This window comes from Corvus cornix, chromosome Z (assembly GCF_000738735.6).
Source record: "Corvus cornix cornix isolate S_Up_H32 chromosome Z, ASM73873v5, whole genome shotgun sequence".
NCBI lineage: Eukaryota > Metazoa > Chordata > Aves > Passeriformes > Corvidae > Corvus > Corvus cornix.
Window position 1 is genome coordinate 5,883,530 of NC_046357.1, and position 72,089 is coordinate 5,955,618.

At 39.0% G+C, this 72,089-nt stretch overlaps 2 long non-coding RNA genes across 2 annotated transcripts in view; one reads left to right on the forward strand and one right to left on the reverse strand.

Annotated features, from left to right (window-relative positions):
* Nucleotides 1-491: 491 nt before the first annotated feature.
* LOC109144087 lies at nt 492-21,737 on the forward strand. Its single transcript, XR_002273334.2, has 4 exons — nt 492-660; nt 9,575-9,692; nt 12,087-12,197; nt 20,995-21,737. It is a non-coding gene; the product is annotated as an uncharacterized LOC109144087 (long non-coding RNA).
* A 41,373-nt stretch (nt 21,738-63,110) lies between these two features.
* LOC109144089 overlaps nt 63,111-72,089 on the reverse strand; it is a 14,865-nt gene continuing 5,886 nt past the window's right edge. The window contains exon 4 of the long non-coding RNA XR_002044595.3: nt 63,111-72,089. This exon is cut by the window's right edge and continues 512 nt beyond it. This is a non-coding gene — a long non-coding RNA (uncharacterized LOC109144089).

Consider the following 72,089-nt stretch of genomic DNA (forward strand, 5'->3'; position numbering starts at 1 on the left):
GCCCTCACACCAAACAAATGCCATAACAACTTCAGACTCTTTGTATGGATTTAACTGCTGTGTGGTACTGACATATCTTCTCTAGATTAAAGATCCTGGTGGCTCTTTTCTCCTTACTTTCACCAATTTTTTTTGAGGTGAAAAATGCCACCTTTCCCACTGAATCCTGGCTCTCATACATCTACGGAAAAACTGATCAAAATCTGTACATCTCCATTTTCACATAACTAAAGGGGACAGCACTTCTTTTTACTGTGGAACAAAAAAGAACCTGGAAAGTGAGAGGGCTGCTGTGAAAGGGTATGCTCCACATCTGACTTTCTTTCATGGTGTCCTGGTTTCAGCTGGGATAGAGTTGATTTTCTTCTTAGTAGCTATATTTCAGATTTAAGATAATAATTTTGGTAATACACCGACGTTGTCATTGTTGCTGAGCACCACTTACCCTAAGACAAGGACTTTTCAGCCTATCTTGATGCCCTAACAGAGAGGAGGCTGGAGGTCACAAGAAGCTGGGATGGGACACAGGCAGGACAGCTAACCGCAACTGGCCAAAGGCATATTCCATACCACAGGATGTCATGATCAGCATATTAACTGGGGAGAAATCTTGCCAGGTGGACCACTGCTCAGGAACTAGTGGGCATCCAGCCATTGGTGGTGAGTTGTTTTCATTTCCATTCATTGCTTTTCCTTTTTTGTTACTTTGCTTTTGTTGCAATTATTTTTTATTATTACCATTAATATTATTGTTATTGTTATTATTATGTTATATTTCAATTTTTAAACTCTTCTTATCTCAACCTACAAGTTTTCTTTTACCCTTTCAATTCTCTTCCCCATCGCACCAAAGGGGAAGGGAGCAAGCTGCTGTGTGGGGCTGAGTTGCTGGCTGGGGTTAAACCATGACACATGCAAAGTCAGCAAGCTAAACCCCTCTAAATTCATTGATGGGGTCAGGAAAAGCCCCTTTTATTATATTTCCTTTTACTTTTATTATATATCCTGTATTTTTTTCTATGCAAAACCAGAAGACTTCAATGACTAGAAAGTGAGGTTGAAACCTCTTTCAGGTACTCAAAAAGAAAAGCATATGAAAGGAACTGAAGGTGCCCATCAAGCTGCTCCATCAGTCCTCCTCCTCAAATGGACAGGGCAGAAAATATGACTGAAGTCTTTTCAGTTACAGATAAGCACAACATTCACCAATTACCAACCAGCACGGGCAAAACAGACTCAGTTTGGGGAAACTAATTTCATCTATTACCAATCAAATCAGAGCAGAATAATGAGAAATAAAATCGAATTTTAAAGCCCCTTTTCCCCCACCCCTCCATTCTTCCAGGGCTCAATTTCTCTCCCAAATTCTCTCCCAGTGGTACAGGGGGACAGGGAATGGAGTCTGCAGTCAGTTTATTGCACAGTCAGGTCATCCCACATTGTCACTGCTGTTGTTTTCTCCTCCATGGGAGGACTCCTCTCCCTCTTCCACTGCTCACATGTGGGGTCCCTCCCACAGTAGACAGTCCTCCACAAGCTTCTCCAAAGTGAGTCCTTCTCATCATGAACTGCTCCAGCATGGGTCCCCCATGGTGTTACAAGTCCTGCCAGCAAACCTGCTCCTGCATGAGCTCCTCTCCCTCTGGAGACAGTTCCTGCCAGGACCCTGTTCCAGCACAGGCTTTCCAGAGAGTCACAGCCTCCTTCAGGCGTCCACCTGCTCTGGTGTGGGTCTCTCCATGGGCTGTAGGTGGGTTTCTGCTCCACCATGGACCTTTATGGGCTCAGGAGCACAGCTGTCTCACCATGATCTTCCCCACAAGCTGCAGGGGAGCCTCAGCCCTCAAGCATGGAGCACCTCCTCCCCCTCCTCCTTCATTGACTTTGATTTCTGCATAGTTGTTTCTTTCACTCTTCTCTCACAGCTGTAGTTGTGCAACATGGTTTTTTCTCCTTTGAAATACACTGCACCAGAGGTGTTACCACCACTGCTGATGGACTTGGCTTACTGACTTACTGGGCTTAAAAGTAATTTTGAGCTGGGACTCGTCTGAAATATGAACTGTGGCACAACAAAATAAAAATATGTTATGTGAGCTGGTCCAGTATATTTCTTTGGATACTACCAATTTGGTTTCCTGCAACAGAGACAAGATTAATAATGCTAAACAACAGACATGATGCAAAAGATTTGATGTTACTCTTTTACAGTAATAATTTAAAGCCAGTCAGAAAAAGAAAAACTGGTTCTATTCACACTTGCTGAATCTGCGAAACTGAAAATATCTGCAGAGATGCTGTTTCTCTGGGTTCCTCAGGAATCCTTTCCGGGTTTCTGCTAGGGCATTTATACCTGAGCCCATCAAGGAGGTTATATGGGATCTGGACTGCCCGGAAGCAATGGATCTGGAGCCTCCCCAGGCAATTACTGACCCTGCAGTCAGCAGTTTCAGTACTGACATTTGCAGCTCTCTTGAATGGATCTGCTGAATCTCCTGATGAGAACCACTGGAATTTCAACATGCCAGGCAGAGAAGCAGACAGTTTTGTGTTCCATCATTGGGCTGGCTGCCTGGCAAGGCTTCTGGGGAATTTGGGCTGCCATCCAGATTTGGTGGGTCTGGGCTGTTCAGCATTTGCACAGCAGGAAGGCTTTGTTAATGCTGTGAAACAGGAGTACCAGTCTAAGACTGTAAAAAAGAGTGAAGGGGAAAGAAACAATTTTCAATGAAGTTGGTTTGAAAACCAACTTCTGAAGTATCCATGTAATGGAATTTTCTTGCCCAGAGTAGTTTTTACAGCTATTCACCACAGTATTTCCAGGTGCAGAGAGGCTCACACTTCAGCCATTTACTGACATAAATGCCTTGCTGTTCCAAGGAAAGGCTCATTTGTATGAAGAGGAACTGGCAGACATAAATCCAGTGTGACTGAGAACAGGACTTCCTGTATATGAGCAGATAAACCTAACCACTCAGTAATGGGAGAAAGGAGTTAATGGTTTTCTATGAAATATATTATCAACTTTTAAATAAGGGCTAGGGCTACTTTATCACTTAATTGAGAAACTTTGGAATACTGTTATATATGGGATAGAACACTCAACCCTTAAAAGTTAGGAAGCTGATTAGAAAATTTATCTTTTAGCCATCTTGCTGTTTGGCTATTAAAACCAAGCACTTGCAGCTATGCATGCTAACAGCAGGAGGATTTCCCATCTGTGGTGTAATTGCTTTTGTCAGTTTGTTTCAACGCAAAAAGGTGCTGCTGTTTCACAGAGAATTTGTTCAGGGAGGTTCCTGGCACACCAGCTGTTAACCACTGATGTCCTGCCAAAGAAACAGAAAAAGTTGCCTCTCTACTCTGCAATAAACTTGCTAGGATTGTGTACCTGTAAAGGAAGGAAAGAGGGGAAGTAGGGGAAAACCTACAACAAATCATTTGCTATCAAACTTGTTTGGCTATAAGGTAAAGTAGGTTGTGTTTTTTTCTAGATTTTTGATAAATGAAAAAAAACTTCCTCCCACTTAAATTCAGTTAGTTCATCCTCTTTGTCTTTTTTAGCTCTACTTAGGGTTTTTAAGCCTATAAAACTATTTTTAAAAGGAGCCATTTGAAAGCTCTGTGTCTACTTTTCAAGCTGGAATCATGAACTATAGCTTGAAACAAGTAACAAAATTTAGTGGTAATCTTTTTTTCTCTGAAGTGATTTTTAGCAACTTAACACCTTGCTTAAATAGTTGTTAGAGCTTAAAGACAGACTAATGACGCCAGTAGGTTTGACTTCTCTAGGTTCCAGATAGGAAATTAGACTGCAAGAAATTGCAGCCTTAGGCCCTTAGATCTCACAAATATCCATCCTAAAGTCCCAGTGAGCAGTATTCTCCTTATATTCCTTTGAATACGTGTTTAGAACATCAGTTAGGTCAACCAGTGATGTCAGGACTTTCACTCCTGCTATCTTCTTAAGACTGTCCTCTCCAACAGCAGCTGTTCCATGAGAAAGGAAGGAGAAAGTACTAAGACTAGACTGTGAGGAGGTACGTGTTCTGCAGGAAGAGAGGAGTCTCAACACAATTACCAAAACTGTACTTAGACTATGTTTATTTGAAAAAAAGGAAATTTACTTAAGGGGAGCTATAATTTTGGGTAGTTTGTGCAGTGACATGTTGGTGCTTTGTGCTCAGCTCCTGCAATCTCTATCCATAATTGACTGTGATATTTTCTTACAAGTGGTGAGGGTTTGATATTACTAAAGAAGTGAGACCAGAAATAACATGAGGGACCTAACTGGCTGGAAATCCTTGCCTGTGTAGTGGTATTATTAACATGGTGTTCTGGCTATGGAATCTGGAGGAGGTGGGAAATTACAAACATTTGGTGAAATTTTGAGGCCACTGTGGTGCTTCCAAGTTCGGTTTGATCCTCTGCTGGAGAGAGTTCCAACCCACATCCCTCCTGCTGCCCTCGGTATCAGGGTATGGGCTGCTCTGCATGCTCCTGTAGCTTGTTCAAAGGTCAGTAGATAAAATGCCTAAAACATTCTCATGAATAAGGACTCTTCCCCTCTGGTAAGTGTGATCATTACCTGGCTAAAGAACCAAGCTGACACTTGTTTTCTGGTTTTTGTCAAATGAATCTTGAATCCTTTTGCTGTGCAGCAGAACAGCTTCAACAGGATGAAGCAGAATTACTTCTAAAGCAGAATAGCCAGTAATAATGAGAAGAATGAACCTTGCTCAGTGCTTTGAGGGGAGAGAGGAAGGTTCTGGACTGAAGATCATGACCTGGCAGAGGTACCACCTTACAGACACCCAGATGTGAGATTTTTTTTGATCAGATTTTCCTGCTGGCTATCCCTAGTAATTAAAAGCTTTTTGTAAGGGCTCTGACATCTACTATTCAAGCAACACGACACAACTCACAGACTTTCAAGACTGACCCAGAGTCCTTAGTATTTCATGTAACATGCTACACCATAACCTTGCCTTTCCTGCCCCCTTCACCCCCCAAAATCAAAAGTTTCTCTATGCTGAGAATAAAACTTTTCACCAAGTGCTGTTGAAGATTTCATAAATACATTTTTTTTTTGTTTGCAAAAATGATGCAGCCTCAAGGTACTTTGTATTTTAAAGCAGGGTAAAAATTGGCAAAATTCTCACTGAATTCAGGAGTGCTGCATTGATAGATTTAGTTTGAGAACCCTGAGGGTTGCATTTGCTTGGCCTGATATATTCTGACAAATATGACTAAACATTATTCTCGCAATTTTTTTTGTTTTCCTCTGGTGATTCATAGCTTAGAGTCTATTGTTAACATTGGATACATGCCACTTTCACCACTGAACATATTGCAGAAATCTAAAAACATTTCTGAAATATCTAGATGACAAAATTATTAAAAGCTCTTGATGATATGCGGTGTATTTGTAGCTCATGAGTGGGAGAACCATTGCATACTAAACATTATTCAGAACTCATAGTTTATAAGCCCATTTGCTTACTGAGAAAAGGCTTTTGCTATGTGGGTTTTCTTTTTAATATTTTAAGTTAACAAGGTAAGTCACTTGCTTCACGTGGGAAACAGATGTGTGCTGAAAAAGGCAGTTCTCTTAATAAGGAAAGGATGTTAATAAGGCATTGTTGTTATAGTAAGTGTATATGATGTTCAGAAATGCCTATTGTCCCAAGGCAGTAGAATATTTCCCCCTCTGGATTTCTCTGTCTGCCCCAGATTTAGTTCCTATTCTGATAAACTGAGGTCAGTCAAGTTTCCCAGAGAGTACCCATGAGGAAGGAGTGTGTGCTTCCTCCCTCTGCTTTTTAACCCTCTCCAAAGCAAGAAGGCTCCACTTTGTGTAGCAAAACAATAGCAATCTCTCCTTCTCTGTGACTAAACCCTCCTACCAACATATTTCCATCTGAATATTCTTAAATGTTAACTTGCACCAATCAGGTGTTTTTTCTCCCACACAAGAGTGCACGACTAGCTACTGTATTTATCTGACTTCAAGGGTTTTGTGCTCTGGACACTGACCATAGTGTCTGAGAGCCTTCTGCATCCTTCAATTAAAAAATTGAAGTCACTGTGTATTTAGCGGTTTAAAGATTGACACTTTAGTTGGAATTTTAAGAGAATGATAATTTCATGACAACATTGGCAAAGTTTAGAAGTAAAAATCAACATCAGTGGCTGAAATGCCTGAGGATCGCTTATGGGTTCCATAAAGATGTTCCATGCTTCTAGTTTATGTTCTGGTTAAAAATTACTCATCTTGAAAGTTAGGATCAGAGTCTCTGAACAGAAGTGTGGTGTGCATTCAGCAGCCTCTGGATGGATGAGAGGTACAGCAGTGCTGTGTGTGCAACCCTCACCCCTTTGGGTGCTGGCTTTTTCTGTGCATGAGAATGGTCCTTTGACTGCACTGTAATCAAGGTGTGCAACGACCCTGAGACCAGCTCAGCTGGTAAGAGCTTGGTGCTAATAATACTAACGGTCATCGCTTTGATCTCTGTATGGACTCTTCACTTAATAGTTGGACTTGATAATCCTTGTGGGGCCCTTCCAACTCAGAAGGATGTGATGTTTGTGTAATTGCAGGCATCTAGACATGGCCTTGGTGTGTGAAGCCTAAAGAAGTCCCAGTAGCTGTTTAATCCTGTCTGAGAACCTGGTGTATATTTGATTGCTGAAACCTAAGATGCTGTAGCTGTTTTGTTATCATTTCCTTGGCTAGGCAACTCAAAGTTACTATGATTATAAGCAAGAGTTTCTGGTGCAGAGGTATCTTGTAAAAGGTCTCAATTTCCCTGTCTTGATTTAGTCTTTCATATCTAGTTACTAAGGGTCTGACTATTTTATTAAAAGCAACCCTGGGATATGATGTCATTGTTCGTTACTGAGGAAAGGCTCATGAGAAAAGATGGGTCTTGCATTATGCTCTAAAAATAGTAAAGGTCACTCCCGTCAACAAAAGATAAGATTTTTCAAGTTAAGGAAAACCCTATGTAATCTCACACAGACAGAGCACACAAAACCAAGGCAAAGTGCAGGAAATACACCAACAAAGTCCAATTGTGGGAAAAGACATTCAAAGTACTTAACACTATGTTAATGAGAATATCTTTTCCATAAAATATTTACTAAAATTCAAGTTTTCTGACACAAACTATACAATAATTCTGCAAAACTCTTGACTCTGGGAAAGTTTGAATTCAGCTAAAGCCAAAGAAGAACTTTTTTGAAAGTAATACTCTTTCAAAGTATTCCAAATAAAATTATTGGAGTTCCTTCTCTCCTATGAAGAGTTGCAGTTTTCCAGTTTTATTTCCAAGGAAACAAAATATCTGTCAAGTTCTGATATCAACAATTTCGCAGAATGAAGTAGTATACAAAATTCATGTGATTAGGGGGAAAAAAACCCCTAAATATCCTTATTCTCATAACTGAGGACTCCTTGATCAGCTCTTCAGTTTTTGGAGCAGTATAAATCAGTGAATTTTAGATGAGGCAAGAGAGAAACATCAAGTAAATATGTCAATAAACCCCACTAAAGGTAGAAGAATCATCATTTTAATTTTGAGCATTAAATTTGGGCTTAATCAACTCAGTAGGATGCAGTTGAACTAACCCTTCATTGCAAGACAAGTAGAGACAAGAAAGGACAAGACCATGCTCACTGAAGCAGTGTATCAGCCTAGCGCAGTGGAAGGAAAGGTGTCTGCAGTACTCTGTGTGTGGAGGGTTCTATGAAGAGCAGAGGCAGTGGGAATGAAGGGGAGAGAATGCAATGGGAACTTGTGAAACTGCCACCAGAATCCAAATGTCCGTAGACCACAAATTAATAAAGGTGCTATTCTGCATGGAGGCAGAGCTCAATAACAAGGTCTAAAAAGTAGGTCGCATGCCAGCACTAATATGGGCCCGTGTTAGTACCTGAAGATCTAAAGAGTCTGGATACTTGGAGGAATGGGAGGGAGGGAAAGTTGTCTGCTTATGTTAGTGCAATGAACCATGTGCTACATGGCTTATGCAAAAACTCATTTTTTAGGCTCATTTGACCTTCACAGTATGCAAACTTATTTTCAGTACAATAAGCTTCTGATAAATATTTATTGGTATTCTATATGAAGTAAACATTTGTAGGGGGTAAAGAGGAAAATGTTTTACACGTTTTTACATCTTTTGAAGTAAAAATCATGGTGAAAACAAAAAACCACAAAAATTACCTTATAGCAAATTTCCCATAAATTTAGTATTTTGTATGACTGGGAAATCTGTAGAAGTACAAAACATTTTTCTGAATTTGGAAAAGTGATGGAGATTTTTAATAGAAGTATCTAAGAATAAAAGTAATTGATGGCAATTTTCAATTCTATCTTCTCTCTGATGATACTTGAAGGTATTGACTGCTGCTACTGATTTCCGTGGATACTGCTGTTCTAGAATTCACATGATATTTCAATAAGAAAGACAGTGAATTTTTCTTTTCCTTCTAGAAAACTGGTTGTAGCTGTTGACATCAGCTAGGTATTATGGATAAATTCAGCTAAAAAGACTAATTTATTTTTCAGAATTCCAGGCTATTCCCGAATTTTCTGGGTATGTTTCCACTGTTTTAATGTTCTGAGGTTTGTGTATACATACATGTCCTAACATATTGTCTCTCTAATGCCCCAAACTCCAGCTGAGTTTGCCCCATGAAATGTCTGCCTTGACTTAAGCATTCAGAAAGCAAACCACTAGCAAAGTAGTTCAAGATACTGAATCCTGGATTTATATTTCTTATGAGCGTTAAGGCATACAGTATTACTAGTTTCTAGGGATTCTAAAGGCAAGCAGGAAACTCAAGAGAGTGCTGGTTCTAGAGAAACTTGCCAAAACAAGTATCTCAAAGGTTTTTCTGTCAGTGCCTCTGCCAGAGAGAGCCTCTCAGAAGATTCGTGCTTCGACCTACTGCTGATAGCAATTAAGGATGCTAACTGTTGAAAATGCATACAAATGTGCAAATTTCTGACACTCACCCGGATGGGACCAAGATGTCCTAAGTATTATTTCTGAACTGGTTTATTTTAGTTTACTTTTTGGTGAAATGAGAAATATTGACACTATTGAAATTTCCACTTCTCCCTGTTCAATGCAAAAGTAGCTAAGGTGTAGACAACTGTGTGCAAATGAATGCAACCAACGCAGTCTGGGTAAAGACAGAAACAGAGTTTTTTGTTCTTTGTTATCTTTGGCTCTAGTAAACCTTGTGTTGCATGTGGTAATTATTGCTTGGATGCTGAAGATTTTTGGCCAGGAGCTTTATACTGCCAGTTACTACAGGGTGGAAAATATATGCTTGAGATATCTGAAATTTAATTTCTTCTGCTTCTCATTGAGGGAAAACAAAAAACCTAATAGTAGGGGCATAATGATAGATGGAGACAAAATTTAAACCAGGTATGTTGGCTGTATTACCTGGGAAAATAGAGTGTCATGATTAATTTAAAAAATACAATCTGAAAACCCAGAAGAGAGTTTCATTAAAAATATTACTTTCTTCTTTCTTTCTTATTCCTTTTGGTTTTAGTATCTCTTCACAAGCTAAGTATACTATGCTGTTTTATGAGTTGAAAGGAACTGCTTACAAAAATGAAGAAAAGCTATGAAGTTTTTGAAAAATGTATGGGATCCTTTGAGGATGGCAGGTACTCTAAACTTACTGGTATAATTTTAAGCAGGTATGTCAATGATTACTTTAAAAAAAATAGCCAGCTAATGCATATCTATACAGGTTTAAAAAAAGACATTAGCAGCTGAAGAGTGAAATAGCTTTCTTGGGATTTTAAACAAGCTAAAACATAAGGGAAAATTAAAGAATATCTTTCCATGGGTCACAGGAAGTTTATCTATAAATAGAGCATGCATTTGTTTCATAGCTAGCAGACTGCAAAAAACAACTCTTGATGCAGAACTGCTGTAGAGAAAAGGCAGTGAACTGCACTGGTACAAGTTGTACATCTATGCCAAAATGCTGTTCCTGGGGCTGGAAAAGTCAAACTAGAAAAGGCATTACCTCTTGAAATTTTCCTTCTCAGCAACTACTGAGAATTTTACAAATAAAGTCTCAATTCTCCAAACAGCCTGAAAAAATTAGTCACATGTCTAAAGTTTCAATAAATTGCTTGGGAGCAATACCAAGATCTTGTATGAACTAAGTATCTTCACACTTGTTTCCAAGATAGTGAAAATGGCAGTTCAACCCAGATGCTAAAATTCTTGGTTTAGTCCCATTCTATGTAAGAAAATTATTAGAAGACAAATAGGTCTTCTATTGAACATTAAAGAGAAATAATAAAGAAGTACCATAACAAATATGGAATGGTTTTGTGTTATTCATGAGAATAATTCATTTAAGAAAAGAAATTGCAGCTCCAGAAATTCAAAATCCATGAGACTGTCACTTTCTGGTAAACTAAACTTAATTTTGTATATGGAAACTTGCTTATAAATGTGCTGTGTTTTGTTGTCAGTTGCTGTACAGCTTTTATACAGAATAACAAAGTGCTGCTGCTAAAGACACCAATATTAACCCTTGCACCAGTTGTTCATGATTCTTCCAGCCAAACTACTCACAACATTGTAGGGGGAGAATATGCACTTGATGATTTGCTTCCTTTAATGGGTAGTTAATATGTTGACTCTAACTTTTTGCAAATGACTCGATTTGTCAAACAGTGCTTTGGGCTAAAAAATAAATAAATCTGTCCATGCACATTCACATTTCTCAAGCTGATTCCTCTGAGGAAGTTATTTAGTTAAAATTTCCATGTTTCTAACCCCTAGTCTTGATGGGACCTGCCAAGCAGGTGCCCACCACCCTACTCCCAGACTGTCACACTGTGATCCCTCCAGAACTGCGAAAAGGGACGGGCTTTCTGGCGCACAGAGAATGTACTGTGCAAGAAAGTAGTTTCAACTGTTTTTCTGCTCTTCATGGAAGTTTCCATACCTGAGCTACCTTGAAATCATCACTTAATTCCAAAGTTTTTTTGTGGTTTAAAAAGCATCACCTAACACATGCAATTAGGTCTCAGCTTACCTTGATTTACCTTTGGGAGGAAGAATTTGCTTTAGAAAGACACACCCCATTTTAGATTCATCTGAGAATAAGATGCTCACAGCCTGTGAGCAAAGAACTTAATGACTTGCAATGCCCTTACTCGCACTGCTACATTCACAGGCAGCTCAAGAAAATATTTTTCTTGCATGGCAAGTTATTGCAAATAGCAATCACATGTTGAAGGTGCTTCATAATTAGTGGTGGCTAACAACCATAACCCTTTGGCTCTGATTTCAGTTTCTCCTATGGTTTTTATTCACCAAGAAACACATGGACAGTTGTATCTCAAATCTTGGCTCTTAATAAAATCAATGGAGGGAAGTCTGGAGCTTAAACTGGGAATGTGAATGTTTTCTCTGCCCAGCAGAGATCTCTGCTCTCCAAAGGATGAATCTGGGAAGATCAGTCAGCAATACATCAGCAGCAATGCTGGCTGCAGTACTGGGGATCTGGCAGTCACCAAATTATTTATTGTAACTGTTCCAAACCCATGTCTGGGAACTGTGCAAGAAGCAGAAAAGCCTGGGGATTGGTAGCATGCAGATGCATCGATTGTATGCATCTCTGGTAGTTTGTTTGGCCAAGCTGCAAACTGCCTTAACCTGTTAATAATTGGTGTCTCAGCAAACTTCAAATTAGTAATATTTATGGCAGCCTGTCTTGCTGCAAACAGAAATAACAATTTTGCCTTAAAGCAATAATATACAGATGTATGCTAGGACTCCTAACTCCTTTGCAAAATAAATAATTACATAAATTGTATCAAGGCTTCAACTGCTTCAAGGCTTTTGTTACCTTGTAATATATCTTATTTTCTTGATTTCTGTCTGAGCTGAAGTGATTAAAATCCTACCCTGTTCCTAAGACAGCTAAGAATCAGTCAACTGAGGCAATGTACAATTCATGTCTGACAGATGTGTTAAATGTCATTAGCATAAAAATCAATCCAAATCACGTAAAAAATTTCTCTGTTGGACAGGTAGAAACAACATCGCCAACTGGATGTCTAAAGGGGAAGAGGGGAAAAAGAGCATGTCTCCAGAATGCTGATATTGTCCAGATTTTATGTGAAGGAAAAGCAGAATACAAGGTAATGTTATTCTGTCCTCTCTTTGTTCTTCTAGGACTATTTGTAACTTTTTTGGTTGGAAGTCTTTCATGACATGGGATAGGTTCTCAATCCGTCTGGCATGTGCTTCTTGTATCTTGGGCAGAAGTGCTTAAGGTGTCCCTTGGTTTTAGTCTTTGTTATCCTGCATCTCTCTTGTGGAAGGTATTACCTTTCCTTCCCATGTCCAGGGACTGTCTTGTTTTATTTTGGTCTTTTGTATCAAGATATGCGTTATATCATCTATTTTTATCCTAGAATTAGCAACTTATTTCATTAATGTGTATAAGACCTGCAGACAGGATGTGATTAATGCTTGTTACCTCTCATTAATTTATATTAGATACATATATATTATATCAGAAAACCAACCCTTTAATTCTGATCTCTCTTGAAAATTCAAAGACAATCTTGATTACATCTCAGCTACCAGTTATTGAGCAAATCATGCCTACACTGGAACCAATCCAATTGCTTAGATTGCTAGTCGCTTGCACAAACTAAACAGTGTGCCAGATAGAGCAGCATTTTATGAATGTACAAAATGCTACATAAATAGATCAGAGTTAAATGGGTACGGGAGATCATTTTTTACTGACAGATCAATAGATTCCTAAGTGCATTTCTTACTATGAAATACCATTTTGCTGAGAGCTTTGTTGTCCTGGCAGTGTCTGATACACAGTGAGGAACATTCTTTGTATTATCATAGTCAATTTCAGCTCCTGGTATTTTTGTTTCTGACTCTCTCCAGCTACACTCTTCTGTGTGTTTGCTACCAATGTTTCTCTATGCTACTTGCAGATTCAATTTTATTTTTTTCCTCTGAATTCTTATTTCTTAGTGCTTGGTTAATGTCTCACAAAGTTTCTGAAAACAGTTAGTTAGGTGTTAGGAAATGTACCAAAACCCATCCCAGCAGCTGAATGACACCTAGGTTAGATATTTGCAAGCTCCCTTATTAATTTTCACTGTGAAACTGTTAAGGTACTGACCAAATATTTTATTCAAGTTCTCAGAACTTCTCATAAGAGGCTCATAACTTGACTTATTTTATTAAATCTTATAAGAAGTATATTAGATGATCTTAAAGAGTGAGTGAAATGTCCAAATACCTGGAACCTAAAATTTAAATTTAAACTCCTTAGAATTGAGTTTAGCTACATTTACTTCTCTTTCTTAGAGTCACTTGGTGTTTTGGCAGAATTGAACATTATTTAATAGAAAGCATTCAGCATGTAATATTAGAGGTACCTATAAGCTTGATAGAGGTAAGGGCTCCTTGGGGCCAGATTGGCTAGCCTCTGTAGGGTGCTAATAAAGCTACACCATGCTGCATGTCTAAATTAGCTGTGCAGTTAAACTCTCCTTAGGCCTTGCTCAGTGAACCTTTACATACCAGAGAAGCAGTCTTTGATCAGATCTCTGCTGTTGGGAGCCCCCATACATGGGCTGATGGAGGATACCATTTGGCTGGCCTTTTTCAACTTAATTTTTCAGAGAAGCCTCATTTTAAACACTGAGACCCAGTAGCTCTGCGGCTATGCAAACCTGATCTAGGAATGTGTGCCAGCTGCTACAAAGAGCGCTTTAATTTACCACTTATTTCCATGAGCTTTCTGTTCCCTGCCTGCAACTGCACAGATGCACAGATTCCTTGAGGACAGAGTGTTCTGGATGGATTACATCCCATGTGATGTGCTAAACTTCTTTACCTCTGATCTGCTCTGGTGCAACACAGGGGTAACTAGCCACGGCTAATCATGGCAGACAGGATAATCAGGGAGCCTGGAAATGAAAATCAGAATTTAATGCATTTTTATTCAGTCAGTTAATATTTAATTAATAACTAAAGTGTTTTGATAGACAAAGGTCTCAAAGTTTCATTTACTTCTTTTTCTTTTCTTTAATGGTTACTGCAAAAAGTTCCAGGTACTGCAGTTACTTTCATGACCAAGGAAGGGAGACAGTGTCAGTACAAGCGGTACCTTGCTTATTTTGTTCTGTTGGATTTCTTTCATCATCTTTTGGAAGAATTTCTAGCTCAATGCGTCTCTTAGCAAATATTTCTTCCCAACTTTCTAATTTATGTCTCTCTTAATGAAGTTCTCAAGAGTCTTCAGCTGCATGTGACAAGAGTTTCCTGAATGTTAACCTGGGGCTGTGTCCTTTTGTGGATCATGGTAATTTTGAGATGACTTACAAGAATTTTAAGTAGCTGCATTTTGCTTTAGGAAGCATACCAGACTGTCATTTCAAATCTATGAGGAAACATAGGTATGATACCATTCATCTGTGCTTTATTTCAGTACTTCCAACTGAGAGGAATTAATCTTGACTCTGTACCAAATGATACTATCCCTCCCCTATAGTAAAAAATGTAACAACAACACTTCTGGTGTTTCCCTGATTTTAAAAGAAAATGCATGGCCACAAAACCTGCATATCGAGGGGGATCATGATTCTGGCAGCAATATCCAATCTCACACTTTAATGCTCTTTCCAGTGATGAGTTTGTGTCTGTAGATATGTTCACATCTGATCTTAAATTATGTTATTATGTTAGTTTGATATACAGGATGAGCGACAAAGAGAGAAAAATCAGTATGATCATCACAGTACAAATGCAGAATATTCAATATCAAACCACTTATCCAAGCAAACATCTCTAAGCACTTTTGTCTACTGTTATGATATTAAACTGCATATGCCTCATAATCTAGTCCTTCTAATTACTCTTTCAATTTCTTAGTGCAATAAAAAAAAATGCATCTGTAAAACAGAAGTAATTGCCTTATCTCCTTAAATATACTGGGGAAAAAAAGTATATTTATATTTGAATGTCCATTCAATGGTTGTTTGAAGAAGTCATAAAAGCAGATGAAGGATACACTGTCAGCAGTATAAAGGAGTCCTTCCCTCTTGAGGTCAATTGAAATGTAAATAAAAGGTGACTGACAATAATTACACCAAAGACAATAAACAGAAACAGGCCCACTAGGCTTGATTGCTCAAGGAACTTCAGAGGACAGACATAGCAGGAGTTATGGCACAACTGTTTCCACAAGATGCCCAAAATGCCTATAAAAAAACTCTGTGATATATAAACAGGTAGAAAATATAGTCAAGGTTGCATTGCCACTCAGGGCCCCATGAAGGTGTGCTAATTCAGTAAGGAGTCCAGGTGTTTATCAATATCAGGCTATACTGATTTTTGAATCATATCTTACAAGCTGTCTTGAGATGTCATGACACTGCTTTACAGGCTCATGATCCCGAGTCTCTGCTTTAGTTTAACTGATCAGGTCAGCAGGGCAGCACTGAGGCGAGGCGTGCTTTGGCCATCAGACCCTTCAAGTGTAGATCATGCTACAGTAACTTTTCCAAGGAAAGTTGTACCAGTTGTTTGAATCCGTACAGTGGTCTCCTTTTACATCAAGACTAAGTTCAATTCATATAGATAAAACATCTATTTAAAATATATTACCCGCTTTCAGCCCCAACACCCTAACAGGAGAGCTTGTTAAAGAGGCTCTATTCCGATGTGCAGAATGCAGGAAAATGTATGAATCACAGCATCACAAAACAGGCAAGATCGGATCCAAGTCTGAAGATTGTACAGTCCCACCCCACTGCTCAAAGGAGGACCAGGTACATCACATTGCTCATGACCACTTCCAACCAGCTTTTGAGCATTTCCAAAGAAGAAGACTAAAGATCATGGGCCACCTGTTCCAGTGTTTGGTCCCACCATCTTTAGTCTACATCCATTTTCATGTATTTGACTTTGTGCCCATTGCCTCCCATCACCACTCCCCTGAGAACAGATTCCCTTCTCCTTTAGTCTGTCTCTCCCATCCTGCTAGAACTCTATATACACTAAGGTCTCTGCTGAGCCTCTCTTCTCCAGCCTAAACAGTCCCAGATCTCTCTGTCCCTGTACGGCAGATGCTCCAAGCTTCAAGCTCTTAATCTCTTTCCTGGCTCTCCACTGGACTCGCCCCAGCAGACCCAAGTGTCTTTTGTATTGGTGAGCACAGAACTGGACACAGCATTCCGGGTGTGCCTTGCCAATGCTGAGCACAGGGAAAGGATCACATCCCTCAACTTGCAACGCCCTTCCTAAAGCAGCCTACAATGCTGTTGGCTGTATTTGTCCAAAGGGCTCATGTTCACCTTCACATCTACCAAGACCACCAAGTCCTCCTCTGCAGAGATGATTTTCAGCTTGATGAGATCAAATGACTAAATCATTTGTGTGGTAGGTGTGGTATTGTCCAGGGTTGTCACGTGTATAACTCTCTATAAAATTGATCATTGCTGCAAATACTGAAATAAATGTGTGTAAACAATACAAAACTGCTAACTGCTAACTGTAAAATTAAAGGTTTATGTTCAGTACTACACTTTCAGATGTTAACAGCTTCCAAAATAACCATTTCCAAACACATAAAATACAAAATAGTTTTAATTACTAGGGTGTTGGGATGAGAAGTAACTTAAATTGTTGAATATGCTTTGCCACAAACACTGTAATTTATCTTATGAGTTTACCTGCAGCTATGGCAAATCACTTTTTCAGTGGAATCTTACCGTATTCTTTTAGTATCAAAAGATAAGTGTTCCATTTGGTGGTGACTTTCCAGACTGATTTCTACTGAGCCACCATCTAGGTATTTCATATAAGATGGGGACAGCAAATGTGGGAAAAAAAATATATCTTCAAGAAATATCAACATTATGTGTTATGCTATTTAAAGCAAATTTTAAAAGTGGAAACCAAAAGCCAATCACAACCACCTCATACATCCTTTAAGAAAAGGATAGAAATTATACTAAAATGCATTTAATTTTTGAAAAGAAAACCTACGTGAGTCTACTGCTCTGATGTGGTAGGGCAGACAGAGGAAGTCCTGAACTTTTCCTCCCCTTAAGAGATGGCACCAGCAACCTGGTAAGCACCACTGGCTCCCAACATAGGTCTGCCTCAGCATATACTCCTGCTGCTGCTACTGCAAGTTTCAGGTGTCAAGATACTTCCACCTACTTCTTGTGTTTAGTTGCTTTGGTATCTTTCACACAGAAATAGAAAGGGCAAACCCACATGATCTGTGTAGGGAACATAGGCAGATGGATAAGGGTTGAACTGCAACCTCCTAAGCTTGGTAGCTGGAGCTCATGGTACAATCTGTTCTGTGAAACATCCTTTCCCATGTTATTTCTGGCTGTTTCTGCAATGCGTCATCAAATGCTATTCATACTATGAAGCACAATGATTGCATTGCTCTTTAATTCCCCTCAAGCTTGCCGTGACTGTTGATTAAACAGTATGTGGGCTATGATTAGCTTCAATGTAGAATACAAAATTGACTCCTACCTGCTCAGGAGGATCTCCATAGCAGACAGTGCTTTGGTTTTTTCCTCTTGAACCGAGCCATCAGTTTTAGGACCATTAATGTAATAGTCATGCAAATATAAACATGAACCACTGAAAATATGGAATTTGTCTTCTTTTTGATCAGAATAATAAAAAATGAAAATATTTTAGACTTTACCTCAAGTTTCAAAATCATTTAGTCTTTATAACTGCTGCTGCTGTTTTGTGATACTTGTCTCCTCCTTTCAGCATTTCCCCATTCTTCTCCTTTCTCCCAGAGAAGTACCAGACATACAGTTCAACAAGTTCTGTTGCGACTTTCTGGCTTCCAATAGCTTTGGCCTGTGAATATCCTTGGTATCTACTGGCAGTTCAGCTTATTCTGGGTGCTTTTCTCTTAGTGTCTATCTCATACTTGGTGTCTAGTTCTCATGATATCTGTAGGAGCTTTCAACAAGACTCCTACAAAATCTCATCAAAATTTACATTTTGTTAAAATTGAGTGGCTTGTTCAATGGATAAGGAAGTGATTGCACAGTCATATCCAGAGGGCAGTGGGGGACAGCTCAGTGTTCTGGTAGATATTGGTGACAAGTGATGTCTCTCAGAGCTATACACTAGTACCAGAGTTATTTAATGTCTTCATCAATGGCATAGACAAAGAGATTGAAGGCACCCTTGGCAAGTTTGCCAATGACACTGGGCTGAGTGGTGCTGTTGACCCTCCTAAAAAGACATGATGCCATCCAGAGGGACCTGGACCAGCTCAGGAAGGGACCATGGACATTTATGAGGTTTAACAAGACCAAGTGCAAGGTGGTGCACCTGGGTCAGGGCAAGCCGTGGTATCAGTCCAGGCTGGGGAATGAAGGGATTGGGAACAGCTCTGCCAGGAAGGACTTGGGGGTTCTGCTGGGGGAAAATCTCAACATGACCCAGCCATGGGCACTCTCAGCCCAGAGAGCCAAACGTGTCCTGGGCTGCATCCAGAGCAGTGTGGGCAGCAGGGGAGGGAGGGGATTCTGCCCCTCTGCTCTGCTCTGCTGAGACCCCACCTGCAGTGCTGCATCCAGCTCTGTGGTCCCAGCACAGGTATGACATGGACCTGTTGGAGTTAATCCAGAAGAAGGCCGTCAGAAAGATGATTATCTCCTATGAAGACAGGCTGAGAGAGTTGGGACTGCTCAATCTGGAGAACAGAAGTCTTCAGGGACACCTTATGGCAGCCTTCTAGTACCTAAAGGAAGCCTACAGGAACATTGCAGAGGGACTTTTTAAGGGATGTCTAGTGATAGGAAAAGGCAAAATGGCTTTAAACTGAAAGCAGGTTTAGATTAGACATTAGGAAGAAATTCTTTACTGTGAGTTGCTGAGGCACCTCAACAGATTCCCCAGAGAAATTGTGGATGTCCCACCCCCAGAAAGGCCAGGCTGGATGGGCCTTTGAGCAACTTGGTCTAGTGGAAGGTGTCCCTGCCCCCTGCACCAACCACCAACAAAACAGGAGAACAACATAAGAGAAACCAGTGGCTGGAAGTGAACCCACATAAACTGAAGACAGACACATTTTTAAACATTAAACTCATGTTTTAAACAGTGAGAAAGTTTAATCATTGGAGCGAAGTTTCAAGTGAAGTGACAAATGATTCATTTTGTGTTATCTTCAAATACAGGCTGCTTTTCTGGCATGTACTTTAACATGTACAAGCTATGTGTCACAGAAGGGAAAGTTATCCTGTGCTCTGAGCAGGGATAAGGGAGAGAAATTTAATGTTTGTGATATAGGGAGATTAGGGAAAATTATGCTCATTCTTCTTTAATCCCATCTGTTATTGATATGAGTGTGATTGCATGCACAAAAATGAGCGCAAAATGTCTGACTTGGTCATTTTTATGCTGCCAGTTTCATTTGTGAGTACATGTTCTGAACATCTGTATTCTTTCATTGCTTTGCAGGGGTCACAAAGTCGCTTTACAGTGACATCCCCCCCCCGCCCCCCCCCCCTCCCCAGTCTCAAGGGAAGAGCTTCAGAACAAAGCACCGGTCTGCAAGAGATCACTAAGAATTTCTGTGTCTTTTAAAAAAATCTTTTTAATCAAACTCATCCTCATTCTGGAAATTCATTAGTGATTGTTTATTTAGTATAATGGCTCAGTTCCTTTCTCATTATTAAAAAGTTCCTTCCAAAGGAATATAGTGTTTCTGTCTGGACACCATGGAGTAGCTCATATTTCTGTTCTATTTGTTGATGTGCCAATTTTTAAACATGAATTCTGAGATCCTGAACTGTGCCACAATATAAGAATCTGCACAGTGACAATTACTGGCAACTTGCACTGGCACTGAGGTATTGTGAAATACGGTGTTGATTCTAATTATTTTCTGTACCATTTCCAACACTAGAATCCTAAATTTTCAAGACTGAATAATAACACGTGGTAGAATGGAAAGAACTCTTTCAGTTTCTACTTTCCATTAACAGCCAGTATTACTATTCTCTTGCTTTTCATCTTTCCTGTTAGGTTGGAACAAAACAAAACCTAAGAAACAGCAATTTTAATTTTTAGGATAGGGCCTTGCTCTCTGAAAAAATGAAATAAAAAACTTACTCATTAAAATAGACACTCGCTGAGACCAACTAAATTCACAGCTGTTGTTGCATTGCAACACCAATGAAATCAGACGGTAAAGCTCTGAAAAATCTTAAACTCCGTGAGAAATGGACTTTTCAAAGTGGTTTTATGAAGACATTAACCAGGTTTACATTGTTTTCTTATGGCAATTATGCTAAAAATCAACTAGTCTCCTTCAGCGAAAATTACTTTTGTTCAGACAAAAGAGAAAAATATCAATAAACTATATTTTAAGCCAGTGCAAATGGATTTAGTTTTTTTGAAGTCAATAGATTTATCCCAATTTCTATTAGCTAAGGATGAAGTAAAACTGTGCACTACTAAAAATGGCTACTTTACCTCTTTTAAGTCACAGAAGCTGCTCAGAAAGCATCATATTCTATTACTTTTCAGGACTTCATTTATTGCTGTGTTTTGCCTCAGCAGGATATTCTAATAATGGTATGGGCTGGGTGTCCAGCATCCAAGTGTGCTGCCTGCTTTTGGATATTTCTAACATTCCCTCTTTACCATCCCTCCTCTCAGCCTTTCAAGGAGATGTTTGAACAAAAAAAATACTAGTTGTCTTCAAATCTCCCTGTAAGAAATGAAAGCAGTCCTTAAATCTTGGTGGAGGGAATCTACAACAGGGATATAGTATTTCTCTGAATCCTCAACTATGTTTTATCTCAGGATGTGTGCATGCGACAGCACAATGTGAGGGCTGAGCATTCTTGTGGGGCATCTCATGACTTAATGTTTTCTTAACTTTCCCTTCTGTCTTTTAAGGTGTTTCCGTGCACTTCACGAAGTTCCCATTTCCAAAGATTTTCATCTCCTACAGCCACACTAGCAATTCAGTAGCAACAGTTTGGAGAGCCACAAACAGAAGAAGCGAAGGACCTGGAGCACAAGTCCTATGAGGAGGGGCTGAAGGAGCTGAGGTTCTCTAGCTTGGAGAAAAGGACACTCAGAAGCGACCTTATCACCCTCTACAACTGCCCAAACGGAGGTTGTGACCAGGTGAAGGTCAATCTCCTCTCTCAGGTAACAAGTGAGAGGGAAAAAAAGGAAGTGGCCTTAAGATGCAAAAGGGGAGGTTTAAATTAGATATTAGGGAATTTTTTTTCACAGAAAGGTTTGTAAGGCATTGAAAAAAGATTCTCAGGGAAGTGGTGGAGTCATCGTCCCTAGAATTGTTCATAAAACATGTGGATATGGCACTCGAGGACATGGTTTAATGGTGAATATGGTGATGGTACTTGTTGACAGTTGGATTTGATGACCTTAAAGATCTTTTCCAGCCTTTATGATTCTGTGATTTTGCTACTTATGAAGCAAGCAACAGCTTCGCCATCTCAAGAGACCAGATCACCACATCCTTTACCCATGGCATGACCAGATAAAAGAGATACTTAGATAGCAAAAGCCTGCTTTGATCTGGATGACAAATCTCAGCCTCCCAGTTATCTCACTGTCAGCCAGTATTGTCTATCTGTAATCTACACAGCGTACAAGGGTTCTCATAAATAAATAAGACATTCATGTTCCAATCCCACTCGTCCATGTATTGACTTTTATTCATACATGTTCTGTAATCAACCTGCATAAAAAATTAAACTCACTGCTTCTTCTGCAAAGAACACTTTAAATATATGAAGGAAGAAAAGCAGAGAGTAATTGCAACATGCTCTCCAGACCAAATTTGTTAGCTGGCTAATTTCAGAACACATCTTTATACCTTGATGCTTTAGGGGAGGGTGGATATAACTGTAGACTTAGGGCACAGTAAGTACCCATGACTGTCGTGGAACACATTTGTTTGAGGAAACTTGTCCCTACACTTCCACCAATGCAGTGTGGGCTCTCAGCCTCCCCACCTGCCAAGTAAATCCTGCAGGATGTCGCAGGCAGAGTGTCTGTTTCCTGCTAGGCAATGCCCTGTGACCCTTGGCAGCAGGAGCCTCTTTCCTTTCAGTCTTACTGCGCTGCTTTGTGTCCTCTCTGGGTGAGAGTTGAGAATGCTGCTCCCTTGGAAGGTTTTGGACTAAACCCCCAGGTAGGAAGGAAGTGATGTGCAGCATCTTTTGTCAGAGGTAAAATGCAATTAGCTTGGAGGATGTGTGAGTAAAGGAAGCTTACAGGAAAATAGAATCACATGACTCTGATGAAGCATTTAAAAGCACTTGTCTCAAAAATAGGATAAAGTGAGTTAGAATGCAGGAAAGCTGGGATCCTTAGGCATAGCATTTCAGTATAGCCCAGGTCTCATAACCTATTAAAATGTATCTTTTGCCCCTGTGAATTTTCACAGACAGGATGGTTGTGAGGTCTTTTCTGTCTTTTCACATGAAGTCACAGCAACTGCAGATCTAAACTGTGCACTTATTTTGAAGATGTAGAACAAAAAATTAGGTTTATAATAATATATCTTTATCTAGTGTGTCATGTCTGTATACAATTTTCAGTAAGAGTAATGGAAGGTTTCAGTCTCTCTGGAATTTGTATTTGGTTTTGGTATCAGTGATTGTCAGTATCAAATCTGGATTTTTCATTTTCAAATATAGTATAATTAGTTTACTGATTTAGTGAAGTCAGACTCTTATTTATATGGTCCTTCTGTAACTGAAGAATATATTCATTTTTATGTTGAAAAAATTTAATTAGAGAAGTTGGTTGTGGTTTTATGTATTTGGTTCATGCAATTTTATGACTGAAACTATAGGTAGACAATATACAGTACATTTGAATAAAAACATAATAAAAAGTCAGCCAAGGAGATGAATTTAATAAATTCAAAATGATTTGTGGCAGAGTGACTTTCCCAGAAGGTCAGCTTACTAAATTCATTTCACAAGGGTTATTTTTAGCAATTTAGAAATTTCATTTGGAACAGCCAGCTTAGATGTGATGTTAAAATTGGAAGTAACAGCCACAGCTTTACAAACAGGAAAAGTCTGGTGTAGTACCACATTATAACAAAATTGCGGTTAATTATGCCACCAACAGAACAGAATTTTGGCCATAAAGTTGATAGCAATTAAAGATATAAAAGTGATTTCAAAACATGTTATTTTTATCCAGTAATATTTATGTTTGTTTACATTGGTGCAGAATAATTTTTGCTCTCCCTCTTCAGTTCTTCTGCTGTGAAATGAAAGAGAAATTAATTTGATAAAAATGTCTCCCAGCAATGGGTTCAATCAACATTTCAGGGATTTTCTGATACCAGAACTATTCAGATAGATATGTGCCCCATTTCCTTGAGCAGATGAGACAAATGAAATTTCTGTAGGATTATTTACAAGACCTAAGTAGAGTTGTTCCCAGTGGACCCTGATTTCCTCTGCTTGTTCAAGCTGTGATTAGTGCAAGGCTGGAGAGGAGCCACCCCCCTCCAGGAAGCCGAGGTGACCAGTCACTGACCGCTGTGTGCTCTCTCCCTCACGGCAGATCAAGAGCCATTCTGGTTTGCTCCTAGCTTCCTCATCAGGATGTAATGATACAGCCAAGCCATGAGCCACTTCCTTTGATTGCACCTCCTCTGCTAGTGGCTGGCTAGATAAAGGACATTATATAGCTTCACAATCTCTTTGATGGACACAATTTATCAAAGGGACATCCTACCCTTCCTTGTGCAACTAGGACTACGTGGGGCTGTGTACGTGCTCCCAGTCAGGAGACATTGAACTGTCCAGGCTGTTCTGTTTCTGCTCAAGAAATGCTGGTGGTACAGCACTGGCACAAGTCCCAGATCTGGCACCAGCAAGAATCCACTGTGATTTTTTTAGAATTATATGCCACTTGATCTCTTAGAATTTTGTCATATGTTGCCTAGATAGCTTAGGCATATGCTTGCTTATTCACAGCAGTTATAAAATTATCCTCATTAGTGATCACAGTCACTCATTTAAAAAATGGCACTAAAGTTAAAGGAAGGTGGCAAATAGATACCACACTGTATGATAATGCACACAGAAGATAAATCATCCACAAAATTTACAATTTAAAAGCAGCAGCTCCTAAGTTTATTTTTGCAGCCTGCTCCCATTTCCACTGATAGTATAGGGCTTACAGCCTCTGTTCAGTTCATGAAATAGGGATTCTTGATACCCACTTGAGAAGTATATGAGACAGCATCTAGGTCCAGGCAAGGGAGGTGGTGCTGAGAAGAAGCTGGTTAGAGGAGAGGCAGCCTTTATGACATCAGAACATTTTCAAGATCCTAACTGTGTATTTTGGCAAAGGAGTATTTAAGGAGGAAGCATAAAACAGACATTGGTTTTTTGTGGGAGTTGTTCTGTAGTTTATTTTTTCAAGAAGATTATTTTGTGTATCAGGGACGCATTAAAAAAAAGCAAGAAAACGCTGAATGGGGAATGAGAAATTTGGGAGTGGTTGGTACCACAGGTGCACCTGAAGTAGAAGGAAATGAGAAGAGAAAATCTCATGTCAAATTTTATCATTAGAATAAAAAGCCCTTTAGAGTAAAATAACAAAATTCTCACCTCCACATCTCTCTTCCTCTTCATACGCGAGAGAACTGATGTTTTGTAAAGTCAGCCAGTACTGTATCAAGGTGGGGATCAGTGAAATCAAGAGAGAAGACAGCCTATCTGTTGTGGCCAAATGATAGAGAGAAGGAAAAAGGGGGAGAAACTGAAGAGCAAATAAGAATTATTAGTTAAACAACTAAGAAGTTAGTTAACTTATAATCCTGGGAAGAGCAAATGGAAATACTCAACACCCAGACTAAATCAAGTAGCTATATTCCATATAAATATTCTGGCCAGTCTGCCCTTGTTATGGAGCAAGAGAAAGAAGTAGGAGTTTGCAAGGTTTTGTCAGTACCACCTAGAAAACCAAAAACCATCAAACCCTGTGGGTACTGCTGCTGAGGAAGGTAATAAATATGCTATTCATTTAACCATTCATTATGTGGTGGACATATCAAGCAAATAACACCATTAAAATACAGAACAAAACTTAGCGTATTCCAGCACTTAGAAAACTGTTAATGATAAATGTTTAACCCTCAAACTAAAAGCAGGCAGGTGGTCAGATATGTAGTCGATAAAACTTTTTTTGGTACAGTAATACAAAAACCACTTTCATAAATTATGCAAAATGTGTTCCATGAAGGACAAGGAGAAGTGCTTTTTTCTATATTAAATGAAAACTTCATCAAATAGTAATACAGTGTTTACTAGTATATTACAAGACCTATATTACAATCGTATATTCATCTCTATCACTAAATAGATGTATTATTGAATCTGAAGATTTATTATCCTGCTTCTCAATACTCAGAAAACTAGTTTCTGACATTTTGTGCTTACATTTTATTCAGTTTTTTTCTGCTAGGGAGGCACACTTTGTAATATTTTCTGAAGTTGATAGCATTCTCAAAAAGAGCACATCTTACTACATTGTAGCAATATAAAAACGGAACAGGAGAGTTAGATGACAATTACTTTGACTTAATGACAGCTTAGCTTCCTTTGATTTCAGTTATCTGAAATTTTCTCTGTATTTGAAAAGTCTCTAAGTATTGTTGTAAAAGTTTTAATGATAAAATTCATGAGAAGATTTGGCACACAACCTACATATATAAGGAAGCTCACATAAGTTACACCTGATATTTGTTTCCTCTTTCTTTTTAAATAGAAATTGTTCATAAGGGGATTCATTTGGTGTGGTAGAAACAGCAAGATTCTGGACATTTGTGTCCCAGCTCCATGAAGCCCTGGAACACGTACTTAACGTTAAGTTCTGGGATCACATTAGGGACAATGGGACCGTATAGCAAAAATATGTGTTCTCAAGTGACCCACTGGATTGGAGTCAATATTTTCTGCAGAGAAGTTGAAGATGCTCATCCCTGGAAGTGTTCAAGGCCAGACTGGATGGGACTTTGAGCAACCTGCTCTGGTGGAAGGTGTCCCTACCCACAGCAGATGATTTGGAACTAGAGGATCTTTAAGATCTCTTCTCCAAACTAAATCATTCTATGATTCTAAAACTCTGTGGTTTTTTGCCTCTTACAGAATGGAGGTTGCTAGATCAGGATTTAAGAGGAAATTCAAATAAAAGGTCTAAAATTTCCATCCTAATGCAACTACACCTTTCACACAATTCAATTTTGCTTTTCAGTACCAGTGATTAAATAAGGTAAGGTATTCAGCATTTTTATTGACATATGACTGCACAAAATCCTGAAAAATTGCCGTCTTAAAACCTGAGGAATACACAAACTGGGTCCAGAAATCCCACACTGTACAATACCAGCCTTCAGGAAGCTGCAAAGATATGTGCTCTGTAAATGCAGCCGTTTTTGGCTGTGTTGTTCATACAGAAACAAGCATTTCAAGAAGCATTTGGACAATGCTCTCAGGCACGTGGCATGACTCTTGGGGTGTCCTGCACAAGCACAGATGTTGGACTCGGTGATCCTTATGGGTCTCTTTGAACTCAGCATATTCTAGGATTCTATAACTAATCCTCAGTGCAACCTGACAAAGCAATGCTTCTTTCACTGGCAAAGCAATTTAAGTATTTACTTGCTCTTTCATGGGGTTTGGTTTACATCTAGGAGTCTGACAGGTACTAACACACTACTACCAGTAGTCTGTTGTGATAAATCAAGTGTCAGTCTGCGTGAGCTGTTGTTTAACATCCCACCTGCTTAAATTCTTAGGCATATAAAGATGTTCCACTCCAAGCAGTTTGAAGGGCAGTAAACTTGTTTAGGAGTGAAAGGCTCAGGTTTACATCTCTGTGGCACGCCTGTTCATCTGTTTACTGTTCAGCAGTGAGCCACTCTCAGATTGTCCTTGGACACAAACCATTGCACACAAACATCCCTCATGGCAGGATCTTCAACCTCCACCTGACAAACCCAAAGCTACCTTCTTTCTAGCCAAATAATGTTTGCATATTTCCACATAACATAACAGTACCAGGAGAGAAGAGCCATAAAAGAACTTGTTGGTCTCTGTAGGAAATGTGTTTGAATCTTCCACATGTCACCCAGGTGCACAAATCTGTGGGCTATTGATTATTTGCAGGAGGAGTTTCCTTCCATTTTTCAATCAGGAAAAAGAGTGCCTCTCTTGGGAAAAGAAACCCCTAACATTAACAACCTGGATATGACTTTTTTTGCAGTCTCTATCTGTTGCTCTGTAAAGCAGTAGTGTACACCATGGTCACAGCATTCAGGGTCACTGGAAGAACAAGTCTCTGATTCCAGCTGGAGAACATAGGCCTATGGACAAATATTTTAATATTCATTAAAATCTCCCTGTGAGCTGATTAATTTTATGTGTTCATTAGGATTTTTTGAAAAGTTCAAGGAAGAATTTCCAGGCATCACAAAGGAAACCAATGGCAAATACAGGGGTAAAATTACCTCACATCCCTTGTCTGGATTTGAAGTTCAGTCTCTGGCTTATTTCCCCTTGGCAGCAATACAGATGCATTTTGGCAATGTATATTTTAGCTTTACTGTGCATGCAGGGAACTTATAGGCAACTAATAGATCAGCACAAGTACCTGACAGATGCTCAGAATTGGCTGTTTTGATTTGCAACACCAGTTGGACTGTGCCTGTCTTGTTTTGAGCCATCACTAGCACTGGTGATTTTTATTTTCCCCATGTGGAAACAAATAAGCCAGGAAAATACTGTTTACAGCCTCCTCAGTTCTCCACTACAGCTGACAACCATGACCTGTGCAGTTTTCCTGAATTCTGGTTCAGGGTGGGGATAAAGACAAGGAAAGGGTGCATGCAGTGGGTGTTTAGCTCCGTCACAAATACCACCTGTTTTCTCCCTTGGGATCAAGACCAGATGGACAGTAGGTTCTACTGAGCAAAGTGAATCCTTTACGTAGGAATCAACTCTTGAACTTTTGCTCCCCGGGAAAAAAACTTTAGAGAGAAGGAAATGCCTGGTTAGGCCTCATTAAACTGTTGCTGCCAGGCACTGTAAGATCATGGATAATGAGGACCTCACTTTTCAAGGAGTTGAGTGTTTAATTCTTTCTGCATTTCTGGTCCAAGCACCAGTGCAAATTTCACCCATCTGGAGTTCGTCTAATGTCTACAACAAAAGCACACATCTGATTTAACCTTCAGACTGGCTTATGACCCTTTTTCTTGCCCATATTCTTGTCAATGGAATCATCTTTCTTGGCTGGTGTTTGTCCAAAATGCTGTGCCTGGGCTTTTTCTTTCTATCATATAGCTCACATGGAGGTGAAAAGATCTGGCAACCACTACAATACACTGTTTTTGCTTACCCAAGGTTGGATTTATCTCTTTAATTATTATTTTTAACCTCTAGCTATCAGTTCTTCCTTCTGAACCACTTGGAAGATAGAGATTCCTTGTCTGGTTTTTGTCTCCTTTATCTAACAAGAATTTTCAGTCCTTCAAAAATAAGTGTTTCTCTTGTTTACTCCTTGAATAATAAGGAGCTACAAACAAGTGTTGAGATATGCATTCAAGGAAAAGATTAAATAGATCTTTCTAAAGCAAATGGAAGAATATGTTGAGGGGAGCTCTTCAAAATCTATAATATTTACCAACAGAAGAAGAAACTCTTTAGAAGGAAAACACTTATTGGCATCTAGTGGTAATAGACGCATTAAGGCTTAACGACTATTTTAAAATATGGGCGCAATCAATAAATAAAATAACGCCTGTCAATCCACCATTCTTGAAATTAGCACTGGATGCCTTTTCAAATCTTATGGCTTGACACAGAGTCTAGTTGAAGAAGGGACCAGAAGCGCTTTCTCTCTGCATCATCAATTACTTATGAATTGATCAATAGTTATTATCCTCACATTAGTGTCTCTAGTCTTGTTTCCTTTGGATAATTCAGAATTTGAATGATGTGTTTCTCTGTTTTCTGGATAACCAAACTTTGGCAATCTCTGTGCTACCACTCATGGGCTTTCAAAGGGACTCCTGTGTTTCAGAGTTATTTCAGAGGAGTTGAAGTTTGCCAATATCTTATTCAAAAAACAGTTACCTACAATCTACTGCTTTAAAATAGGAAGGACAGTACTGTGGTGTGTTGACCCTGCTTGGAATTCTCTCTCCCTTCCTTTTATCTTTTGTTTCTGACCAGACACAGTATGTTATATTCCTTTGGTCAGTTTGGATCAGCTGTCCTAGCTGTGTCCCCTGGCAAGATCTTCCCTCCTGGTGGGGAGGGGGGAAATGCTGGAGAGGCAGTGCTGATACTGTGCCAGTGCTGCTCAGCACCTGCCAAAACATGGGTGTGTTACCAACACCCTTCTGGCCACCAACTCAAAGCACAGCACCGGGGGTACTGCTGTGGGGGAAATGAACTCCGTCTTATCCCAACCCAATACAAGTTTTTGAAGGTATACCATTTCTGCTCTCACTGTCTGCACTCTGGATTTATAAATGTTGACATGTAATTCTGAAAATAAGCATCTTCTCTTGAGAAGTCCAGATACTTGGTTATTTGACAGACTGGTAGAAAGAATTTGATAGGAAAATGTCTAGAAGGAATGATTCATTAGGAAAGACTGAAGTACTAAATGGCAGTTTACGGGGAAGAGGATGAGCCCTTTTTTTACTTGAAGAAAAATCTGTGAGCAGGAAGCTATTGCAATAGGTACAGATTTGAATAAAAATGAAACAGCCTCTTAGTCACCATGTCCATATCCTTGTTTTAATAAACTGAGATCAGTAACTTGAATGGTTTTGGAAAGATCATGCTGAAGATCAGAGGAACAGTGCCTATACCAAATGCAAGCATCTGTCTCTGTGAATACAGCACATTTATTCACAGCTAAATGCACTGCATTGAAGCAATCCACAGAAATGTTAATTACAGACTCCAGTGCTGCAATGTTTATTTCTAAAAACAACAAAGATGTTGGCATGATAATCTTCTGTTATTTCAACTGCAAGTCTAATCAGAATTAGTCTGTTTTCTTTCAACTTCTCTCTGTTTTCCTCCCCCTCCTCCTCCACAGTCACAGTGATTCACTTCTGCTCACCATGCAACAGAAAGAAAACTGCGGAATTTCCTTGAAGAGAACTCTAGTTTGCTTGATGTTTCTCTGTTTTATTAAAATAGTGTGCTCAGGATCCAGCACTAATAGGTGGTCACAATTAAGCAAGACCTAAATGCATTCACAGAATATTTACAAGCTCATACAATCCCAATAGAGCCTTTTTGAAAATCTCTTGAAAATATTAACTTAGAAGTATCATAGGCATGCAGAGTATATCATGATTCAAGAAGCATGTAGCAAAAACTGGCTCTTCGAAGACTAATTTCAGGGCAAACAAGCTAGAAAATCAAAGTGAACGAGATACAAAGACAGACAGAACAACTCATATAAATTTTAGAAAATTATTACGTAAATCTGGGAACAAAAACTAAACCAAGACTGGGACCAGTGTAGAGAAAGCAGAGCCAGGCTCTTTCAAGTGTTGTCCAATGATAGGAGCAGAGACAATGGGCATGTGCTGAAGCACAGGAGTTTTCCTCTGAGGATCAGGAAGTACTTTTTACTTTGAGGGTTACCAAGAAGTGGCACAGGTTGTCCAGGGAGATTGTGGAGTCTCTGTCCTTGGAGACCTTCAAAAGCCATCTGGACATGGTCCTGGGCAAGCTGCTCTAGGCCATCTAGGCCATCTTCCTTAAGCAAGGGGCTGTCCAAGGTGACCTCCGAAGGTCCTTTCTGGCCTCCGCCTCTCTGTGATCCTTAGATTCTCAGATAAAGGTGCTACAAGAGATTGAACAGCATGAAACTAATGCAAGATTTCCGATGTTCAATTTTTAGTTTCTGTTTACTTTAGTTTCTGTTACTCCAGGTTTGTGAGTAAAGTTTTCACTTAGAAAATTATATGTAGTTTGGGATAATTTTTGTACTACATATTGACATGAAGAACAGTGCTTAGCTGTCTAGAATAAACAGTAGTGCCATTAGTTTACGTTACGGAATTGGCTATGTATTGCAGTAATGCTAATATTTGCTAATGCTGTGTTTGTTTTGTTCCACTACAACATTATAATTGTGTTCATTCAGTCTATTTGTCAACAGGTTTTTTTTTAATTGGTCCTATATGCTCAGCTCTTCACAGGTCATTTTGGGAAGTCTAAGTGTTCTATCTATTTACATCTGTATAATCAGCATGGTCCTGAAAACATCTGAATTTTCAATGTCCTCTTGTTATTAATTTTAGCCTAATTCTTCTCACATGTTTTTCTTCCAAAAGCTTTCTGTTCAATACACAGAATATCAATGCAGAACACATTCTGTGCACAGAAAAGATTCCTTTTGGCTCCAGCACTCCTGGAATGTCAGCAAGCAATTGCGCATACAAGCAAACTATTTAGCCACTAGAGAAGTAATTTTTTTGCATGTTGCCATCTTTCTTTCACTCTTTTACCCTGTTTTTTCCCAGAGGTCTCTGACTAAGCCTATCAATCTCCACACTTTCCTGCACTTATTTTTAAAATAAATCACTTATTTACTGCCCTTTCAGTAGTAAGAGAAGGAAACACATGAAACAAAATTCCATTTCTTCCTGATACCATCTTCTAACCGGTCTTTCTTAGTGATTTACTGTGCTTTTTCTTAAAATTCATTCTTATTTTCCTCTACCTTGAAGGTCTCTTTTCTCAATTTCTCTGTGTTTTGGAGGTCTTTTCTCTCCTCAATTTCCTTTTTGTCTTCTCCTCATTCTAAGGATTCCTACAATATGAACCCAATGAAAACTGATTTGCCAAGGGATAAAGACAATAAGACTACTCTACAGCTCTTTTTGATTACCATTGTTGGCCCTGCTGGCCCTTGACTCCACAGGGGCCCATCAGCACAAGAATCAGATGTTCAGCAATTTCTGTACTGAAAGTTTTGGGAAGCAGATGTTCAGCAATTTCTGTACTGAAAGTTTTGGGAAGCCATAGCCATAATAATGCAAATATTAAGTTAATGGTTTTTGCTGATTGCTTTATGTTTAGAGCAATGATTATATTTTCTTTTAAGAGGAACATTTCAGCAAAACAAGTTTTTTAAACTAGCTGTGCTAGAAGTGGAATCTGTGTTTAGCTTCAAAGAAATGAAGGACATGAGCAAATGCTACCAAAGTTCAGGTGCAAGTAGGTAGCAGCTATTTGCCCCCTAGCTTCTAAAACAGTTCTTTTTCAACTTCTTCAACTTAGGCTTTGCCATTGCCAAAGCAGAATTTTTATTTTCTGAAAATACTCTGTTTTCCAATATTCTGTAATTGCAGTCCTTCTTGTTCTTATACTAAGTATGAATTAAGACATCTCAAATCCTAGCATGAATAGATTAATCAGGTTTACAACCCAGTGAGAAAAAAATGTAAACCTCATTTGATTTGTGTCTGGCTTAATGTATAGTGTCTTCACTCAGTAATTTTTTATTTCCTTCTCTACTGCTTGTGCTGCTGCTCTCTCTGCCCAGTAAAGCATTTATAACTGCATAGTTACATTTTTTCTGCCTTTTTTAATGTGCTGGTAGCTCAAACAGAACTCCACACCTTTGGTTTCATTAGCAAACATCGCAAGATGCTACACACAACTGTTATCTGTAATCCTGAGTAAAATTTTGTTTTAAAAGAATTTCAAAGCCCCTCAGTCCCAGCTTTTTAATTTGCCGTATGTGATCCCTCTGTATCCTACAGATCTCCTCTGCAATTTTGGAATGAAACAGTATTGCTGAATTTCTAAGTAAGATTTCAAATATGGAGAAAAATCATAACTTTTTTTTCATTTAGGAAAAAAATGTATGTTAATCTTTCCATCTTTATTAGGTTTGCCCTTTTTTTGCGATTTCTGATTTATTTTAAGCAGTGTGACATTTCACATCTTGTATCTGTTTTCTCTTTTTGTCAAATACAAAGATGGTTTTTCTTCTTAAACGAAGGAGTTCTGCAAGATTCTGAATATCTCATTATATAGAGTACCCTGAACATCACCAAATGCTCAAAACGTATTTTTAATTAAAATTTAATTTAACTAGGAACAAAAAAGTTTGGGTTTGGCTTTTTGTTGGTTTGGGACTTTGTTTTTTGTATTTGTTTTGTGGTGTTTTTTCCACAAGGGGAAAAGGAGAATGTACTCCATGATGTCTTGGCAGAGGTAGCTGAAGTGCATACCTTCATTTCAAGGAAATGGTTGCAGAATGAAAGCTGATTTGTGCTAAGTAAAACCAGCACAAAAAGAGCCTGGTCATGTAACCCATGATGTAACCCATGCCTACCTCATGTATGACTCCTGCAATTTACTACACTTCAAAGTGTAAGTTCTGCACCCCGAATTACACCACCTGGCAACTGGGTCAGGATCAAATCTCCTTCCCCACCGTATCATTCCAAAATGGTATACAAACTCTGCAAAAGCTCTGTAAAAGAGAATTTGTTCACAAGCTTTCTGGAGGGCCTCTTGGATATAGGCTTCTTAGAGTGAGACAAAGCTCCTCAGCAACGGATGACTGATGGAGTTGGGGCAAGAAGACTGACCTTAGAATATTTTTGGTGGATTTCAGTTCTGTGCTTCTCTTTATGATTTGCAGAGCATCAAATTTCCTTTTTGATGACAAATTTTTAGCTTTCATTTTTTTATATAACTTAGACTCTAGGTTTTGGCACTTAAGGAACATCAGCTCTCAAAATATATGTTACTGCCTGCACTGCAAGCTGTAGCTCTTAAAGAAAAAGCAAGTAATGAGCAGACACATTGGATCACATTGCTTAGAGGTCTAAGTAAGCCTGTCCAATATCATTAACAGTAATATAAATGGTACCTAAAACAGTCAGAAGGGAACTTCTTCATTATCCAATTACTCAAAAAATATTTCCCAGCAGTGTCATGTGTCACTTTGCTTACAGGTTTCACATACTATCTTTATTAATTTAATTAAATGTATTTCCAGTAGTAGTGTATTATTTTCATAACATACTATGAAGAGCTACTCAGAAAGGGAGTCTACTTTCAGATTTTAAAAGCTATGAAAAAGGGTAATGTTTTCAACAGTCTTTGATCTGCAGCATGAGCTTCAAGGACTGTCCTGGTTTAAGAACAGAAAAAGTAGTGGTTTTACTTGGAAACTCTGCTTGTAAGATTTCAAATGTGCTGTTTTCTCTAACTAATAGAACCGTTATGAGAGCTTAACATGACTGTGGAAAAGTATATTCTTTCTGCTCTGAGAAGAGTCAGGTTTGTTATATACCCTAAATTTGACTAAAAGTTCTTCAAACCTTCTTGAGGTTACTGAAAGTGACAAAGTAGAGGAAACAGTTTAATTTCTACCTTAATTTTTACATTAATATATTAAAAATTGAGATTGGATTAATAACAAAGAAAATGTATTTCTTTGCACTGTTTCTCTTCCTCCTGAATTTTAGTTTTGCTGGGATAAAATGACCTGTTAAATAGTACAAGACTGCAGCTTCATAAAGCATCAGCAATTAATCTGATCACATACATTAGTCACTAATTGCAGCAGATTTTTCTAAAACATGCTTTGTGATGAGGAGCAGTAATTTCCTCAAAAAAATCTTGGACAGGAAATCAGATCATAGAATGGAGTGTCCCAGCTATAAAATCTGATCTATATTTTAAAGGAAGCTCTAAACAGTGTTGATACGACATGTGAATAGGGCTTTACAGATTGCTTACTGAACATAAGGCTTCAGAAAGCTGTAAAACACTTGGAAACATAGGAATAAATATACTCCTTCTTCATTATTTTGAGGCCCTTCTCAGATTCTTAAGTAATGAAAAATATGTGCCACAGTATGTGTTCGAACTCTGCCAAGTGCCATATCAAGCAAAGGAAGAGCATGTTCCTGCATAGTAGTTGGGCCAGTCATTTCAAATTATTTCAACATTAATTGAAAAAATGTAAATTCATTCAATAAACTCTCAAGTACATTATTAATTCCTTGAATCGCTGCAATGTGAGAAATTCTTCACATAACTTTCACACCCAGTCATACTATCTTATTTTTTTCTGTAAGAAAAGTTGCAATATAATTGGCACAAGGTGCCTGATTCAAAATGCTTATGGATATTCACCCCAAATAAAAAAAAAATTCAGTAATATCTGCTTTCTATAAATATATTACTGTTTCAGTTTACTGGCAGAAACATTTGCATAAGCTAGTGGCTTAAGTGAAGAATTTAAGAGACTATTTTCAAGAGAATGTTGATTTTAGAATTACTTCAAACTGAGGTTTCAGCTTATGTTTTCTTCTAATCCATCCAGTGAACAGAAAACAGAATCCGGATTTCCAAGAAAGGTTTAGGGTTTCAGAAATAATTACTTCAAAAAAATTGTTTATGATTTTTTACATAAGTTATTCAATAAAAAAATTTAAGTCTTGGAATAATTACAAAATTCTGTAAGCCAGCTGATACATTCAGTGACTGGTAGCATGTCCTACCCTAAATTCCCAAAATGATGTAATATCGTAAGTTCCCAAAGAATCTCTTCTGGTTATTGAATCAAGTTACATTCCATGGGATTAAAATTAAAATCTTTTTCATGGAAGGTCTAGCTATCACATAATCTTGATCTGTCATTGAGAGAATCAAGGGGCAGCTGCTGTTGTTGTGTGGGAACAGAGGAGGACATCGCCTGGAAAAGCAAATAGAAATGGGGCAAAGTAGAGGTTTATCATCTTCTCCTCCACAGAGACAGGAGCATAACTATACATTAATTCTGTTATTTCACATTTTCTCCTTCTTTGTTCAATATTTCCTCATGCCCTAAGAGGAGAGTGAGCTGTGGCACTGAAACACTGTGAGGGAGCTTCTGTGTGTCAGAAAAGCCTTCCAGAAGCTGTTCTGTCACCCTGCAGAGCTCCTTCTCACCCTGTGGTGCCCATATGCCACGAGCATTAGTGATGGTGTTTCTATACAGGCACAGGTAACATTTTAAAGATCTTTGATACCCTCAGGGTCATGGAAATCCAGATTAGAAGGAAATATCAATCATTAGTCCAGTTTCCTCTGCCTAGCAAGCACACAACCTCTCCAAAGAGTGGTGTTATCTGCTGGACATACATGCAAAATTATTCAGTCACAGCTGAGTAAAGTTGAGAAGGGGACCAGTTAGTACAGTAAAAATCAGATTCTATCTATGTTCATCATTAATAAATTTATTTTTGGGCCAGTAGTGCACGTAGAAGGTGAAATACAATTCTGATTATTTATCAAAAGCAAAGTTTGTAGTTTGTCCCTGAACTTTCACAGTATTGAGGGGTGTTGTACAAATAAATTCTAAATCAAATATTTAATTTTATAAAAGTTGAAAATTAATCTAGAACGGCAGCTGTTCTCCGCATCCTAAAAGACGGGCTGATGAAAAATCATTAAGTCACCATGGGATGCTGATAAAAGTAGTCATTGAGGATTGAACTATAAAATCAAGGACACTATTTTACAGTTGTTGCATAATCTATCTAGTTATAATAGTTATATTATCTAGTTATAATCTATATAATTATAATCACACAATGTTGCTGATACTCCCAAACAAATCAAACAAATTCTATTACTGGTAATCACCAAGTTAATTAATAGCAAGCATATTGTTTTATTTTTCTTCCAAATGCTAACATAAGTTTCAACAGCCTTAATGAAAGGTTGTGCTGTGTTTGAAGTTTTCTGAAATTTGTCATGTTTTATTTAGCATAGGTGAAATTCTGGACACCAATATTTACACTTCACAGTGAATTTCTAATTCAAATTTTTTGTTTGAACTCACCTTTACTTTTTTGAGCACCTGTCCAAATGCTGGAGGCTGACTTCAAGCTATGTTACTTTTCTGTGTTTGTTTCTGGCCCCTTAAGAAAGTATTTTCTGCTTGCTGAACTCACCTGCAGGCAATGTACTCTAGTGTCCCTTCTCTTTCTCCTTTGCTTGCTAGTCATTATAGTTAGAGAATTTAGCTGCTTCAGCTCCCATTCCTTTCTTCTCCTTACCACGACAAATAAAACTGAAATTTGATTTGAACTATCAAAAAAAATTAGAAATGCACATCTGGTTTTTTTCTTGCAATTTAAAACAGTCTATTAAATAAACTGGATGAAAAAAAATCTAGTATTCTTGAGATCTTACATCTCTTACAATGTCTGAAGAATCATGTCCTGTTGCTAGTAATTGTCTTTTGCACAGAGAAGTGAGTGCAGAGAAAATGTACCTTGAATTGCATTGGTCTCTATCCTCCTCATTCCTGTTTTTCTCTCACCTGCTTAATTTTCATGCTGATTACAAGGGTCTCTACTCCAACTGTTTTGATTATGGGCAGCTGAGTTATGCAGAACTGTGAAGTCAAGGTCTGTAGCTCCTCCAAATCCCTGAGAAGAATAGATGGCTAAAGGAGGAGTAGCAGGGAACTCATGTTATGGATTAGAAGAACCAAATCCTTTCATCCTTGCATTCACTCATGGAAATTCATGGCCTGTAGTTACATCCTGCTCCTACCTAGTTTTCCATTACTCATTTATTTCTAGTTTGCTCAGAATCCATTTCTAATGAAGATTGGACCTCTTTTCATGGTAACATATTAAGAGACAAAGCAAAGGGACATTTCCTAAGTAAAATTGAACAAAATTGTAATTGGTTAAAAACAAAAAAAATCAAAACAAAAAGAATAAATTAAGTCTCAGTGAAATAAGACTCTATGATATAGTCAGAAAAGTGTTTCTGTATTGTTTAACACAATGGTTTGGTTTAGTCTGGAAAGAAACTGTCATAAAGAACTTGAATAAATTGTGGAGCTGAAGCTTTTTCGTGTTTTTTTTTTATTTTTGCAGGAAACAAATGCTGTGTCTGAAACCTCTTTTGACTTTTTGCGAGAGTAATTAAATGTAGAAGATTTATTCATTGCTGTGCATATGGTTGTAGGTACTAAAGTAAGCAAAAAAGCCAATAAATTAGGTAATTTTCATGAATAATGTTAATTTAATTTTCAGTAAGAACTATGAGAGATACCAAAAGGATGAACTCTTGGAAAACTAATCCTCGCAGGATCTAGTTAACCCTGTTGCTTTAGGGAAACCTTTATCTTACTCATACATTGTCATACCCTGTGAATCCTCCATGCTGCTCTTTTTAGCTGTTCCTGAAGATAAATTGACAGAAGCTGTGTGATGGATATACATAATACTTTGTACAGCTTCATTTGCATCCAACATATTTCACAGAAAAAGGCAACCTTACAGGAAATATCCTGCTTTGTTCTCTTCAGATATAATTATGTGAAATGAAACGAGGAAGAAAATGCAAACAGGTTGAATTTGTATCAGTCACACAGAGTACAGGTGAGGAGCCTTACCAGCCTGATCAGTCTTCCGTCCGGCTGTGGTCATTCAAGTTGATTCAATGATTATCAAATTCATTTTAGTTCCAACAGAACACACATGTTCAGGAAAAAAAAAAAAAAGAAAAACGTTTCTGTTAACAACAACAGAAGGCTAACCTATTATACTTATGCATCTACTCTTGCATCTGTCTTGAAATTCAGTTGAATTTGGATAAGAGCAGTTGTTGAAATAAAGATGTCCTTCAGGCCAGAATCCTGACTGTGAATATGTACATACATTAGGACCTGCATTCAGGTTTCCAAGTCAGACACATTCCTGATCTACTGCACACAGTTTCCAAATATCAGGTACTGACTAAACATAGGAAAATAACATTTTTAAAAATTTCATTGCTCGGACTACTTGAGGAGAGTATAGAGAGCAGGTAATCTTGAAGGGGAAAAAAACACATAAGATCAAAGGTGTTGGAAGAATTGCACTGATGAAGGGAAAATAAATCCAGATGAGTATGAAATATTTAAAATGGAAGAACATCTTTTCATTTTTCTTTCTTTAAGAAAGAGGCTGAATTGTATCATTCAATTTTAAAACATGTCATCCAAACTCTCACTAGACTTCTTCTTCCTTTAGTTGAATAATTTTTTGGTTTACACATGCACACACCAGATTCATATTCCATGGTCCACAACAGCCATTCAATTAAAGTGCTTATAGGACAAATTTATAATGAATTGTTAAAAAGTATTTTCCCAGAAATGGAGAGAAGATGAGGTACAGCAATTACTGATGGCAAGTTGCAAACTCTGGAGACCTCTGTATTCCTTCCAGGAGTGTTGCACCCAGTTTAGTGTATTGCATGGTTTCGACTCTTCAAGACCCATGGAAGGATAAAGGGAAACAACATTAAAGAGAAACTGGCCTTGTTGACCTCTGCTCTTTGAATTTGAAGCCATTCCCCCTTGTTCAGTCACTACATGATCTTATAAAACATCCCTCTCCATCTTTCTTGTAGGCTCCCTTCAGGTACTGAAAGGCCTCAATTAAGTCTCTCTGAAGACTTCTCTTTTCCAGGCTGAACAACCCCAAATTTCTCAGCCTTTCCTCACAGGAAAGATGCTCCATCCCTCTAATCATTTTGGTGGCTTCCTCTGGATTCACTGCAACAGGTCTATGTCCTTCTAGTGCTGGGGACCACAGAGCTGGATGCAGAGTTGCAGGTGGGGTCTCACCAGAGCAGAGCAGAGGGGCAGAATCCCCTCCTTGGCCCTGCTGCCCACACTGCTCTGGATGCAGCCCAGGACATTTTTGGCTTTCTGGGCTGTGAGTGCCCATGGCTGGGTTGTACTGGGTTTTTCATCCACCAGAACTCCCAAGTCCTTCTCAGCAGGGCTATGCATGGTCTGTTCATTCCCCAGCCTAGACTGATACCAGGGTTTGCCCTGACCCACGTGCAGCACCAGCACTTGGTCTTGTTAAACCTCATAAAAGTCCATGGGCCCACTTCTCCAGCTTGTCCATGTCCCTCTGGATGACATCCCATCCTTCAGGTGTGTCAACAGCACCGCTCATCTTGGGGTCATCTGCAAATTTGCTGAGGATGCACTCGATCCCTTTGTCTATGTCACTGATGAAGACATTAAATAACACTGGTCCCAGTACAGACCCCTGAGGGCACCACTTGTCACTGGTGTCCATTGGGACTCTGAGCCCTTGACCACAACCCTCTGAAAGTGACCATCCAATCAATTTCTTATCCATCTAACAGTCCACCCATCAAATCCCTCTTTTCCTGATTTATAGAGAAGGATGTCGTGGAAGACTATGTCAAAGGCTTTACAGAAGTCCAGGGCACCCACAGCCCTTCTCTTATCCACTGATGGTGTCACTCCAGTACAGAAGACCATTGAGTTGGTCAGGCAGGACTTGCCCTTGGTGAAGCTGTGCTGGCTGTCCCAAATCACCTCTCTGTCTTCCATGTGCACAGCTTCTAGGAGGATTTGTTCCACGATCTTCCCAGGCACAGAGCTGAGGTTGACAAGTTGACTGTTCCTGAGGTTCTCCTTTCTATGCTTTCGAAATTTGGGCGCAATGTTTCTCTTTTTTCAGTCACCTGGGAATTCACTTGACTGCTGTGACTTTTCAAATATCATGGAGAGTGGCTTGGAACCTGCATCACCCTCAGGACTCTGGGATGCACCTCACCAGGTCCCACTGACTTCCGTACATTCAGGCTCCTCAGGTGGTAATGAACCTGATCTTTACTTACAGTGGGAGGGACTTTGCTCCCCCAGTCCCCATCCTACTGTCCATCCACTTGAGAAGTCTGGGAGGAGAGGCTATCACTGAAGCCCAAAGCAAAAATATTGTTGAGTACCTCGGCCTTCTCTTCATCCTTGTTACCAGCTTTGTTTAACACGGACCATTACTCCTTCTTGAACTTCCTTTTCTGATTAACATACCAGCCCTTCGTGACATTCTTTGTGTTCCTTGCCAAGTTCAGCTCCACCTTTGCCTTGGTCTTTGTGACCCCATCTCTATACTACCGTACTTCACGTCTATACTTTTCCCTGAACATCTGCCTGTCCTTCAACTGCCTGTGTTTTTGCTTCTTCCCTTTTAGTTTCTCCAGCAGATTCCTACTCAGTCATGCTGGTCTCTTGCCTTCCTTGACCAATTTGCTCCTAGGATTTGTCAGCTCTTGCACTCTGTGGAAGATTTCCTTCAAAGTTTTCCAGCTCTGTTCCACTGTCTGAGGGCAGTTTCCCAGGAGACTCCCCTGAAAAGCTTGAAGTCTGCTTTCCTAAAGTTCAGGGGGCTGACTTTACACCTCATCTGTCCCATACCCCTCAGGACTGCCGACTCCACCAGTGCATGATCACTGCAGCCCTGGCTGCCTTCAATCTTGATGTCCCCAATTAGCCCACTTGCACTGGTGACCATCAGGTCCAGTAATGCCACCCCTGCAGTAGAGCTGTCTATTACCTGGGTCAATAAGGTGTTCTCCATGCATTCCAGCGGTCCCCTGGATTGTCTACAGCTCACTGTGCTTCTTTTCCAGCACATATTGGGGTAGCTGAAGTCCCCCAGCAGGACAAGGGCCTGTGAACACAATGCCTCCTGTCACTGGAGCAGGAAGGCTTCATCAACAGGCTCCTCTTGTTCAGGCAGCCCATAGTGGATGCTGACCACAAGGTTCCCTTTGTTACCTCGGTCTCTGGTTCTTACCACAGGCTTTCAACCTGCTCGGGGCTGTTCTTCAGACACAACTTTTCACACTCAATCACTCTTGATGTAGAGGGCAACCCCTCTGCTTGTCCCTCCTCTTCTGTCACTTCTGAACTGCCTGTACTCATTGATAGTCACATTCCAATCATGGGACTCATCCCACCAGGTTTCAGTAATGGCAACAAGGTCATAGCTTTCTAGCAACATGGTGGCTAGAAATGGTGGATCATTTGTTGCCCATGCTGCATGCATTGGTGTGCAGGCACCTCAGATGGGTTGTCAACCATGTCACCTTCCTAGAAGAATGCACCTTAATTCCTTTTAAATAATTCTCTGGTGTTTCCCTGTTGGCTTATATCACCTCAGGAGTCCCTGGGTGATATCCATAAGACTACAAGTGTGTTCCAGCATGGCCAGCACAGCTCAGAGTCAGCAGGGTGTAGCTGCACTTCCCTGGGTATGAATTTCACTCCCAACACCAGTATGCCACCCATAGGTTTATCTCTGTCAAGGCTGGTGTTAGCTTTTTCCCCTTCAAACCTAGTTTAAAACCCTGTCAATCAGCCCTGACAGCTCACAGTCTAGAATTCTTTTCACTTTTTTAAACAGGTGAACTCCATCTCTCTCCAGCATGCCTGGTGCTGTATGAACCATTGCATGATAAAAAACCCCAGTATTCCACCCATGGCACCAGTCTTTAGGCCACGTGCTTATCAGATGGACTTTCCTTTTCCTTTTGGCATTCTTTCCTGCTACCAAAGGAGTTAAGAAAAACACCATGTGTGCTCCTGTCCCTTCAACTGGCTGCCCCAATGCTCTGAAGTTCTTTTTGGTTGCCCTAGGATTTCTCTTACCTAGTTTATCACTGCTGAACTGGAGAACCAGCAGTGGGTAATAATCAGAGGGCTGAATTAGTCCAAGGAGTCTCCTGCTGATAACTCTTGCATACTTCTGCCTTAGTCAAACCATGTGATTATCCATGAGTATCTTGTGCCAGAATAACCAAATCATCTTGTCAAGGCACATGTGAAGGTGGCAGAGGTTTAAATCCTAATACAAATTAAGAAGACTGGGCACTTCTTCAGTACTCTAGGTAAGTGTTAAGCAGTAAATAATCTCCATACATATACAGTTTGATCAGAAAGTCTCTGCTACAATGCAGAAAAGTCTTTATAAAAGTTTTATTTAGATATAGCTCAATAAAATTTTTCCAAAGGAAAAAATTACATAATTATCATATTTTGCATTATGTTATAATCATGAATTTTCAATCAATCTCCTCTCTCAGATGAGCTTCATAACCTTTTCAGGATCTTAAGCATGAAATTCAACATTGAAACTTACTATTTTCTCAGACTTTCTCCCCTATTACTTCTCCCATTTTTTGTCTCTCCTTTTACTTCCACCCTTCCAGATCCATGTTTTTGTTTAAACTTTTTTCCCCTCCAACATTGCCTTTAAATCTCAGGGGCAGATTGTAAGCATTGCTGAGAGAAACATTCGCATTGTTGTCTGTAATAGTTAATGTGACTGCTCACTAGTGGTAGCTGTTTTCACAATCTGACCAGTGTGATTTACCTTGGTTTCTTTTGTAAGATTTTGTCTCTACAGCCCACATTGGTTGCCAGATTATTATTTTTCCAGAGACAAGGAGGGTGAGAGAAAGACCCTGAGTGGTTATTCTCTTCCATTCCCTGTTAAATAAAACCTTTAGTCTTCCACCATAACAGTGGGTTTCCACTGATAAATACAGAGGCTTACATCTGAAATAGTTGTACTTTTCTGCTCAGTGTAAAAAAAGAAATGGAGGGCACAACTCATCCCATCAAAGTAAACTTCTAAAATGGGTCAGATGAATCCCATCTTTGACACCAGCAGTTATCCAGAGACAGTATATTGAATAAGTGGCCTCAATCATTAACATATTTTTCCTGATATTTCTTGCTTTAAGCATTCTCATTAAGAAGTGAACAAAAGCTGCTAAATAAGTTAGTCCATAGAGAAAGCCTCCATACTTCCATACAGAAACTTTGTATCGTCTGTAACACTCAAATTTTTACAGGGAGTCACAACAGAAAGTAACACTTGTACGTGCTGTTTGGGCACATAATCAGATCAACCTTGTGTCCTATTAAATGCTGAAGAGCAGAGTAGTAAAAAAAAGTGACATGCCAGTCATGGTAAGTCTCCTTTTGTGCAGAGCTACCAGCCTGCAGCACAGAAAGCTGATGTGTTATAAAAATAAAAGAAGTGATTGCATTTGAGTGACCAGTATTCTTTTATTTGTCTTGAAATCATAAACTTTTAGATGATGACTCAAAAACTGAAACACTCCAGCTAAAATACAAATATTTTTATTTGTAAAAATTCTCGGGTGCTTCATATGAGTTACATTAAGAAGCTTCATATTCCATCTCATACTTCATGTCCTATGACAACTCATAAGCTTTCCTGTGAGTAATATGTAGAAATACGTAGAAACCTTTCAGCTTTGGAAGCTGAAGTCCCAAAGGGGAATCCTGTGCCCATGAGAGAAGGACATGATGTAAGAACAGAAGCTCTGGTGAGTCACCACTGAAGCATATCCAGCTATATTATTTCATTCTTTTTTTTTCATTACTTAAAAAAGCATTGAAATTTCAAAAGAAAGACACGCCATTAAAAATTAGACATGAAAACCTAGTTATACATGGAGCCTAGTTCTCCATTATAAACAATTCTTATTTATACAAATGCATCATTATTAATAACTCACCTACAATATCATCTTCTGTTAACACTTCAGAAGAGCCTGACCATACCTTAGAGGGTGCAGTTAAGCACTGAAATGGTATATGAAGTTGGCTTAAAACTAAATTCTGTCATCATATATTTGCTATCTGGAAGTTTTTACTAGTTATTTTCCTCTTTCTTTTGGTATTTTGGTGGGTACTGATGCTAGAAGAGATGTCACAGATTAGAAAATGTACTGGCATTACAAGAGGAGCATTTAGTACATGGAGTAGACTAAGCACAACTGACTTTTGATCCCCAGGCTGTCAACATAACATACCCTCACAGAACTTCTATTAAAGAGCTGGTAATACCACTGAAATATGTGTTCCTCAGTCCACAATTCAAATTGAAAACTAACCATTCAACCTAATGCGTCAAGAAAAAGAGCAACTGAAAAATGTCAAGTTATCCAAAGTTTGTTGCAATTTTTTTTACCAATAGCACCTTATTTTACTGAAACATCTCTATAAACATGTTTTGCTGAGAAGCTGTAAGAACTGACTGGTAGTAGTATCCAGTGTTACCTAATCGGACTCAAGGATGTTCCTATTATTGATCTGGCCTTAAACGTCAGTGCCTGCCCTGTGGGAAACCAGAATAAAAACTCTCTGGACACAGTAGGAAGCCTTTCTACTCTTCAAAGCTTCAGGATCATAACCATAATCAATGAATATTTAGATATTACTGAAGAAAACATCTGATTATTTGGATGAAGTTCCAGTTTGTTGAAAGACTTAATAAGGCAAACGGTATGAACTATGCATCCTTCCTTTGCTCCCACAGGTAAGGCTGAACATGAAGCATATCTTCACAAAGATTTTTATGTTTCACAAGAAATGAAGAAAAAACAGCAGGAAGGAAACAGTATTGGGAATATTTTCAGAAATAAGACTTGCAAGGAAAGGCTGAACTTCAACCTAGTCATTATGTATAATTAGAACAGAAATTATTATTATGTTGTCTCACAGGTGCCAATTTCATCTCTTGCTGCATTTTCAGTCTTTTCTGTTCCACTGACTAATCAAAAGCCAGGTTAACAGCTGGCAGAAGCAGTATTACTATGAAAGAGACAGATGTGTTTCATAGTGCTTGATGTATCGTGAGTAGTCAGCAGCTCAGTAAGGATTCCTCACCTGTAAAGGGTCAAAGGAGTTGTCTCTACTGTGAGCTCAGTTTCAAAATGCAAATCCATGTATAATTTCATATTCTTCCCAGTGGAGAGACACATGAGGGATTGAGAATGAATGTTTAACCTACATACAATCTAGGTACCCAAGGGAAGTTTTTCATATTTTCTTAATTAGGTCAGGATCCCATTAAGAATTACTTCCACTTTCTCACTAATGTACATTAAAAGACTTTTGGCCTGCACTTCAGGTAAACAAACAGGCTGTCTATTTTGTAAAATCTATTTTGGAGGGGAAATGTAATATTTTGTTTGTTTTGGATTCAGGAGGGATAGTTAAAGACTGGGACTTTGCTGCACTGAAGACATGTGCTTCCATAAATTTCTCTGTCTCCAAAATAGGTTGTTATCATAAATATAATTCTGTATAAATAGATTTGCATCCTCTTGTGAATTGAATTATCTGGCTAACTAGCTAGACTTAGGTTCTGTTGTTTTGTCAGCAAATAAGCACTGAAATCCTGGGGACTGCACAGTTTGTTTTGTATTTGTTTTACTGCCTTAAGCTAGGCATCAAACTTTGCCCTCCTACAAGTTTAATGTTCGTGATAAATAGGGAGAAGAAAAGAAACAGAAGGCATACATCTAAATTAATGTTCAAAGACAGGAGAACAGAAGTAACTGCAATTCAAACCTGTACAGATTAGCCTAGCAATACTTTAGTCAGTCAGACCAACCCTCTACGTTGCCCATTGCCTGCTATAATTTTTGATTTCACTGCTTTCCAAGATTTTCAAAGAAGTGCTAAGTCTTCAGAAAGGATGGAAATACGATAGCAAAGTCATTTCACACAGGTTGATAGAGCTGGTCAATATTATATTTTGTATCCACTTGCATCAGTAAAAATCCTGAGGGTTTATTTCCACAATTCATGCAAGAAATTTGTTTTTATTCTCTCTCTGATGGGAATGCACATAATGACACAGTCTGAAGTTACATTCATCACTGCATTCACAGCACACTATAATGCCAATCCTCCCCTCCAGCACTGAGAATAAAAATGATAATACTTAGGAATGAATCACTCAAATTACTTACTCAGAAGAAGTACTGCAAACCAAAACCATCTCTTTTCCATCAGGTTTGCCTATGTTTTCAGTGACCAAACAGGGACTCTTACATGAACTTTGGTTCAACACAGTCTGAAAGTCAAATGAGACAAAAGACACTGTGTTTCAAGGGGATATGGCTGCAGAGAGAAACCAAGACGAATGGCCTGGGGAGAGTTATAAGCTTTAGAACAGTACCAATCCACTCTTCTCTGTGAATATTCACTCTTTTTTTTTTCCTAATAAATATGCCTTTCCACAGTTTTCATTATGCCATGCGAGATCTCACAGCTCTTTTTTTTTAGAACATATGGTCCTTTTGCTACCTACTCTTTGTCTAGAACTCCATTTGGAAATGATGCATAAATGCATCCTGTTTTTCTCAGCTAGAAGAGTCACCCTGCTCAATACTCTTCCTTATTAACACCTTTTCACTTGCTGGTGCAGTTGGATGCACAAGAGGAGATATAACATTTTCATTTCATATCAGCAAGTGAGAGGTTGGGGTTTTTTTTAATTTCCTCACCAAATGCCAAGATGTCATGATGCTCTTAATGTTAGTATGCTAAGATTTCAGCTGTAGATCTCATTAATCCATCTGGGCCCCACCTCTATTTAAATGCTTCCTTAACATTTTAGAAACTAACACAATTAAAATTTAAAATGAGACGAACATACAGGGCAAACCAAAGCTTTATTGCCACAACGTATGATTATACAATAATTTCAGAGTGGTTTAAAAAAATGCTGCACTAATAAAAACAAAGAATAGGGGAAAGGAATTTTTGCAACATCAGGATTTGTATATTTTAACTATTCCAGTTCTTACTAACAACTGTGGTAGGTAATGATTCATTGTATTTTTCTAAATAAGTAATTTTCTTAATGAAATGCAAATGAACAAGCTTTTGACAAAAGCTTTTGACAAAATCTTGTGTAGGATCTGGCTTAAAAGTGTGTCCATCAAAAAACCAAGTATAGCTCAACATTAAAAACATGTAACATTCAACAGAGGGAGATCACTTCTTTCATGACCAAGCATTAGTGTCTTCCCATGCTAACTGGTTCCTTCATGGTGAAATTTTGTGTCATCAAGTATGAAGTTGTGAATCTAACTGGTGGTTTGTGCTCTGTGACCAGTAAGAGCTCTTTTGTAAGACAATTGCCTTTGTTTAATCTTAGGGGTCAACTGGAGAAGCCTGTTCCTGGTCAGCAGCTGAGATTCATTCACCTCAGATTTATCTCTGAGCATTTTCATGAGATTATGTTTATTAAACTGCTGTTGCAAACACAAGACCTACCACTGACTGATCATATTTATGTAGAAGGTCAAGCCAGAAGCTCTATCACATTTCATTGTAGTTCTACTCTTGTAGCATGGGGATAAGAGAGCACAGCCCTTCTTTCCTTTCCTCTCCACCCAAAACTACACCAGAATGTGCTCACTTAAAAAAAGCATTTAAGCTTGCACTTATTAGTGCTTTCTAGAGCACTGCTTTTCTGTGGAAATGTTCTGAGCAGGTTTCTCTTACAAATAGTTGATTTTTTAATTTACCGAAACTTTTAAAAATGTGCCATAACCACTCCACCGTAAACTTAGAGACAGAAAGACATTTGATCATTTTGTGTATTAGCAGGCACATCTACATCTCCATTTAAATACAAAGGCTATTATACATGATACCTCTCCTTTACACACATGCCTTTACATTACTGTGCAAAAACTACTTATCTGAACATTCTGTAAAATAGTTAATCCTCTGTGTGGGGTTTTTGTCCCTCAAAGTCAATGTAACATGGTCAGTGTCAGCACCTGAGCCCTCATTATCTTTTTGCAGAGTAAGAAATCAGCCGAGAAATCACCATCATTTTAAGGAACTGATGTTTCAGAAGACCGCAGATTTGGTACTTAATTGATAGGAGGCACTAAGAGAGGCTCTTACCAGAGGACTGCCATATTTCTGAAACTGTAAAAGCTGCCATTTGCACTAATAGTGGAATTATTCAGCAAGCTAGCAGATCATATGCTTTTGTAGTTATTTTATATTTCTCTTACACTTTCATGTCCAGGGTTTCATATATATTTTTCTGTTAGCATGTAGGATGTGTGTTTTCAATAGTGAATCTTTCTGAAGGGAATATTGTCTGATTTCTGTAACTGGTCCAACAGCTGAAATTACTAAATATTTGCTGACAACACTGTATTCTTTAAGGCACTAATGTGTCCTTGTCTTGTACTTGTGGTTTCTACTATGTGTCTCTCAAGTGCCAGTCTAAGCCTAGGGCTAGAAAACTGAGGGACAGACACCTTTTTCAAGTCTGAATAAATAACCAATGAATATCTAAAAGAAAACCACTTGTACTTCACATTTATATGCATGAGCTCTATTTTCTTGAAAATATCTTCTTATTCATAAGTTTAAGACTCCCAAGAATTACATCAAGGGCATTTTGACAAGTTATTTTCCAGAGCTGCTAACTATTATTTCCAGTTTCAGTTGCTGCACTTTGTCAGAAAATAAAGGATTTCTTTTTAAATGTACTAGGAAAACCACACAATTTAAAATATAAAATGTTTCTGGCATCATTAACAAAATGTCATTCTGAAAACTGAATGGGCATCTAGCAACCCGTGCTAATGAGCCGGAGTTAGTATTTTTCCACAGTATACTGCATTTGCAGGCTGATGGAGGGTCATGTAGAGTTCACATGATCTACATAAATTGTGGAAAATTAATACGCTTTTGGAAAAATACAAGCAATTTTATAATAGGTGATATTGAGCTGTCAGCATTCCTTTTCTACTTCTTCTGCCATTATATTTTTGAAGAAAAAAGCAAGTGTAAATGATGTTTTCTAGATTTGCTCTTATAGTCTCACTGAAAGCCATTGTATTATACACAACTATAAAGAAATAAAGAGGACATTGCACAGTACTAATATAAAACAGAGTGGAAACTGCTATGGAGATGTTCAGCTCCAATGTACTGAGAAAAATGAGAGCCCATTTCATGCAAATAATTGAGCTGAAGCAGTGACTGAAACAAATACAGCTATAACAGCATCACTGCAAGAGTGGGTAGACGTAACACACTGGGTTATTTCTTCAGCAAGTTTGGCTAAATATCATTAGCAGACAAACCGTTTCATTCACATAAATTAATTACCCACAGGTTTCTTTTCTGCTGTAGTACCTGAAGCTGAAGTTGGCAACTCCCATTTGAGAACCAAATGTCTCCTCTTGTTGCAAGTATACATCGAAGAAAACACTGTTTATTTTTTGTTAAGTACCCACCATTCTTTTAGGTGTTTTTAAGAAAAAACAAAATAAGTCTGTATGTTTTATTTTCCTTACAGTAATAGAAGTTGGGGAGAAGATTAAAAACCTTGTCCTCAACTCTCATCAAATTGTCCTTTTTTTAATGCATTGCTGCTACACACCTGAACTGCCTGTGTAGGCCCTGTCTCTCTTGCATCAGAGGGCACACAGTGTCCACACTTACCCACTTTCCAACCAAGCTCACATATCCTTGCTGTCTCTGCATTGCCTATACCACTTCACAGTCGAGAGGTTCTCATTTGGTTTAAGCAGGAAAGTCTTTAGCAATTTCCTGAAAGACTGCTGTGAGTCTCAGTTGAGATCCTGTTGTACCCATTACCTGCTCCTGCTTAGGAGGGTCTGTTGAACTGCTGCATTACAAAAGCCTGCTTCCAGGTTAGGGTATTTCCTTGTGGTCTCCAAGATTGCTCACAAACTATTCTACAGGGAACTCCCGATGATAGTATTATTTCCCTGGCATACACCACTGTTTCAGTGCAGGTGTTCTGATCCCATACAGATATCACTTTTCTCAATAGCTTGTGGCATCGGGTCTTGAAGTCTGACCATCAGACAAGTGGGAGATGCTCACAGACCTGACTGCAGCCTTTTAATTTAGAACTGAGACCTGGTGTTTTTGAGCTAGGATCACCACAGGAAACAGAAGACTTTGCTCAAATGTCATACAAGGTGAAAAAAATCAAAGGCCAATGATGGAACCCAAAATATGAGTATTCTCTGTGTGAACTGACAGAGGGGACTTCCAGTAAGACAGACAAATTAGCCCTTTTCTTTCTCAGTTTCTGGTCCCCAGTCTTTCAGACCAGTGTGTTCCAGCATGGATCCAAAACCTACTGCTGGGAACAGTTTCTTCAGAGGGATGCTGTGAGTAAGTTAGTGCTAGGAGTGCCTTTCTGCACACCACTTGGGTACTGTTCCTACATGCAATGAGCTACAGGGTGCCATTTTGGTGGGCTTAACACAGGTCTCTCTTACTACATGAACTGGAAAAAAGTACTCCAAATAGTAATAATGACAGAAACTGAATCTCTGGTTCATGGTCGGACTCAGCGTAGACAGAAATTAATGTGCAAAATTCCTACCTGTGCATCACGAGGCTGACTCAGATCAGTGTCACACAATTCAGAGATGTCTTTGCTACACTGCAAACGCCAAACAACGCCTTCTGGGAAGTGTTACTCTGAACTACTGCATGCTGACAAGCCTGTGGTGGACTAACCCAACACAAATCTCTCACACCCAGAGAGCAGAGACAGAACTCCTCCTAGCCAGTTACCTCTCTCCTACATCTGCTACTAGCTGTCATTTTCTCTGCTTACCTTTGACTGCTAGTGTGAAGTTCTGAGTGTTTGCTGAAACACAAGCCCATTGTTTCCTGCAAAATTTGTTTTCTTGATAGAAAGGCAAGCTAATTTTCCTTTCATTGCTGCATTGTGTGTTCTCATAACTATCTGAATAGTCTGTAACTGATAAAACATTTGTCAGATGGTAACTAATTCTCTCTCATTCAATCTTCTTTTCTTCTTTGATAGGTTTTATTTGTAAGGGGGGAAAAAGGCAATGATAAATGAAAACCCACCATTGATAAAGGCACATATAGAGAACTACTTATTCTTTCACTATCCAGTTTTATGTGCTGCAAGATTCTAGCAAAATAATCTCGTATTCCACTTTTTGTTGATGAATGAATGGTTTCATTTGCAGCAACCCCCTACTTGCATTCCATTCTGAACCCCGATTTTATTTCCATGAGCAAGATAGGCATAGTGACAAGTAAATTATACTGAATCAGAAGTAAATCGTTTTCTTCCCACTCAGACATGTGGATGTGAAAATGTACTTTTAAAGTTTTTACAGAACAGCAGGAATATTTGTTGAGTCACTTTGAACTGCTGAATTGCTGCAATTATCTAAAATGGCACAGAGAAGTTCTGCTCCTCCTCCATAGAGTTTAAAGGCTGCTATGCTCATGGCATGCACAGAAGCTTTTTGTTAAATAGCTGTGGTGCAGTGCTCTCACCATGGGCTGCCAGCACCCATGCCTTGTGGAGAGTAACACAAAACATGGAGCACCCAGGAGCAAAGACCTCACCCCAAACACGAGGCTGGGAGCAATGAGCACTGCCAAGAGCTGCCATGCTGCTGTTAGGCAGAGGGCAGGTGTGCAGCAGCATCCTCAAAGCAGCACAAGGGTGGGCCCACTGCTCCGTGCCAGGCATGGGATGTACACTGAGAAAGGGACTGTCTCTTCACCCAGGCATGCCATCCTAGGCCACTGTCAGCACCAACACCCAGCACTCCTGCTGAAAAGTCAATTGTGCCAAAATGCCACAGAAAGAGTTCTGTTCCCAGTGTTATTCAGAAGGACACTGTTCCCAAATTAGACTGATTTAAACCACGACCTCGTCTCTGTACTCAAGCTCCAGGGTGAAGGTCCTCTGCTGGGAGGAGCCGGAGAGCCTGGGGCTATTGTCTGTAATTGAAGACACTTGAGTGTTTGGCTGTAAAATACTCAAAGGAATAGCTCTTACATTAGTGTAGTACAAAGCAGGTTTATTAATCATGGTGGAACTGCTAAACTCTTAAACAATTCTTTCTTAAAACAATGAATCCATGTGAGTGCTTTAACATTGCCTTTGTACCATTAAAAACCAAAAAAACATGACAAAAGAGAATTCTGCAAAACTTGGTTTTCAAACTATGGGAACATCAACCATCTTTAAGCCAATTATGTAACTTGTCATTCTTGATTTTCAGTTTACTGAACTGTTCAAGCTATTTCAACATCATTTGTTTGTACCAGTAGCTCCAATTTTCCTCTACTTTTCTTCATTCACTATATAACTACACAGTTTAGACAGGTTTGCACTATGGAAGAGAGAAGAGGAGAAATCATTAAACCATGAATGATGATAAAAAAAAAAATGCAAAGAGCTTTCTAAAGTGGATAGCAGAAATTCCTTCTCAGGAATAATGAAAATTGAATTAGTAGCCTTGAATAGCATTTCCCTGGAGAAATCTTCAATTTTACAAGTATTTTGTCCTCTCTTAAACACTGATAAAAATTTCTGCTCTGTTCTATTTTCAGTATGAGCTGTATCTGTTCATGCCCAGACGGAAAACATCCCTGTGCCAGCACCCCACCCTGCGGTGACAGTGCCGTGGGGAGGAGCATGAATGCCCAGCCAGACAGCTTCTGTGGTCTGGCAGGACTGGGGCTCTCCCACTTTAGCCTCAGACCCTGGCAGCCCACCCAGCCCATCTCTGTCAATCCCAGGGCATCTGTCACTTAATCTTTGAGAATAATACAAAGATTCATCTCCATCATGCGGTCCTATTCCTCCTTCAGCAAAATTTCTGGCAGCTCCAGAAGCACCAAATTGCTCACTATAAAAAGCCAATGTCTAAGGATCACATGAGTGCTTAATGGCATTTAAATTCATTTTCTCAGTCCTTTTGCAGGTTAGCTTGTGGATATGAATCTTCAGATAGATTTCTTTCCAACAGATTGCTTCAGTGATTAAAGAATTCAGTAAAGTATTAGAGATGACATAAGTGACACAAGAAACCAACTAGATTTTTGATGACCAAGAATCTAATTCTCATTGGCATGACAAGGCAATTGGCTTCCCACTGGGCACCAGCTTTTAAATCTATAGTGCTATTTCTCAGCTGCGCTTGGGGGAAGAGTTCCTGCTTCAGGCTGAAGATGACAGAAGATGCTGTTATAATTTCTGAAATAATAATTATTTTAGCACCAAAATATGCAGTTTATTCTAGTTGTAGTATTGTAATAGTGAGTGTGGTAACCAGGCCCCTGTCACTTAGAACACATCAGCAAATCATTCACAAATTACCTCTCAAAATAAATATTTAAGATAGGTGAAAGAAAATAGTTATTTTACCCTCTGAAACTTCACATTTGTAGTATTTCTCCTTTTCTATTTTGATGCAACTGAGAGCTTTCCAATTCTATTACACTCACACAGACACAAAGAGATGAAACTCCTGACCAGTGATCTTGAAAAGAACAGCATTAAACCTTCATGGAAGTTTATGCTTCTCTGTTTCTTTTTCTGCAGCATTTACAGTTCATATAAATAAATGGGCATTGAAGCCCAAAGGAGTAGTCTTCCTGGAAGACTCATTTCTCTGATTAATAATTCTGTTTTGGAAGATAAATGTTTTTTATTTTAAAACAAGTTCAGACAAAAGTGGCTTCTTTTTCTAGATAATGGTGGGACAAACAAACAAAAAAAAATGCTCTGAATTATTTTTGATTATTTTTGTATGCAAGAATTATTATTTCCAGGCAATTATATATTTAGTAAAAGCTTGTTTTAAATACCAAATCTGCTAAAATGTTAGCGATAATCAACCCAAGCCATTCTGTGACTCTAAGATAACAAAGAACAGAAAAAACTAACCAACTTCCTTGTCCTTGAGTCAATGGAAAAGCCAGAAATAGAACTGAGCAGGGCCCAGCCTATGAGTGGCATCTCAAATACCAGAATGAAAAACGGTTGGCATGACTGGCATCAAAAGCCAGCCCTCATGGGTAGTTCCCACACAATGGCATCCCCTGGCGAGCAGGAAATATTTCCATTATCTAAGATCCTGTTGCATGGCAACAGCCGGTGAGTGTTGACTTGTTACCAGTACCCACTGTACACCGGCGTGACATCGCCAACATAATCAATGTTCATTTGAGGCAGCAGAAGTCCAAGATTACTTTTAATCTGCAAATTAGGCTTGGATTTTGACAATTTAGCAAATAGACCTCAAACAATACGGAGCAAGGCTCAGCTATTAATCACAGAAGCTCTTTAATCCATGAGAAAACATGCAATAAAAAATGGCAAATGTTTCAGGGTGGATAAATTATGAGATATTTTGTCATTATCAAGTTGCAGATCGTGAGTCATGCTATAAAGACATTTTTTGAGCCTGTATAAACAAGAATTACTTTCTTTTAATGCCAAGACCTAGATTTCAGATATATCATCCCAGGTGATGCAGCAGAGGTTGGTTATACATGCATCTGTTCACCGTGTTGACAAAAGGAACTTTTGAGTTGACTCAGAGCTCTAAAACTCTACATAGATGTGAGTGAATGAGCTGAAAACATATTTCAAGCTAAAATCTTGGGTCTGCTAAGTCCTTAATATCTTAGAAAGAGGAAAATTTTTAAAACTTAAATGCCTGTTGTAAATTTGTTTGTCTTTCTGACCTGCACATACATCTATGCATCCTCAGCAATCTGAAAATCTTATTCAGTGAAATTGGTTATGTAAAACTAGCAGCTCTGCCAACACAATTCCAACCTGTATTTCATCTTTCTGCATTACAAATACAAGAAATATATTCTCAAGAAAAGCTAAAATCCTTCCAGAAGTATGGACTGTCATCCTCTGTTCCACATATAATGTCACAAGAATGAGAGATAATTGTCTATGCAAGTACTGACTGCAAAGGACTCACTTTTATTATTAAGGTAGAAAAGACATCCATTTGGATTTCAGATCCTTGATTTTCAGCACTAACAAACAGGGAATAAAATTCTTTCTACTCACAAGTTAGGCAAATTTACTGTGAAATTAATAAAATAATCTGCAATGCAGCCTTTCAGTTGCACGTAGCATTATAAACCTGCATTTAAAAACAGTTAGACTTCAAAGATCACAGCTCACCTCTGAGGAGGGTTTTGGTATCCTGGTACCCAGATGAATGAAAGGACATTAAAGAGGTTTTTGTAATTCAATTCAAAACAAAAAGGATTTTGTGGTACAGTATAGATGAGTGGAAGCAAAAGGAGGGAAAATGAAGTTTACTTAAGTGATATTCTAACCACCCCTTTTCTTCCCTGTGTGTTTCCACAAGTCTCTGAGGGGAAGAATATAGCAGAACTGGCATTCCTGCTTTCTCTGTTGAGCTGTGTGTGACGTTTGGCTGAACGATATCTGCAGAGACCAGGGTACAAATAGAGACCAGTTCTAAAGCTGAGGGGAGGAGGCCTTTGTCTGGGACCCAGTCCACCACAGCTGCTCCAGGCTTCACTATTGTTAGTCCTGCCATCAGAGCAACCCAAGGAGAGGCCCAGGAGCTTTTCCCCAGGTGCTGATCAGCATCACTGAGCAGCCGCCAAAACCGGGGGGTGTGAGGGGTAGAGGGTGCCTGCACACATCCCTGAGGAGGGGGCTCAAACTACCCGCACAGAGAGTACAACCACATAGCCCCCATGTCAGAACGCCATTTGGGGCTTGCCTTGGTAAAACAGCTGAGAAGGATGTATCTCCTGCAGTCTACTATCTAAACTGTGTAATTTGAAGTGAATTTTCTCATCTCAGAGGAGGAAACTTCAGGCCCAAAGGTCTTAGTTACCTGCAGGGACTTAAAAGCTCTGCAAAACTAATGAATAGTCTAAAATAGGGCTTTCCCCAGTGGGAATTGTTCTTTTTTGCCATAAAATATGTAAATATTAATTGGACTTGAGGTTTCAACTCTGTTTTTTAATTTTCTTTGTGAATCTCCTAGTCAATGGGCTCCACAATGCTTCCCTCTCCCCAATGAATCTTTAATTATTCTGCAGGAAATAGAAGAGCTTCATTACCTTTCTTATTCTTAATACTAAAATAAATTCATTAACAGGAAGAAATGGAGAGGGATTAATTTTTACTCAAAGGGAAAATGTGAAATGAGTGGAATATGAAACATTAAACATGGGTATTTATACCAATTTTCAACTAAAAAGTGTGTATTGATTTCACCAGAGTACCTATGATTTCAGACTTTTAGGAATAAGACCAGAATTGGTACTTAAGAAGACAATACCAGTATTTGTATTTAACCATGAGGTAAAGTAAAAAGCTCTTTCCTTAGGCATGGTGGAATTCTGTCTCCACCAGAATTTTACAACTTCTTCAAGGGTTTTCCTTATGTTTCTGTCCTAAGTGACATGAATTGTCAGCACAAGAGAGGTTTAAAAGACCAAAACAAGGATAGTATAGGTAATTTGTAGGGGGCAGTGGGCCCAGTTTACCATCCAGCACCACATCACGACAGTAATTCAATATCAAAATTATACTAGTAAGATAAGGCTACTGGTTACACCTTGAGGGAAAAATCACCATGGCCTAGTAAAGGACTTTGTAACTTTTTCCTGTCTTTATCTCTCTCACTCTAAGCCATGTTGCTACACACCCACCATTTGCAAGCTCTTGGATGATCAGTGCAAACTACAAAATGAAACTTGTTTCCACAGATCCTGTTTGAAACTGGTTATTAAAAATGCTACAATCTACTTGTGTGTTTGTGCGCCCAAGCAGAAACCCACGGCAGGGATGTCTGTGATTATCACTCAGCTCAAAGAGATAGGCATGTAAAGGTATTTTACAAAGGAGTAGCTCCTTTTCTCCATTTTTCAAAATATTACAAAATATCACAACCAGGTGTTCTCATGTTGTTAATATTTTCTCGGTGGTGACTAGCTAATATGGATAATAAATAATTATAATGATAATCAATTATGACTCTGCTTTGTGTTATATTTTTCACATTAATCCTCCTTTGTAGGCATATGTACACACTAATGTCTTCCTCAAAATTTTGTGCTAAGGATCCCACCAGCTAAAAAGCTTTGAGTCACCTGGGTCATGTTCCATGATTCTACAGAGCTTAGCTCTCATACCCTCAAATTACTTCAATCTGACTTGACTTTTTAAGATCACAGTCACTCTTCTTTCTTCCCCTGATCAGGCACTTTTCGTCAATGAGAATTCTTGAACACAACACAGTTGAATAAAGTTGAAAAGAATAACTTTGAAGAAAAGGAAGAATCCAGGAATATATAAGAGCCGGATGATTCAACTAGGTCATACTACTGTTCAAGTCCCCTACCTCTACAAACTTGTCACATGGATCCTCTCTCTATTAAAACTCGATGAAACCAAGAGCATTACAAGTAAACTTGAGAACCTGAGGAGGTTAGGAGCCTGATTTCCTTGAAGCATGAATTGGAAAATAGGTATACATGTTTGCTGTTAAAGCAGGTGTTATGTTTTCTACTTTGGGCTAATCAATTGCATTTTTGTGTATGTTTATCTTCACTATAAAAACAAGATTCCACAATCTTCATAAATATCTTAATAATTGCTTGTTATAGTTACATTGCAAATGGAAGAATTCATCTGCTTTAAAATTCCCTGAATGCAGAATTTAGTACAGAATGTGCCATTCCTTCACAGAAGTGAAAAGAAAAGCTCAGTGACAGTGTTTATGGTCTGTTGTACATCATAGAAAGACAGCAGGAAAACTCTTATCACTGGAACACTTGTTACACAGACACATAGAAATTTACTTAAAGGGAAGAGAAGATCCATCATTAGCATTCAAGATGATAGTTCTGAAACAATTCTAACAAAATATCGATTGTATAAGAAGTAGGGAAGAAAAAACAAATTATTTAATGAAATAAGGAAAAAACAGTCATGCAGATAGCTTCTGCAGATGTAAAATTCAAGAGAGTAAAATTTTGCTGAATATGCCAGGAAAGAAGTATTTGATTATGCTCTCTTCCAAAGATATAGCAATTATTACACTGATAGATAAAACCACAGAAAGATAAAATAATATGTCCTTGTGAACCAGAAAAGATTCTGTAAGAAATGTTTCTGACCCTTTTTCTCTTCTGTATGATACTGCAGGGACTGTTGTTATTCCTATCTACAACCTGCTCATTAGTGGGTGGAAAGGATTGAGCCTAAAGCGAATAGTGAGTTTCAAATAAGACATTGGCAGCAGGAGTGTCAAGCACCTGAGCATGGATGAAACACAAAAGGCCTACAGTGATTAGAGAAGTCAAGAAACATCTTTAAGGTCAAGCTGGGAAGATATCCCTCAGGTCCACAGACCTCCCTGGTTGTTTCTCCAGGGAAGGTGAGCCAGGACTTGCAGGCAAGTGCAAGGCAATAAGGCAACAAGGCAAGTCTGCTACCAGTCAAGGGGTCCAAACATTAGTTTGAGAGCAGCTGGGATCGAGGCTGTGAGCACTCACACCTACATTATAACTTAGGGCTGGGCTGGAGATTCCTAGGCTGTGGATGCTCTCAGCACTGCACTGAACTGCCTGTCCAGAGGACAGCATTACTCTCTGCTATAGTAATACCACAAAAAGGCAAAGAATACTAGAAAATATTAGCAAACCAAACCCCACTTAGCATCCGTAAAAGTTATCATTTCTCCTCTTAGACATCTTCATCTTGAAAAGAGAAGATCTTCCAGAAATAACACAAAGGCAGCTGTGCAGCATATTTATTAGGGTCAGATACACAGATTCAAATGACCACTTGAAAGCCAATAACCTTTTCTGAGATTTAAAAGAGTCAGATTCAGTACTTTGAAGTTGTTTTCTTCCTGAGTATTTCAGCACTCTCTGTTCCCTGAGCAGCTGAGAAGAGAGCACGTATAAAATCTCAGGAGGAAAGAAAGTAGGCTCCTGGACATTTCCCATTCAACTCTAGGCCAGCTCAGAGAAGATCTAAGCAAACCTTTGGATTTTCAACACTTGCCTAAACTGAACTTCTCAAATTTTGAAGTTTGCTTATTACTTTGTCAAACTGAAGCCTAATTTATGTTTCATACTCATATACTGTGTAAAAACTTCAGAGGATTTGAGAAAGTGAAATTAAGGGCTGAATGTGGTTATGAAAGTCTGTTTCCTTCAAACATACTCCTAATGGAGCTTGCTGAGTTCATCAAGGGGCTCCACAACAAACTGTCGGTCTGAGTATGACAAGCTCTTTCTGTACCACAGAATCACAGAACCACAGAATCACAGAATTACAGAATGAAGTAGGCTGGAAAAGACCTTTGAGATAATTGAGTCCAACCTATGACCTAACACCTCCTCATCAACTAAGCCATGGGACCAAGTGTCACATCCAGTATTTTTTTAAACATGCCCAGGGAAGGTGACTCCACCACCTCCATGGGCGGACAATTCCAGTACCCAATTACTCTTTCAGTGAAGAATTTTTTTCTGATATCTAACCTAAACTTCCCTTGGCACAGCTTAAGACTGTGTCCTCTTGTTCTGTCAGTGAAGTGCTGAAAGTAGAAATACCAAAGTGGTGAAGGTAGAAACCTATTTAGAAATTTCCTCCTAAATAACCAGTCCTATACCATCAGCAAAGACCCAACATTCATTGTATTGCGCTGAGTACATTGAATGTACTCAAATCAGCTCAGTTTCTCCACTAATTATGCAATTGCACTTAGTAAGTTGAAAATGAGAGGGTTTCAGAATTTCGTACTTTCCTAGATGGCTTTTTGAAACTGCTGGATTGCTAGTGCACAATAAAAACACACATCGCAGAACAACAACTCTGGGGAGACTGCACTATGAAGCAACAAGAAAATTGTTAAAAATTAGACTGTTTTGAAGACCTTTTCCAGATGATAAAAAATAATGATATAGACTGGTTTTCATTTTAGTTTTATATCACCTTGTATTATGTTACAAGCTGTAGTCCAAGAAACACATCACATATGCAGACTCCTTGCTGTAAGAATTGCTGTGGGTCGCCCTTCGGGCAGATAAACTTCTCTGAATCTGAAAGCTCCTTTCCTTCCTAAAATGTCCCATTGACTCCTCTGCCACCCAATCACATCTAATCATCTGACAGACTGGGAGCTGGGGGAGAAGTTGTGAGAGAGTTTCAGCAATTCTTCAGGCAGCAGCCCATTCCCAGGTCTCCTCCTCTGGAGCAAGGCTGCACAGCACCTCATCCACAGACCTGGACATATCTGCATAAACCAGGCACTGCCGGGAAGCACCACAATGGGTGAGAGTACTGGGTGCTGCTGGTACAGGCAGGGTCTCCCACTGACCCATCTGTTGGCGCCATCCTTTTTTTCTGCTACTCAAGACCGGAGGGGAGAAAAGCCTCTTTAAGAACAGTGGTCAGATTTTGCTGTTCTCTCCTCTATGGATGTTAAAGCAAGGAAAAAAAGATTATCTTCACTGCAACATTGCCAGGTATTTCAAGTACTATTTCTCCTAAAAGCCCATTTTTCAGTAGTCCTTTAAAGAAGCTTATGACATACTCTTGGATTTTCCTTCAGGCCTCTTCTTTTTGCTGCCTGCAACAGACCTTCTGTTCTTATTCTATTTTCTGTCTTCCTACCACTTAAACTCACTTTATACTACTTATACCTCCCCACATCAACATATGAATAGGTATTTCTAATCTCCTTTGTGACTGTAAAGAAACATCTAAATATAGCCTCAATGAAATCAGATTCTCAAAGCTATTGTTGGTTAAATATTGACCCAACGATTTTTATATTATAGTACCCATCTACACTTACTAAAATCAATAGCATATGTCATATTTCCAGTACTGCACCAGAATTCTGGGTAGACAAAAATACCTATGGTCACCCATGATTTGATGAAATCAAGAGTTTAATTTTTTACATGCGTTTCCATTGTAATGCCTTAATGAACACTGGAAGGAAAGATGTGTGGGCCCTCATATGGATTTGTATTCAACAGAGTCCTTCTGATAATGAAAAAGCATGGCGATTGCAGGGGTGGAGGAGACTGAGAGGAATACTTCATCTTCATGTTCTCTTCCCAATGCCAAAATACCTCTCTGCGGCTTTCTGCCAGAGCAGAGCTTTCCACATTCAATAAGAAACACCAAGGGAGGAGGCTTTAAGAACTCTCTTAACAATGAGGTATGCCCATTCAGGCACTGGAGCAGAAAGCATGCTGAAAAAGGCCAGTTTGATGTGATGAGGTCTATAAAACGTTTTTTGCACAAATAATTAAGCCGGGGAGAAAAAAACTAATTGCAGCAAAAAAAGCCCTGCATGTATTCTTTTCCGAGATTCAGATTTCCCTTTCAGGAAAGGAAACGTGTCTCTTGCTTCAAATATATTGCTAGCAAAACTAAGACCATTTTTTTTTTGTGAAAATGACAGGAAAAAATACAGATTCTAATTTTTATTGTAAAGGATGTGACATTGTGGAAAAGATATTCCCTGGGTAGATAGAAATTGCCAGAAACCTTTGTTAGAAGAAAAGCAAAGAAATATATGGAAATTTTCAAATGTTAAAATATTTCAACTCATTTTCTTATGAGTCCCTTTTAGAACTATCCATGAATTAGCCAAATGACAGCCTTATAATAACCAAGAGCATGCAACATTCATTTGATCTCATCAGTAACTCCTACTTAGATTAAACATGCATTTCTTTCTGTCCTGCATCTCCTCTCAAGGCAGTACACTTTCCTGCCTTGCAGCTGTTCTATATTTATTCCACATTTTCCACATGGTCGGCTCCAGATTTCTATTACAGTCACAGCACTGCACAGTAGCTGGAGTAAGATTGTATGTGCTTTTATCTCACAATTCTCTCTCTAAATATTTAGTCAAAGGTACAGGATCTCCACTTTCCTTCTTTTCCATTTGCACTGAAAGTGAGAACAACCTGCAGACAAAGATGTGAAAGTGATGGGCTGCAAACAACTCTGGAGATCGAAGGGTCCAGGCAAATTCTTCCCTTCCCATTTGCTGCTGCCTGCACAGGCAGAGAGGCAGGAAACAGATCAGGAAGGAGAATACAAACTGCAGGTCTCTGTCACTGGTACTACCTTATACCTTCTCATGTCTTTCAAGCTGTAACTAGCATCCAAATACCATTTTACTAATGCAGCTAATTTTCATGTGCATGCTGATATTTGTTCCCATGCTGTTTCAAATTATAAAAGTGACCAAAACTCCCACTTATTGTTAGCACTTGGCAGCTCCAACCATAAGCATATTTTACACTGTAGAGGTTTGCAAATTTATAGTGTTCTGTGCTGGGTAAAAATCTTATGGCTGCCAACACAGCTGGAATGAAGGGGAAATGTCAACACATAGAAAGATTTTATTGAAATGTTTATGACAGAAATCATCAACCATCTACCATCTCAAGCTGGGAAGTAGAGAAAGCTATGTATAAATCAGAAGAAACATCAAAACTTTATGCAGCATAATCTGTACAACACAAGGAACAAAATAAGTCAGGCAGCATTAGCAACAGGTAATTCCAAGATCTGTAGCAATCTGAAACCCCACATTATAACATTTCTCCCAATCCACAGCACACCATGAGCACTGGCAGGCAAACAACATGGGAATTGCCACAGGTATAATAAATGGGAACACATACAGATCAGTAATTTCCATGCCCTCCACTAAGTATCAGCCAAATAGGTTTAGGGTGATCTCCATTTGTGAAAGTCAGGTATGGTCAGGGTCCCATCGTACAGGACTGCAGCAGCATCTCCTAAGCCTTTAATCTCCAGGACGCACTCCATCCTCAGCCCCACTGTTACTGCCGTGAGTGAGTCTGCTTGGCTGGCTTTGGCTTCAGAAGCAGCAGAAAGGGAGGACAGTCCATAATTGACAAAAGACATGTATAAACTTTGGCAGCCAAATTATCAGGTGAGAATAAAATTTTGTCTTGTCCGGGCAGAGCAATGTCATATTCCAACAGGATCCTGTGGGGTGTTACCCCACATCCATCAATTTACCTTTGTGACTTTGTGACTTTGATCACTTGTGAAAACATTTTGGCAAGCTCTTCCAAGAGGCCTTCAAGCACGTGTGCCATCAATATCTTTGGTATTCTAGATGCTCTGAGAATAGCAAAGCCTGAAATCCAGCTCTTATTTACAGCACAGCATGATACCCAAATTAGTAATGATGGCAGGGGTTTTTTTATGCCTCCTCCATCATTACCTTGACAGCTGGTCTTCCTCGTTCAAAAACCCACTAGAGACCAATGCTGAGCAATTTGGCAACAAAACTAGCAACTCATTTCTGTGAATTCTGTGACTTCCCTTGTTTATATTCTGAGGCTCTCAGACACCAGTCAGGCATCCCACCTAGCTCTGGAAGGGCTGTCTGCTCGTGTCAATATTACAGAACAATTTTATTGGTCACACCCCACCTGCAGAATGATGAAGTCTGTAGACTGTGCTCTTTCTCCTGTACCACCAATTCTGCTGTGCACATGCCTATAGGAACATATGTACACTATCTGAATATAACAAAATTCCTTAATTTTCATCTTTCACACATGTTGTACAAGCAAAAGGATATTCCAGAGCGTCTGTGGATATAGTCACCTGGGTCATGCAGTCCTGAGCCGCTCCTTTTTTCTGGCTGTGATGGATGCACAGAGGCAAGCAGTGTGCTGAGGCACCTGCAGCCTCAGACAGGTGAATGCCATCAGGCCTGGTCTTGGGGCAGAAAATTCTGCTTTGCACCATGGTCAGGAGGATGGGAGGAGTCCCCAGTCCCAAAGAAAGCATTTATGCATACTCAAGGTACCCACTTCATGAAGGCATGGGAGTTGGAAAATAGACACCTTTATGTCTGAACCCACATGTTGCTCTTAGTCTGGCAAGGGCTTTCCATCTGAACTCCTCTCTCAAGATTTATAAACCACTGGCAATGCCTGAGTGAAGTGAATGAGCAAACTTCCATTCAATTCAATGAGTCTTGGATTTTTATTCTTAAACATTTATCAAAGAAACTTCTTGAGCCATATATACCTCAAGTGTCAGCCATGACAGAGAGATAAAGCAAAACTGATCAGTATCTCTTACGGTTGCTTCAAGATTTCTAAAAGCGTTCTTTTGCATTCCATGGTAGTTTTTTTATGAAAGAAAAGGATTAAAACCAAGAAACCTTGATTTTATAACGTACTTTGTTTTCCAAAATCCTTCTCACACCAGGTTCCTGCAGACAGTTAGCTGGAAAACAACAAAAGATGCTCTTCACTCTAGATAACAGCAAGGAGCTTTTCCCAGGGAAGTAATCTGTTACACGCTGAAAGACTCCAGATATACAGAAGCAGCACTGGAGTAAGATAAATGTGCAAAATCCATACCAGGTTATCCTCAGATAAGTTGTCAGTAGTTACCACTCAGATACAGGCGTCAGTTGAGACACAACTGGTAATGACATCACTGACCCTAAATGCGCTGCTGTGCACAAAATGGTTACTTTCAGATGAGTCTTTTGGAACAACGTCAGCAACTTTCCCCATGAGAATAGAGAAAAAATTTTAATTAGCCAAAAATTAATATCTGAGTTGTCAGAAAATCTTCAGGTATTGATATAGGGGAAAATGGAGAAAAAAATCCCATAATACTGAGTTAAAAATTAGGGCAAAATTCACCATTATTTTGAGTATTTGTTTCATAGGAATATGGGAAATAACTCAATATTTCTGAGTAGATCTAGACTAGTTCTTTTAATTTGTGCAATTTAAAATGCTAAATAATTGCGTTAGACATTAACATTCCCCATTTCATTCTACCTATTCATTTATTCTGGTGAAAATAAGTATTCAAATTTAGCAGTTAAGCAAAAGTATGTTTACTTTCTGATTTCCCTCTTGTCCAAACGAGAGTGATAATTTTGGGATATCTCCCAACAGCAAATGAATAAACAGGCAGTGTGTTTCTTTCAGAAATTCCTGTATACGACAGTGGTATTTTTTGGTAATAGAACTTCAACAAAATTGTTTCTCACAGTTTTAGCCTGAAAGGAAAAATACCACAGCACAGTAAAAAGCTACTATCAGAAACCAAATTTTGTCATAATGGTAGATTGTGACAGAAAGTGCTTGAAACCTGTCATTTCACAGCACATCAGAGATTTTTGAAAAGAGAGATGGACTTTATCTCTTAAAGAAAAAACTGCTTAGACATGACTGCTCCGTCATTTAAAGTTTTTCTTGCTTGTGCTGCTGAAACACTTCACAGACTTAACACTTCCAGAACTATGCAATTTCTTCTGTAAATGGTACATTTTGCTTCTGGATAGAAACATACCCTTTTGAATTCACATTTTAAAAAATTACTTAAAATATAGAGTCAAACACATGGACAAGAATAAACCTGACAGGTTCAATCAGCAGGCACATCACTTTTTGAAAGTAATGCATGTCCACACTATTATATAAACTATCTTTCTTCAATTCTTTAAAAAAAAATCCATATTACTAAAACCTCTTCTTTAAAAGCATGTTGAAAAATATAGGAAGATTAATGGAATGTAATCATTTTTTATAACATAGCCTGAAGCTGTGATAAAAGAATCCATACTTCTCCTTCTGATCATCTGCCTTTTCATTTAAAATATTGTATTGTCTTCCATTAAGACCTGTGCAAAGAGGTGATCTAATTTTCATGTTAGAAAACATTTATTACTGACTAGAGTTCACAGCTCAGTTTGGAAATTTTTGTATCGCAAAGAAATTTAGGTGTCATGTTAGGAACAAATAAAAGGTTTATTAGAAGGAGTAGTATATTTTGATAGTTTGGGGTAACCTAAGAACATGATTTTCAGAAAATATTTCTGTAGTTACACAGATTAGTACACCACATGGCTTTTATGTGCCATCAAGTCACAACATTACCATAAAGATGCAATGACTGAAAAACAAAAGTCATGTTTAAGTGAATCTAAAAAGATATCTATTGGGAAAGAGAAAAGTTTAAGAACTTTCCAAAGGGGGGGTTAGAGAGACTTGATTTTAAAAATTCAAGGTCTTTGAAATTATTTTGTTCACAGAGCAAAATATCAGCAGGCATTAAAAAGCAAACTAAAGAAAATAGGTGGGATTTTTGCCTCTTAATGTCACTGAGCAGGAGAGAGGCAGGAATGCATAATTGCAGTACAACAAAAATGTCCACCCCACATGAGGCCTTTGGAGAGCCAAATCAATAATTTTTCTGTTTCCTTGTCTGAAAAGACTGGGAAACTAGGGGTGGTTAAACCACCTGCTAATAGCATAGGTTAGAAAAATAATTTTGCCAGAAGTACAATTACTCGGTCTCCAGAATGCATCTACTTCAGGTCAGGTGCTTAATTCATTTTGTCCAAGCTGTCCCTCCAGCAGAGGCTTGCTCTTGCTGCTCATTGCCTGCAGCCTGTGGGCACCAGCACCCAGGTGAACACCCAAGGGGTAGGCAGTGGGACTGCTCTCCTCACCCATTTAGTAACTCATCTGAGAACCCTAATGCTTAGCTTAGATTGGCAGCCAGGAGAAAGAAAGGTGCTTGGTAATGTTCTGCAATCTCCAGTTCTATATGAAATGATTTTAACCTTTATCCCTAACACCGTGCTCATACATGGTGCCAGACCAGGGATCATGCTAGAGAGGGTGTCGTACTCAGTGCTCTCCCAGAGCTCATAACTCACTGGTACATTCACTTATTCAGAAGCTCCAGAAGCAGCCCAGAGCCTCAGCTATGGTAAACACCAGACCCAAGGAAAAAGTTTGAAATGCACAATTGGGGGCTGATAAGGCACAGCCTCCCATTGACATCTCAGATGTTAAAATGGCAGTGCTGCTGTGCCAGACATCCTGTGTACTAACAAAAACCACTGCACTGCCCCAGGTTTTATTTTACTTGCATGTCCACCAGCAGTGGGTCTGCCAGAAAATATGGCCACATTTTGCAGGATTAGATCTCATACAATACACCCTCTGCTAGCACTTCCACTGCTCTGTCAAGCTCTACATATGCTTTTGAAATTACTTGGTTACTTAAGTGCATTCACCAGTTCGAAGAAAAACAACGTCTATTTTACATGCAGTCTGCTTAAACAATTTTTCCAGCTCAACCTCTCTCCCCAGGACAAAGGCCACCTTCCTGGCTGCCTGCCCACCTGCCCGGGCACGCAGGGCTTCCCACCCTGCTGTGTGAACTGGTGGCAGTGCTGGCACCCTGTGCAGCTTCTGGGCCAAGATAAATGGGGTTGATAGTTTACAGTAAACATCCCTTTTCCTATTATTATCACAGGCTGTATGACTGAGCACTCAGCTGCAGATTTCAAAATAACTTGAAGTAAATGTTTTCTGTCACTATTATGAGCACATAAGAGAGCAAAATTACAAGCAATATGAAGTGTGCTGCTTAACCTACCGAACCCAACAGGCCACGATACCGGTACCACAGTAGTTATGAAATTTCTGGGACTTCTGCACAAAATAGCATAAAAATAAGGGGAAGAAAAACTTCAGGTGTGTGAGAGTCTCCTTTGCCTTCTTGCTAGTAGTGTTTGTTTCAGAAGAAATATATCTCAGCCAAGTCTACACATTATATTCCTGCATACTTACTTCAGTAAGTACTCAAAGTGGTAGCATTTTAGGAAGAGCTGATACGTTCCAGGGCTTTTGTCAGCCGTGCTCTTGGCATCACTCCTGCTTCATTGTTACTGAGACTTTCTTCCTGTACAGGATTTCTGTCATGATTCATGGGGCTTGTATTCGTCTCTCCCAAGGGCTAGATATTGACTGTCAGAATAATTTGATTAGCAAGTTAAAGTTTACACCAACTGTATGCCTTTGTTGTTTTTCTGCTGATGTCTGAATCTCTCCCAAAGCCAGCACTCATTCCCAAGGCAGAGAATGTTGCAGTCTTTGTAATCAACAGCCTCACAGAGGTAATAAAGCTCTCTCCTGGCACAAAATGATTACCTCCAGCTCCCACAAAGATCAGTGTGAAGCAAACTGATGCCTGTTTTGTCCCTTGTAGACAGTCCTGAAAGACAATGTGAGCATCAGGGTCTTTAGTGATGTAACACTCAATGACTCAAGGAGAAGTGATAGCTGGGCAGTGCTAGACCATGCATCTCCGTTCTCAGTGTTAGAGGTACCTGCTTATTACTTGAAAGGCACAGACTTTCTGGATTCCCTGTGTTTAAACACACTGTTTGAAACAGCCTCAAGAGAAGTTCTAATTCCTGCCAAGACAAGGCAAAATGTCCTTGACAAGGAGCCTACCAAATTATTTCCTCAGGCTACTACGTGTCTTTTAAGCAAGGCTTCTTTTGAAACCCTGTTTGAGAGCAACCAATGTTAACAAATTGTATGGAAACATGTATATGCATTCCCTCAGAAAACACATTGTAGAGGTCAAGAGCCCACCCTCCTTTTAAGCAAACATGGCAAAAAAATTGCACTTCAACCAAAACAACCTGATTTTTTACATTTTCTATGACTCACAATCTAGATTGTGGACATTTCTGAGAATAAATCATATAGCATTATAGAAGTTTACGAAACAAGAAATGTATTTTTATAGGGTTTTTTACCACTTGCTTTTTCACTTAGGTACAAGCCTAGCACATCTGGTTAAAGTAGGTCATCATCCTCCAATGTTTAAAATTGCTTGAAAGAGCCTTCCCTTAAAATCACTACTGTGTTTTCAAACACATTGTCATAATTTTCCTTGTTGCCATAGGCAAAAAAATAGTTTTTCAATTAATCTCTTTCTATGAGTGATCTTTACCTCATAAGTTCACTAGCACATTAAGACAATAATTATTGATTGATAAGCCATGAAAGATTTTTAAAGAATATAGATGATATATACAGCTGCCTAAATAGAAGACAGTATTATGAGCCTATGAAGTTAAAGAAGTCTCTGTTCCAACATCTCACTGAAATCATGCCTTTTCTGCACTGAAACATGCATTTGACTGTCAGCAGGGAAACAGTACCAGAAAGCACAGTTAAACAACAGACATGCATAAAATATAAATACAAACACTGTCTTCACCCTTATCCTCTATTCAGCATAATGCAGGTAGTTAACACTGCACCACAGCAGTTAAAAATAGGGAGATAGAGTTTTGGGGTTTTGTTTCCCAGAATATGCATATTATCAGTTTCCCAGTGCTGCATATTATCAGAAAAAGCTATATGAAACAGAAATCCATGTCAAATAGCCCAAATATTAATTTTGCAGTAAGGTCTACCTGGAGCAAGAGGAGCATATCTTGTCCAGAAACATGGAGAACAAAATCAATGGGTTTAGCTGTAGTTTGATGATTTAACTACATTTTAAACTCCTAGAAGAATAAATATATAATGATTTCAAGCAAGCAGCAACCACCATTGCAAGCACAGGAGCTGAAAATTAAACTACTGTAGAAGTGAAGCATTAAAAACTTTATAGTGTTATTTTAATATATTTTAGGCACTTTTGGCTTCCTAGCTATTTTCACTCAAGAGAATTAAGGACTGTAAAAGATAACTGCTGTTTTGTTTCATTATCACACATTTAAAGGTAGTGCTAGTGTTGTTGAGAATGTCACAAAAGTAATTTCAATCACAGGAAGTGTTGGTGTTGATAATAGAGCGGATGAGATTCATGCCAAAATAAAGGCACAAAGCTATTCTAACTGTTCAAGTGTGTACCCAAGAAACCAAGAGCTTAAACTCAAGGGATAAATCACTTGCAAAAACCTGAACCAGAATTCTTACTGAACCATGACAGCTCTTGCAGGTTTGGCTGGTTTTATTCATCACAGGAAGCAGTGACTTTGGCCCTGAAGTCAAACAAGTCCAGCAAAACAATCCAAGAAGTCCAGGCTTCTGCTCTGACCTCAGCTGCTGGAAGCCAGCCTCCCCCTGTTATTGCTGAGATTCTTGTAAACTGGGAATCTTATTTCCAGATTCTTCAGTTTACAGGAACTGAACATGTTTGCACTTAAGCTCATCAGTGTAAGATGGCTGGATGTACACAGGCTGTTTTTTTCAGAAGGAGGAAGCCTTCTTTCAAGTCCTCCATGGGCGCATTATGAAAATGGTAGATACTTTACATTATATCATTCTTGCTATCTCTGTGCAATTGCTTCAAGGCATGAAAATTCCTTCCTCTTCAGGTTCTCACAACACACCTGCTTGGATAAACCTCAATTTCTCTGAGAAAAAAAATTGTTCACAGAAACATTTTCCTTTGACCTGGGACTCCACCTTTTCCCTGAGGCCAACTGGCAAGGCCATGTCCTCCTCAGCTGTTCAAGCAACACCCAGTAATCCTAACTACAAAACAACTGGTTATCTGGGCTGATGGAGGTCTCTAGTGGAAAATCAGCAGAAACACAAGTTCATCTCCAAAATCCAAGATAAGATCAGTTCAACAGGAAAAAAAAAAAAGCATTTCCCCCTCACCCATGAGGGCAGACAGCAGAAACTTTTTGCTAAACAATTTGCTCTGCAAATAAAAAAGAACTTGGAGAATCGTGTTCCTGGGCAGGGTGAAGCCTTTGTGGACATCAGAGCAGAGGTGTGATTGGGAAGAAGAAAATCCCATTGCCGTCTTACTCTTGGCAAGAAATGGTCAAAGAAATATTTCTTTGAAAAAAAGCCAAGAATTTCTAGATTTCTTCAAAATGCTGTAACTTGTGACTAGTAGCTCTACACTGCCAACTTCAGCTGATATAAAATAATTTCTCTCATTGGAAAAGGTAATATTACATTTTAAAAAAAGGTGAATTACACTATGTACATGAGAAATATTATGCAACTGTATAAATTACCATGGGCTTGCTAGTAATTTTCTTAATGGCCAAATTGCTTAGAAGCAGCACATAAACATAAGCGTAATCATGGTTGACAAACTCACCAACAGAGTGTGGCTAAGCATAGCAGTCCTGCTTGGAAATTGCTCTGTCAGCAGGTGCAGGTGGATGTTCTACCTTCAGGTCCAGGTAGACATCACAAAAACACAGAAAGTCAGTCAGCTGCCACATGCTGAACAGGCCTCCAGGAGGAAAAGAAACCCCAAACCACATATGTTTCTTGCCTTGACTTTCTTTTTGGAAAGTCATGTTATTTACCAACACTTGCTGATTGATAAGAAAGAGTTACACTGTAATTTACAACTGTAAACCATACATGTTCACCTGGGAAATAACTGCTCACTGAAGATAATTCTATTAGCACAGCATGCTTCATCCCAACATGGGCAGAAATTTAAATCACACGCAGAGTTGTTTCAGAGCATCCAGCAGGTCTAGAGAACTCTTCAACCAAAATCAGTGCAACCCACCACCACTGGGGATGTGCAGAAAAATGTGACACTTTCTACAGGGACC